At 32.4% G+C, this 54790-nt stretch overlaps 2 protein-coding genes and 1 pseudogene across 5 annotated transcripts in view; all 3 read left to right on the top strand.

Annotated features, from left to right (window-relative positions):
- LOC150103335 (techylectin-5A-like) overlaps window positions 1-6179 on the top strand; it is a 7001-nt pseudogene extending 822 nt beyond the window's left edge. The window contains exons 2-6 of the transcript XR_016548831.1: window positions 465-600; window positions 1604-1758; window positions 4463-4568; window positions 4949-5109; window positions 5676-6179. The product of XR_016548831.1 is annotated as a techylectin-5A-like (transcript). The remainder of the gene's footprint in view (window positions 1-464; window positions 601-1603; window positions 1759-4462; window positions 4569-4948; window positions 5110-5675) is intronic.
- Window positions 6180-17639: 11460 nt separating this feature from the next.
- On the top strand, window positions 17640-41794 carry LOC150103336 (techylectin-5A-like). Of its 3 annotated transcripts, none has more exons than XM_090398017.1 (6): window positions 17640-17729; window positions 23072-23210; window positions 29776-29936; window positions 31360-31465; window positions 33003-33167; window positions 33502-38113. In XM_090398017.1, exons 2-6 carry the CDS (start codon window positions 23072-23074, stop codon window positions 33789-33791), a joined length of 861 nt encoding a protein of 286 aa, XP_090254143.1. In that variant the 5' UTR covers window positions 17640-17729; the 3' UTR covers window positions 33792-38113. The 3 variants fall into 3 exon arrangements, with proteins under 3 accessions (XP_090254143.1, XP_090254144.1, XP_090254142.1); XM_090398018.1 differs by lacking the exons at window positions 17640-17729; window positions 33502-38113 and adding exons at window positions 19141-19251; window positions 41637-41794; XM_090398016.1 differs by lacking the exon at window positions 17640-17729 and adding an exon at window positions 19141-19251.
- Window positions 41795-41809: 15 nt separating this feature from the next.
- On the top strand, window positions 41810-46937 carry LOC150103337 (techylectin-5A-like). Its single transcript, XM_090398019.1, has 4 exons — window positions 41810-41862; window positions 45212-45317; window positions 45679-45843; window positions 46433-46937. The coding sequence occupies exons 1-4, from the start codon at window positions 41836-41838 to the stop codon at window positions 46714-46716; spliced, it is 582 nt and encodes a 193-aa protein (XP_090254145.1). The 5' UTR covers window positions 41810-41835; the 3' UTR covers window positions 46717-46937.
- The last annotated feature ends 7853 nt before the right edge of the window (window positions 46938-54790 follow it).

Raw genomic sequence — 54790 nt, forward strand, 5'->3', positions numbered from 1 at the left:
CGATGTTGATAATTGGACTTACTTTCTTGTTGTTGGACTCTGGTGTAACACACTACGACTGGTAGTTACTTCTGTGTGTAACTTAATTTAATTTAATTTTTCTTGTCCACGATTAATGGAGGAGTAATTCTAGATGGGTTCAAGGATAGTTTTTTTAGTTGCGTTAAGTGTTTGTCTTCACTCCTTTTATTCAGTGCCTTCTATCTTCAGTTCTTTTTTTCGTTGTATCTGTAATTTCACAATCAAATGGTGACTTGAATCTAAAGAACTGTTAGCAATATTTCATATGTAAATTCAGTGAAGGAGAAAACCCTGTCATTGAAATATGATACCTGAAGTGCTTAGCAATACTGTTTATTCAGAACCATTCATACAGTCTGATAACTGTTCTCTAAGAACTATACTTCTTAATTGGATTTCATTTTGTGTTAGTAATGAGCACCGATTTTTTTTTGTTGTTACAGATGATGCAACAGTCATTGGTGTTCATTTCTGTTTTGCTCTTGAGCAAAGCAGAAGTTGATCTTCAGTGTGACGTGATTCGTTCCAAGGAAAACATTGAAGAAGGTTTCACATTACTGAAGGACGTGTTTTCTAAAGGTGATAGTCATTTTTATTTTCCATTCAAGCTTATTCTCTTTTAATACGAATAATATTCGTTAACACCTAACTTTTGCCTTGACATACCCGCGATATGCTCTAGATTTAGAAACGGACATGATATTAGAATTTCATATTCTCCTGGAGAGCCAAGAGAATATCATTTCTGAGTGTGCTATTCCATAGGTTAAGGAAAATGTGATATTCACTAAAATCTTTTAATATAATGCCAATTATGGTAACATAATGTTTGATTTGAACACTGCCTCTTTGACCTGAAGATTGGGCTTTAGGCTTGGTCATTCAATATAATGATTTTTCAGTGTTATGCTGTCCAGTTAGTGTTATGCCAACTCAAAGAACTCACTGAACTGAATAACGATGGACCAAACTTAAAATCATCTTTATTATTCCAATAACACTCTCCGTGAATCAAGGCGGTCGAAATGACTTCCTTTCACCATCATATGTTAATAATATTAGTTACAAGATGATTGTTATGCACTATAAATGTGGCACTGTCCCACTTGCGTAATTCTTAATATGGTGTCTGATGAAATCAATGGCAGTGCATTCGTTAACAGGCATTTCCTTCCGCGAAGAAGAGAGTTTTGTGCTAATTTCTCGCAGAAGTTAAGAAAAAATTAAAATGTTTTCCAGCTTTACATAATCTTTTGGATTCAGTGCCTCGTCGTAAACCCATATATTTTCCCTTTGCCTTTCAGAACACGTGTAAATTCAGTGAATCTTCTTTCTCTGCGTTTTTTCTTCTTCTTACCTGCTTCTATCTTCTTCTATTCCCTGGAATAGAATTTCTCTCAGAATGCTCTCCAAGTATTTCCAAAAGAATGTAATTAGGTTTCTCCTTCTGTAACTTCCTTCCGACATGTAGAACATAAATTTAAAACACTGACTTTTATTTTTCAATTTCTATAGCGAATATATAAATATCTCACTTTTTAAATGATAAAAATCATCTAATGTTGTTTTATTTCCCAAATAGTGGGCCATCTGAACTACAAACCAGTGGACTGTGCAGAGGTGCTAGAAGGAGGATTCAACACTAGTGGTATATACAAGATCTGGCCAAGAAATCGGGTTGTCAAGGACAGCATCGATGTCTACTGTGATATGAGAACTGATGGGGGTGGATGGACCGTAAGTACTTGCGATCATATAGTCATTGTACAGTATATAAATTTGAAAATTATCTTTGTCATGGGAAAGGGTCGTGATATTGAGAGGTTGATACCGTAGTGGACATCATAATGTATAATAAACGCCAGAATTGGAGGAATACAGTGGATATATTAACTCCGTTAATATGTCCGTTAAAATATATTCAATGCTTGAGAGAATGTCTTGGGGAGCTTTTATCTTGAGTATATATTATTTTTCTTGTTTTAGTATTTCGAACCATTCTTCATGTAAGTTTTTCGACTTTATTATATATGATTGTAATCCATATATAGAATTGAATTTCAATTCAGCCTATTTTACACATTTTCTGAGACTCTCAGTTCATGGGAACATACTCATAATTTGAAAACAGGGATATTCGGGTGTTATGGAACAGTTGACATTTCATGTTACCTGACAAGCTCTCAATATTCGATATTACTCTGAAAGTTTTGTATTAGGCTGTTCCTTCCTTCTTAGCATGTCGAAGCAGCAAGAAATGTATCTGGCTAATAGACGGGAGAAATAACACCTGTGTCGTATGATAGTGATCATTCCGGTAGTTTCATACAAGAAATTGGAGTACTTGGAAGCAGCCAAGCTATTCAGTGCATCAAGAACAACGCTATTCCGCATGTTCAAAACGAGCGAAGATTCTAGCAAAACAAATCCCAAAGAATAGGTTTAATGAAGATAGGATTGAATGATCAATCCAACTTATCTTCATGCTCTCTAGGAGTTATGGAGTTGCCATACAATTTAGAACAAGCAGTGGAAGAGACTCAATGTCTAGAAGCAACGTTAAAGCAACTTCAGCGATTAAACTAGTGACTGTGACGTTGAGAGTTGCAAACTTAATATGGCTTCTGGCATGCAGTTCATCTACAAAGACAAACTAGGCAGTTAGGACAAACGTGTATTTTTTTGTTGAGGGAAATACTCAGAAGACCAGGGGAAGAGGACTGGGGTCAGAGATTACAGTATGAGAATCGTAAGCCTGTATGGTGTATATGTGCTAGTGTTGAGAAATTTGTAAGTGTGACTTACAAGTAGGCATTTTCTTTTTATAGGACTGTTTTCTGTCAATTTTATTTATAAAATTTTTATAAAACCACATATATCTAAGTGTTATGAATGGAAACAAATATTCCATATTACGCATACGATTCCATATTAACCCACAAAAATGTATTTTTCAAAATTTTAATTAAAAAATGTACTAGAGTTAAAGGAAATTGGGAAACTCCTAAACATTGAAGTAAAAAATTTTTAATTTTTAACAGTTATAATTTTATCTTTCTAAAAAGAAAATATTAATATTTCTTTATTTTATGATCTAGAAATGTAATACATACACATTTGATGCAAATAAAAATTCCACTTATGAAAGACACAACAAAATTTGAATTGTGATCATTTAAAGGTGGACACATCAGGAAGCTAAAATGCCAACGGGGAATTAAAATGATGATTTCGGATGTCAGCATAACTTCATCAATACAATGATGAAGTTATGCTGAATGATGTCAAATTTTTCTAGGAAGATGCTCATGATACATATTATTGGATGAACCTGAATAAAACGTTGAGTGAAGGCAAACTTAGAGTTTCTTGCACTAGTCGCAAATGAAATTCAAGGGAACTAAGTATACTGAAGTATACTTAGTATACTAAGTATACTGAACAGAAAAATGAGTTTCAAGAAAATATGCTGTTAAACCACTGAGTCTACGTGATTATGCCGAAGTATCCAGTGACACGTAATTGCAGTTAGTGAAAAGACAACTAAAACTCAAATTCTTTTGAAGCTTCAAATTATGTTAGTAATTAATTTTTTATCCATCTGCAATGAGTTGGTCATAATAGATTTTCATTCATTGTGAGAATGTTTCATTAAAGACAGGGTACCCTTGATCCTAAAACTAATGTGCATTTTTTCGTTCATATTTACATTTAATTATCTCAAGAGACTCAAAGTGTTAATTACTGATATTAATATCTCAAGTTTCGACTTACGAAGTTATTGATCTTATATCGGAATAAACCTTCTAAAAAAACTATGTATTTCATTAATATCGAAGGGTGAGTAAATCGTCTCTCACTTGGTTCTCTGAAAGTGTTCAAAATTTTGTTGATATTTCTATCAAAAAAGAACAATCACCAGTTTAAGAGAAAATTGCTTAGGATTTAAAATTGCACTAATGACATTATTATTAGGTCAAACATCTCATCATCAAGTCCCAACATTTTAATTGGACATCATGTTAGAATTCTAGATATGCCGTTATGCTCACTTTACAGGGATTTATATTTTATATGGAAATCACCGAATGATGTTCAAAATTACCACAAAAAATCTTTTAAATAGTCTTTATTTGGTCACAGAATCCCCTAAAAACAATAAATATGAACAAAAGAAATAAATTTCCAATATTATCTATCTATAAACGAACCTTTAATAATTTTAAGAATAAATTCAGTTTATATTTAAGTACAGGCAATAAAAATATTTCTCTTTTTTCGTTCGTAGATTCTGCGATAAAATTTGAACGGCTTTAGAATTATTGTATAGAATTATTTGTGTATGCAATCTATAGGCGAGATTATAGAAATCTGATGATAATAGTCAAAGTGTAAATATTTATTTTTATTTAAATTTGCTGAAAAAGAACTATATCCCTAGGTTATTCAGAGAAGAGGTGATTTTGGACGAGCTAATGATTTTTTTTACAAAGGATGGGAAGAATATAAAAATGGCTTCGGAGATATTGATCGAGACTTCTGGTTAGGTAAGGAGACCATAAATTGTTAACGCAAGTGATACTAAACTTTTTATCTGAATATTACAATTAATATTAGTTAAAGATAACTATAAAAATAAAATAATAATCGATACATATTATTTTATATAATGTTGATACTTTAAAAAATAAAATAATGTTGAATTTGTGAAATTATTTTAAAATAAACATATAAGGTAAAAATAATATGACACATAAAATAATACGACATATAAAAACTAAAATTGCTGCATAATGCGCTTTGATGATAGTCTATTTCTCACTCATTGAAGGTTTGCCTTTTTACTTATTAAAAATCAGGATATTTTTAATGAAATCAAAACAAATTCTAAAATAAACGTGTCTTATTAAATAAATCCATTTTTCAGGTAACGATAAGATACATGCATTATCTGAACAGAGAAAGAATTCCATTAGATTTGATCTTACATGGAAGGTAATTCCAGGTTTGCCGTGTACGATCAGTTTTGGATTGAAGAGGAAGAGAATAATTATACACTGCATGTTAGCGATTACACGGGAGATGCCGGTAAGTCTCAAGATGTCAATTTAATTCATGATTTTTATCCAATTTTGTGGCATTTTCCTACAGCAAATGTGAAAAAATAAAATAAAATAGTCAAACATAAGACATATCACGTTTCGAATAAAAACTGGAAATTGGAATGGAAGAAACTCCCTGAATTTGTTATATGGATGTTTATCACATTTTGTTTTAAATCGTTAAGTTTCTTTTAGAAATTTTAGATTACTTTTATTAATGTCTTCGTATTTTATTACGATATCTAACTGTGCAATTAAAATCTTCCTTAGAATTAATTAATTTAAATAATTTGAAAGGCTAAGTTTTTTATCAAGCTGTAAAATACCAAAGAGGCAACAAAAATTTTACGCTAAATTTAAATAAATAGAAATTTCAGTTTAATTAAACAAGCTCATGAGAATTATTTAAATGTTAAATTCAATGCACTTGTTTCTTAAGAAATATTGGTGAAGGCAGAAGGTTTTTCAACTTCGGTGCTTTTCCATCTTTTATATGATTAGAGATGCTAGTCTCATTTAGCTTGTATCATTATTTCTTTTTTCATTTCTCAGCCGCTCCTTTTGTTTCCAGAGGCAATTCTTTTCTTCCTCAGAACGGACAGAAATTCTCCACGAAGGACAGGGATAACGACATTTGGGAAAAACATTGCGCCCAAGAATATCGCGGTGCTTGGTGGTATTCCTCATGTCATTCGTCCAATATCAACGGACTGTATCTGAAAGGAAATCATACGAGTTACGCTGATGGAGTTAACTGGAGCGGATGGAGAGGAGTTTATTATTCGCTTGCCGCCACTGAGATGAAGATTCGACCTGCCAATTTCAGAATAGCTCAAGAAGAAATTATTCCACAGTGACTGGTTTATCCATTCGATCTAAGTTTAAATAGAGATGGTCACAGTGAAATCAATCTTATTTTTGACAACAATGAAATAAAGTCCTTCTTGATTCAACAAAAATTAAGCAGTGTGTAATTAATCCTATCAGTAATTAGAATGAATAGTTACGTTTCATCTGTTCATAGTTTAATAAAAAATTTAGTATTTTTCTTTGTTGAAGTAACGTCTATTTATAATGAAACTGCTTATTTTCAGTGTGGAAACAAAATACGGTAATTACAGATTATCATTATACTGAACCCTCAAATCTTATCAAAATTTTCAATAATTTAAAATTTCATTTAGAATAAAAAGGTAACCTGAGAGTTTATCTAATGAGGTATCTGATTTTAGCTGTTTTTTAAGGAATACCATATTTGCGAACCCGTAATCGTACCTAAACTGCTACTAATCTAAAAGTGGATTACATTTTATTTTTAATTAAACATTTTTATAAATTCTTTTATTAAACGTTGATTAAATGATTATATAATATTCACGAATCTTTACGAAAGGCTTTATATGAGTGACCCAAACGAATGCTTGTCATGCATATAAAATTAAGTGAAATCAGTATTTTGTTTTGGCATTCCATTGGGTAATAAACTTGGAGAACAGTAGTATGGAAGAGAGGTAAAAAATGATGCAGTTCTCAAGGATTGATTCGGAAAATAATTGTATTTTTATCCTAGATGGCGTAAAATCTTTGAGAAAGCGTCGGTCATATGCACTAATAGACTGATAAGAATTTTTGTTTAATGTTAAAGCACCATTGCAACAATAGTTTGCTCAATGTGAGATTGCGCATGTAGAATCCACAGTATGAGACTTTCTTAACGAATTAATCGTTTATTATGATAGGTTTACTAAGAATGTAAATTATGTATTTTAAAATATGTAGCTTAAAAAAAATACGTACAAGTATACGGTATATAGCAAGAATAAAACAAAGAAGAAATCTTATTGCTATTTCATGTATATTTCGATATTCATTTTTCGATCTTATCTAGAATATCGAATTACTCGTCAACTTAAAAATACTTTTCAGTCTTTTGTCCGATGATCATTCAATAAGTTGATGGGTTTCTTCATGGGAACGTGCTGTCTCTTTGTGCTAAACAAAGGGATTCGCAGTCCCCATATTTTGCAGGGATCCTCAAGTTCGGGATACTTGTTAAACGACGACAACAACATCTTCAAGTGGGCTGCAATAATATCTGAAACTGAATTCCTGAATTACTGAATGAATCTGCTTCCATAACATAATCTGAGTTTTATATAATTAATAATTTTAGCTGATTGAGACAGCACTTCGTTTGAGATTGAGATAGCACTTCATTAAGCTCAGGGGTCATTTTTTTGGAGGCCAGGTTGCCTATCAATGTAGTATTGCATTGACGATATTATCCTCCATATCCTTAATTTTTGTAAGACTAAACCTGGCTTTCTATCTGTAAGACGGGCAACACCGCCAGTGAGAACTCCAACGCAATTTTTCCATTCAAGACCTCTCTTTTCAAGGAAACCTTCAAAATTTTGAAATTTTCTCTGCTGGTAGTGCGTAGGTAATTCAGAAACACTTAAAATTGTGTTCCTTCATGGCACTTTCATCATGATCAATATATCGTACATACGTTAGCAAAATGCTGTGGTTCTGAATATCTGTGGATTCGTCCAGTTGCAATGAAAACAATTTCGTTTTTAATTTTTTCAATGAGTTGTGTTTCTGTATCTTCTGCAATATCAAATATCCGAATTGTATCATTCGACAATGGGATGTATTTCATTCTACTTGCCGCAGACTTGCCTAAAACTTGATTTACAAGCAGCAACCAAAGAAGGCTAAATGAGTTCTTCCAATGGAATACGGTTTTTCACATTTAGCTATCTGTAATGATATTATATAGGAAATGAAGTGTCAGTGGTTGAAGCCTTGTAAATAATAATCGTGTCTGTTTTAAGTTCATCTCTTTCACGCATAAAGAACTCAATGGTTTGTTGAACAGATTGGAATATTTTATGTTGAGATGTCGGGTAATTCATGATGGATTCATGGCATCCTTTACCAGAACAGTAGCACAAATGATTCATTGAGGTCGTGGCAATTGTTCAGGGCATTTTATGAAACCAAATTTTAAATAGCTATCTGTATTCACTTACGAGTGAATGCAGACCTTTTCTTCTGTGTGCTGATAGATTTCTCCTTCTTTTGTACATCCTGGAGATCGCTCTGTAGGCTTGAGATGGACGATTCACTATTTGTTGCGTCACAAACACCTTCAATACTGGATTTCGTAAAACGAAAATTAAACAAAATGAATTATTTCTTATTCATATTAAAATTTAAATCTGTCGGGTTTCTAAAGAAACAAGCACTTACACACTGCAATGCGAACTTGCGAAGAAACAGTCTTCAGTGTTATTCAATTTTAGAACCAGATACACACTGCCTTGATCTTCGGTTTCAGTAAAAAAAAATTCTTTATACTTCTTTGCTAATTTTTGCTGACATTTGCAAAACAGATGTTATTTCGTTCAGGTTTGAGAACAGAGGACACGCCTCCAATTGTTGTGATCGGCTTACAGGCAATTTTTATGACCGTCATAACAAGCCATATTCCCTTTCCTGAATTTGTAAGATTTGATTGTCTGAAAATTATCGATCATTCATGAATACTTGTATGTTGAAAAATACGCTGCTTGGTCACTGACATTTGTTACACAGATGTTATTTAGGTTTTCTGGACATGAGCCTTTGGAAACCTTCACGAATATTATTCTCTTCAGAATATTTCTACTATAAAATGTTTATTCATGAAAAATGCTCAGAAAACTAAAATGACAACTTCTAGGAGAATTTGAAACTTTCAATTCTCGCGGACTGGTTTAATTAATGCCAGTGTTGGGACTGAGCTGCTGTCCGACATTTGAGAAACACTCTTGTACCCAACTATAACAGAATGCTTCTGGTCAACAGTGTTGATCACAATTAGAAAAACAAATGATCTTCTGGAGTTCGATAAACGGCTTTTTTGTAGGTGCCCGTCTGGCTCTAGCTGTCGCCATTATTTTGAAAACGGCATAGCCGATTGGTGATTTATACATTTCTTTCCCCCATTTTTTTCCATGTATAAGGCTATCTTCGGGAGAATTGCATTGAGTAAATAAGTGACGCAGTATATATTTATAGGATATCTTTATTAGTTGACTCCTCCAGAGTTCCTTTGATGGTTACTAGCCTCACCACGAGAAGGTGGTATTGTCAGTTGATCAAGTGATGCTGTGTATTGCGATTCATTGTCCAGTTCACTAGCACACATGTCACAGTAGGCTACAGATTTTGTATACTATAGATTCTGAAAGTGCCGCGCTGTGGGTAGGAGGCGCCCTTGTGCAAAACGTTTTTCAGCGCACCCATAAAATAAGTTTCCATGAAACAATTTTGGGAAAAACAGTTTATTCGCATACATAAAAATAAATTTTATTTAACAGTAGTAGAACATTGTAATCATTGAAATTCATTAATAATGAATTTTTAATAATAGAAATTTTCAATATATATATATATATATTTTATATATATATATATATATATTTATATATATATATATATATATATATATATATATATATATATATATATATATATATATATATATATATATATATATATATATATAAACAAACATTACTTTTATTTTAATATAGAAAGAAATATTACATAATAAAGATAATTTGGAGATATGCTTTTCACTATATAACAATTAGAATAAATGTATTTTATCCTATAAATTTTACATATTTATCCGTCTTACTTTAGCCGCCACAAAATCTTTAATAATATCTTTAATGTCTAATGAATCCATAATATTATTTTCAATTGATATAATTGATAAATCAGTTAGACGCTCTCCAGACATTGCTGACCGCCAATAATTTTTTATTAGTTTCAGTTCTGAAAAACTTCTTTCCCCTGATGCTACGGATATCGGTAATGCTAAATAAATACGCATCCCAATCGCATTATTCGGAAACTTGTCGGTTAATTTATTTTCGTATATATAATTTAAAACAACCTGAGGAGCCGACTCTTTTTTTAATAAAACATTGCAAAGTTTTTAATTCCTCAAATAAAGTCATACCATCAATATCGCGATTTCCGGAATCTTGATTGTCGCTCAGTTTTAAGTGCAAATCTTTACAATGTTTCATTAAATCTTCCTCACTCCAATCTTTTAATTTGCTAATGTCTCTTATAACTTTAAAGTCCTCGGTGTGCTGTTTTAAGAGTATGAATCTTTCCGTGACTGAAATTATTGTCGTGTCTAAAATCTCGAAGAAAAAATTTATTTTAAAATTCTGTTTAGGATCATGCGTTGTCTCATTTGATGCTTCGTGACCAATCATTTTTGTTTTTGTTCTTTTGCGAATATCTAGAAAAATTAGGATCAATATTAAGATCGTTTGCTATTTCTTTTGCAGTTATAATAATAACTGCAAATTAATAATAATAATATTATTAAATAAAAATATATTTCATTGTAAACGTCTGTTTCATTTGAATTTAGATGTACATTTAAACCAAACAAACAAAAAAAAGATTTATCTTTAATAGAACAAACTTTATGAAGATTCTATACAGTTTTACTTAATATAAATAATTTATCATCAATGAGAGAAGTGAATTTGCTTATTTTATATGCTATCTTGGTTTTATAATTCCAGTCTTTAACCAATGATCTATACTCAAGAATTTGAGAACTAAAAAATTACCTTATTTACTCGAATATAACTTGCACTTTTTTCCAAAAATAAAACATAAAAAATCGTGGTGCGAGATATATGCGGGAATTTTCGGAAACTAAAGTTTTCAGAAAAAAAAACTGAAAATGGGTATCACTTACCAAGATGCTTCTATTCTCCATCACTTCTGTCCTCGAGAGCAGTTTCCTTGGCAACGTCAAAGTTATCTATCCAAATAGAGTCATCTTCTTTCCCATTATATCAAGCAAAAATTACCAGTAATTTAAGACTTGAGATACATGATGAAAAATCCTTGACAAATTACTAATGAAAAGTGAAAGATGTGCACAAATGTAGGCCAGCAGAGAAAGAGCAACTATTAATAAGCGCATATGATTGGTGCGGTATCAACAAAAGATCGCGCGACCCAAACAAAAAGCAAGCTGACAATTGAATGGAAATGCTAATTCTCTTAAACCTATTTCCATAATATCTGAAATACATTTACTATATATTTCATAATTTTAACACGTTCATGACGGGGTAGTGTCAAGCAAAACCATATGTTGCACCGGAAACATGTGGATAGTGACTCGCAATTTGAATAGGAGAATTCATGCATAATATAATTTAATATATATATATATATATATATATATATGGAGGTTGTTCAATAAGTTATGATTATATTTATACAGAAAACAGATTACCTTTAATCATCATCATTTACATGGTCTTTTTCGAAGTAATTACCGTGAGACGCGATGCATTTGTCCCAACGTTGCGTCCACTTCTTAAACAGATGTGAAAGTCCATTTTTTGGGAGTACTTCAAAACCGCCTCCGCAGCTTTTACACATGCTTTGTTGCTTTCGAAATGGCGGCCTCTTAGTGGTTTCTTGAGCTGAGGAAACAGCCAGAAATCGCACGGTGCGAGATCAGGACTGTAAGGAGGGTGTAGTAGGATATCTCTGTTGTTATTCTGTAAAACGTCCACTACACAACCAGGAATATGTAGCCTTGCATTATCGTGATGCAATAAGAAGCCATTCTTCAGCAATGGACGCTTCCTTTTGACATACTGTACCATTGTCCGTAAAACATCCGCATAATATGAGCCGTTTACAATATTCCCGGGTTCTACAGCGTGTTGGTAAACAATGCCTTCGTAGTCAAAAAATATTATGGTCATGGCTTTACCAGCCTATTTTACAGTTTTTGCTTTCTTGGGGGTAGGCGAAGACGGATGCTTCCATTCACTGCTTTGTTGTTTCATTATAGGGTCATAGTGATACAACCAAGCTTCATCTGCTGTAATCATGTGTTTTAAGAAGTTGTCGCCTTCTTGTTCCAGTTTTTCTTTCCATTCTGTGCACACATCCACTCGATGCTGCATTTTCTCCGGTGTCAAGAGTTTTGGAATCCATCGGGCGCAAACACGTTTCAGTTCCAAATGTTCAGCCATGATTGAGTGAACTCTTCCCACAGAAATATTCAGGACAACATACAGCTGGCGTACTGTAATTCTGCGATCCTCCTTGATGATAATCGCTGCTGTGTTGATCATTGTCTCTGTGATCGACGTTGAAGGTCTTTTCTCGCGCTCAAGATCTTCCACATTTTGCCTTCTTTCCTTAAAAGTTTTATGTCAGCGAAAAACACTTGCCCTCGACATTGTTTCATCGCGGAAAGCTTCGCGTATCATGCTAAAAGTATCCGATGCCGATTTTTGCAAGCGCACACAAAATTTAATCGCATAACGCTGTTCCAAGGACGCTTCCATTTCGACGACTGGTCGCGGTTCGAATGCGCGCCGAAACAAGCTTGCGTTTAGTCACGTGACACTCTGGAACATCAGCCCGTATACGCCATCTATCAACCTCTTTTGTTAATACAGAAAACAACATTTCTTTATTCCACAGAAAGTAATATTGTGATGAGTGATTTCGTGACAGTAAAATTAGTCTTATTACTAATTGAACAGCCCTCGTATATAGACTATAAAAGTTTATGAAATTCACATTGTATGATACTTTTATGGGTTGTTTCCTTAAGTATCTAATAACTGGGTTCAAAAATGTGTAGTTTTAGTATGCATGACTATAATTTTTTTCTATAATCTTGTTGCCGTAATACGGCTGAACGAACGCCCTTATTAAGCAACGCCGTGAGGCAGGCTGCCTATAAGCTATACCCTCTCGACGGTACTGGGCAAAGCAGCATAACAATGAATTCACGGTCTGTCTTAAACTAACAATTTCCACTAAAAATATAATAAACAAGCGAGAATATTTATACAATTTTCGTTGACTCTGTGAAATAAAATCTGTGGTAATATTGATAACGATTCACTTCAAACAAATTACAATAAAACTGGTGATGTATGAAGTTAAAAATGTCAGATTATTAAGAATTCATAATAATTTGACTGATTTAAAATTTCATTTTTATTGCATTAACTATAATTTGTAATTATGTAATTTATATAGTATGATATAATTCAAGAATAAGAAAATTTATATATATATATTTTTTTTACTATTATTATTTCTCTTGGTGAAATGGCGCCCCTTACTTCAAGTGCCCTTGTGGGGGTCACAATCTGCACAATTGCATGGCGCGGCCCTGGATTCTGATAGTTTTACTAACATTGGATGGGAATCACTAAACGATATTCGTTTAATGATTCTCATCCCATCATCGTTTAGTGATGTACAGGAAGAATGATTTTTCTTTTTCTAACAACAATGAATATTTTAATCTTGCAAAGGGCAAACTAGAAAACAATAGCTCATCATTTTTAGCTGATGTGGACTGCAAAAATATACTAATACATTAATTTATTATTACAAAAATATGAAAATCATATTAAGGGTGTGGTAGCCGCATGATAAACATGTCTGTACATTATTAGCAGTAAGCTGAACATGGAATAATGCCAATATAATAAACCACCAAAAATAGAAAACTATGTACTTCTATATGATCTCGAGAATGTTTAGAATAGTGACTGGTTAACATTCTCTGGATATCTTTGTAAAGATAATTCAAAGACCGTAAATCTCACCTTCAGCCTTTATAAAGGTTCCTCGCAACCTAGATGCGATTCGGATCTGGATCAATCCAACTAAACGGCAATGTTAAACGACTAAGTTACGAAGCTACGTGAAATTCAGAGAATTTATTATGATAATAATATGATAACATTCCGTCTATAACAGATATACATTTTATACTGTGTTTCTTTCTTTCCTATTGTAGTATTCACAATTTTTCACTTGCTGTAAATATATAGTTCACAGTGGGGGGTTCGTTGTGTCTGAATTTTAAATTTTGAATTCGAATTGTAAATAATTTGAAATAAAAATTGTATATAATTACGATTATGATAACACAGGTAAAATAAAATCAAATTAATAAAAGGTTTAAAATATATGCTGGGAGAGCCCATGTAGCTCAGTGGAAGTTAACAGTAATACAAAGGTATTAACAGTTAAAATCTAAATGCAATTAATAATGAAATGTCAAATAACTGTTCAATGTTAATGACTATGAGGAGTAAATTCACAAAATGAATTACTTGTAACAAGTATTAATTCCCTTAAGGAGGGTAAAGCATAGCGTATGTAAATATATGACGTATATAATATCTGTATGTATATATCTATTTATGATGGAAATATTTTACTACGATGTATTTATTTGTTATCGTTTAATAAAATATACTGAGTGATAATAGTGTTTGCACTTCTCAGCGATAAACCACCCGAAGGTAGACTTCGTGTTCAAGGCTGATCGCTGACTAGAGAAACTTTTACTAAGCCTTTTTTCCACCGGTTCCCGAGTTAGTCTATCTTTGTTACGAGCAAGCAGGTTTTTCGTCTTTAACTCAAGAAAATCAACCATAGAATCCACACTATTTCAGACATTATAATATTGTGTTATGGTTAGGGACCACGAAATGGCGACACTTGCTACCCGCCTTCTTCACTGCTTACCGATTAATTAGTGACAGCTTTGGTTAAGCTATCTCTGATTGGGTTCCAGTGGAGATTGAAGTACTCACTCAGTCTCCAAAAGTTAGATAGGGCTAAAATGGCGTCCCCTACTTCCTGTAAGGAAATAAAAAGGCGTTAGCTGATTTTTTTTTAATATATGTTGGCGTGGTTGGCGGAATGATAATATCCACTACGAAAGGCTGTGCATTTGAATTTCCCACAAGTCGTATAGATTCTTGAGTACCGGTGGTTATCGAATCAAATAATAATTATGTTCAAGTTCCATTGTTTGCCCATAACATTTTCTAATGGATAAAAGAAAAGCAAAACGCACAAATATTTGTGTCATTTACGTATTCTGATCTCTCAAAGCAATCTGACTCAGTTAAATTGGGAGCAAACACTTACCTTAAATGTATGCAAGCAATAATGGCCGCCAAACAGATTACGTGATGCACTACAGAACAACCTAACCGTATCAACTTATATCAATAGTGATACGTGTCATTTGTCCGGCGCAGGGACTTTTGGATAGGTATCTGGTAAACGAATTTCAGGCATGGGTCGTCACTCATCAGTTTTTGTATTTATTGCACTGACTTGTAATAAATTTATGTTTTGTAAACATGATCTCAACTTCTTATAGAGAGATCTTCTCCTTCTTCCTTTCTAGTAATAGGCCTAGTGGCCTATTATGATCTCTTCCCTTCTTTTCAAAGGCCGCCCCTATTCCTTCTCCCTTAAGGTTGATATCTGTATCTCTCTGGGGAATCTTCCTTCACTCATTCTTTCTATTCTCGCTATTTCTTTTGAACTCTGATAACTTGATATTTCTGTAAATAAGAGATACATTGTTTTCAGAAATATCAATCTGATTAAGGATGACTGAAGAACTTGCGTTTAAATAATTACAAATATGATGATTTTCTTTTGATTTCTTTATGAGCGAAAGATATTACTCAGAAAACAGTGAGGATACTGAAAGGAAAGCTTTTAAAGAGAAGTAGAATAGTGGGTCATTGCGTGCGTAATGGAATACATGCTAAGTCATATGATCATATCTGCGCTAGTGTAATAATACTTATGAGAAGAAAAAATAAGAAAAAAAACGAAAAAGAGAAAAGGAAGAAACAGAAAAATAAGAAAAGCAAAAAATGAAAAAAAGAAATAGAAGTAAAATGTAATATGAAATGAACATATTGTAAATGTAGGTGTTCTTGACTAAAGGGATTGATAGGAGTACGCTGAATTTGACTCAAAGGTTGATTGACAGGTAGGCGGAAGATGAAGTAAATCAGCATCCTTTTTTTCTTTTTTGCTCTAAGTCTGAAATATTACGTGAGGTATATTGGTAGAGGACGATTGATGCACAAAATTAGAACAGATTCCAGTCCACTGAATGAATTTCAAATAGTTTATCTTCTTTCTTGCTTAAAAATATAAAGGACAATTTGCAAATAGTCGCTTATTGTTAAGAAAGAAAGAAGGTCAACTATTTGAAAATCATTCAGTGGACTGGAATCTGTTCTAACTTCGTGCAACGAAAAAGAATGAAACAATCAGTAATTAAATTAGTAATTCTCTAATTTAATACAAATTTATTTATGCATTAAATAAATCCTACTGAACTTCAACATACAGAATACATAAATTTAAGCTTTAAGCAGAGGTCCGAGTATATGTTAGAGGTATTAGGGAACGTCACACTTCACTTCATCCTGTTTATCGGAGATTTCATCAGTCTTCATATTTATGAATTAAAAAAAAAGAAAAAAAGAAAAATACAAAGAAATTTAAATAAAATAAAAATGAATAAATAAATAGCTGGAACATTTATACTTAGAATAAAATGGTAATAGTACTAGTTGGTTTTATTGCGAACTTTCAGTTCTAGTGACCGACTGTCGGTCACTAGAACTGAAATTAGAGCGCTCTTTCTTCGGACGACTTGGCGCTATGAATGCAAACGGTTTTTACTGTAAGATTCATAATCAGCACTCGTTGCAGCTCAGTGTTATTGCTACACCTCTTGCAGTATGACATTGATTTTTGTGTTGCGTTGTTGTTGTTGCTGTTATTTGGGATTATGTCGAAGGAACTAAAGACGTACTGTGTAGGTTAACTGTTGTGTATGACCTTATGGCCGATGTTTACTAACGAAAAAACCTAGTTTTTGGAAATAGAAGCTCTGTCACTTCAATAGGAGATCGCTAATTCACGTTGCTTTGAAAAGCCCTGATATATGTTCTTTGCATTGTACAGGAGATAGAACCATCAATATTATACCAGCTTTTACGTCAAGGTCGTAAAAGTTGACTAATTCAGCTTTGTCTCAGCATTTATCAAGATTTAGAAAAACATTTTTTTTTTGCTGCACCTGAACAGATTATTACAGACAGTTTGTTAAACTTTACATTTTAAATGTCGGATTATTAGTTTTCTTCCAGAAATGCTGCATATTCATAGTGCAGGAAATGGCTATATTTTTCATATATGAGTTTGGTTTTCGTTTTTAATTACGTATACGGATTTCCTGTTCATTGACATACAATCCTTAAGCGGATGTTATCTTCTCCAATCACTAAATGTTTTTGTTTTTATACACTCCAATATATTTCTCTTCCGTCTGATCCTTGGAGGAAGTGACAGAGCGAGGCTTTAAAAACAAAACATTTCCTTTCTCAGAATTCGAGCAATGTTATTAAGAACAGAAAGCAATCATCTAAATTAGGTTTCAAATTTTCCTAAATAGATATGTTTTCATAATAAAGCGAGGATTGGTTATTTACAATATATCACTTCTAACTAAGGCTAAATTTGGTGTTTGTAAATTGTATTAGAAATAAGACTTTGCAGTATAAAAGAGCGTTGAGTTTATCAAAAAGATTGAAATTGCATATTCCTTTCATAGATGCTGCCGAAAGCGCCTACAGAATAATTCCATGAAATATTTTCTTTTATCTAAAGTTCAACAAGAAGGAATGTAATGTAAGTATTCATAAATAATTCGTTGTTTTTTATTATAAATTAGAGGAAGATGCGAGAATATTTCATCTTTGAAAGATTAGATATAACATGGATGTTTAAAAAAAAAGTGCTTCTAGCTAACGGCCAAACATAATATGTGTGTGTGTGCGTGTGCGTGCGCGTGCATGCGTGCGTACGTGCGGGCGTGCTATTAATATACAGAATGGTAACTAATTTCTGTCGTAATGGAAATTTGAAAAATGCGTTATAAACGTTTTAGATAAAATAAGGGGGGAGGGTGCTTGCGTTCAAGAGAAAGAATATTTTGATCTCCCTTCGGTAATAAATTACTAGAAAAGTCTTTTATTGAGGCATCAGATTGTTTAAAAACTACTAAACCTATCAGATGCTTATAGAAATGTATAAGCAGATATTTCATCTTTATTTTGTCAAAGTTTAAGTAGTCAAACAGTTGGTATCCAGAAAACTGACCGAAAACAGTTCATAGAAAGATAATGTATCGAAATACAATTTACCGAAAAGCAACTGAAATCGAAAAACTGTTCATCGAACAGCAGTTAATCGAAACACAATATATCGAAATGCAGTTCGTCGAAAATCAGCAAATCATCGAAAAATCACAATGCATCGAATGAAGAGTTTGCCGAAAAATGAAATATAAGGCACGTGAAATCATGTGTATTTATCAAAAATAATTGAAGTTTTTAATGGATTAACATGTGATGTGTAGTTGCAGCTTAGCATAAAATCCGCTTTATATTTGTTACGTAGACCAGGAGTTCTCAAACTTTTTAAATTTTGTACCACATAAATAAGAATCACAAAATATATGTACCACCATAAAGGCATTTCCCAATTAAATATCAATACATACCAAATGTTTATAATCAAAGAATAAAACATTTTAAATTTATATTATTTATTTATATTCGTAAATGAAACTTTTATATTATAATGAAATATAGTGAATGGTGGGTAATAATACATGAACAAATATTAAGGAGATTTATTATTGGTCAGAATTAATGCAACGGATGAGCCTGTTTCATTGTAACCAATTTCGATATGTCGGGCTTTATCTTCATTAATTTCAAACGTAAGTCAGGTTCAAGTTGCAACGGTGTCATATATTTAATTTTAATTAATAACATGGCTGAAAACCCACTTTCACAAAGATATGATGTGTTAAAAGGCATTAAAAATTTTATCGCTTTGTCGGAAATATACTAATATTCATTTCTTCTTTTTAACCAAAAATTGCATAAGTTATCTTTTTTGAACTCATTCATGAGATTTCTGTCACATGAAATATCTATGAGTTGATCTCTTTCTTGAATTGAAAAATTATCTAGCACGGTATCTGAAAAAGAAAACGGATCTCTTATCCAACTTTCATTTTCTAAATTTTCAGGAACGTAGGAGTAAAAATTATTAACAAGTCCTATGCAGAGTTTTTCTGTATCTTCAATTAGTTCTTCATTCAGTGATAGATCATTTTCCTGGAAATACTCTTCTAATGTTGGTAATGTAGCAATTTTCTTACTTTTCACGTCCTTAATTATGTATTCTAGTTTTTTCACAGCTTCATTTATTTTGTCATGTACAGTAAAGACAGTTGTATTGTAACCTTGCAAACTAGAATTCAGTTCGTTCAGTTTTCCAAAATTATCGGCCAAATACGCTAAACATGATAGCCAGAGTTTGTCAGTAAAACAATGGCGGAGTTCAAATTTGAATTCTGACAGGAATATTTGGACCTCTGAACGTAATTCGAAGGGTCGAGTTAAAACTTGACAACCACCTCATTTCTGTGTGTAAAAGGCGCTTATTGTGGTTACTGCCCATTTACTGCACAAAATTGTAAACAGTTTTGAATTTAGGACCGACATTTAATAAAATTCACTACCTTCACAGATTGATCTAAAACAGTCTTTAGTTCTGTGGGCATTGCTTTGGTATCTGATGCTTCACAATATATGCTGCAATGTGTAAACTTGGCATCTGGTGCAACTTCTTTAATTTTGGCGAAAACACCACCAGAACAACCTGTTATTGAATGTGCACCATCAGCACACACTCCTACACATTTTTTTCAATTCATTTCATGGCCCGTAATAAACTCATTAATTTTCTTACAAATCTCATCCGCTGTGGTATGATTTGGAAGAGGCTCGCAAAATAAGAATTATTCATCTATGACTTGTTCTCTTTCATATCGAATATAAGCCATCAACTGTGCAAAGTTGTTTACGTCTGTACTTTCATCGAACTGAATTGCAAAATATTTGCTTTGCTTTTTATTTTCGATTAGTGTATGTTTTACTTGAGCTGCGATTTCGTTAATTCGTCGCGAAACAGTGTCATCTGACAAAGAAACAGCATTCAACTTGGCTGCTACTGTAGGCCCAAGAATAGGCATCACAATGTCTTTGGTTGCACGTAATATTAAAGTTTCTCCAATAGTATGTGGTTTTGCAGTTTGAGCAATTCTCAAGCTAACCAAATATGATGCTTCCTCTGCTTGTTCGTTAATTGTAGTAAAACAATAAAGTGAGCGTTTGTTAGTTTTCATTTCAGTTCGTTTTCTTTTAAAAAAGTCGAGAGGGTTACCTTTTAAACAGGCGTGTTTGTCTTGAAAATGCCGTAGCCGAAGCAATGGTTTCATCGAGTGATTCGAAAATTGTTAGTAACAAATAACGCACTGGGAGCTGGGGTCGTTTTCATCCTCGTTCCAAAAATATCCATATTCTAAATCATTTTCATTATACTTTCTTGCAGTAGTATTTCGTTTTCTAAATGCTTCGTGAGATTCAGGATTAAAACTAGAAATGCTAGCTGTGTTAGTGTCGTCTGCCAGCCGTTTCCGCTTCGATTTTTCAATTCCTAACCATTTGTCCATTATAATGAGGATATTGTCATAATAATGACATTACATTATATTTTATTTGACATTATATTTGACATTATAATGTCAAATAGAGTGACTCTACTGTTATTATATTCTGTATACTTTGCTAGAGATCTCATTCATAAACAAAATTCAGCACATTCCCGGGCGTTCGCAAGAGCATCACATCTCGGTAGTGGTAGTGTCTGAACAGGGTGTCAGCATAAATCAAAAACGCCACTCCACATTCATACGAATATAAACATAATATTTATTTTTAATATCATTTATGTTAAATAATATCTTTATGTTAATTAATAACTTTCCTTTATTTTTTAACGGAATATCACATAATAATCCTAATAAAATATATTTTGACGTAAAATGATATATTACTCTTAAACTTGCAACAATCTATTGCTTTTGTTTTTCATTATGTTATATGTACTTTGTTTATTATAATTTTTTTTCACACAAAAATGCTGTTTCAAAATAAATATTAAATATTAAAACCCTTATGACAACACACTAATGAGACTTTGCATCTGAAAATTCACATAAAACTGCAATAAAATTTATTTGTTCGTTTTATGCAATTCGCCAAGCTAAATTCTTCGAAGAGTCTACTCTTTACAATATTAAAATACATTTTTCTGAACATTTATTTAAATATTTTGTGTTAAAATTGTACCACCAAAAATAGCGTAATGTACCATTAGTGGTCCATGTACCACATGGACCACTAATGTTTGAGACCACATCCTTTGAGAAACGATGACGTAGACGTATGTTGGCTTTTTTTTTGTCTTTGAGAGAGTTATTCCCTTCAGTCTGCGTTTCATGTATTTTATGTGTGTTTTACACAATCAGGAAAGTATTATATATATAATATATATAACCGAATGGTTGACAGGGCAGCAACGCTATTGTACTAAGGAATAATTAGAGAACAAACTGGTTTACCAATGTCTTCTTTATCAGGTGAGTATTTTATGTCCTTTGACACGTGTTTATTGAGACCGATTTGCAAGATGAAATGCCAAAGTTACCGGAAGTATAAACGCTGCCATCTCCATATGTGACGGATAACTCACTTTCAGTTGAAGAGAACTGATAAAATTTTTAGCTTCATTCACGAGATTCAAAATCAGGTCGTTCTGAATAAAGGGTTTCGGTTTTACCGACTCAACTACGGAGGCTCCATTGTTATTAGTAGTAATAGCAGTATTTGCATGTGATGTCCGCATAAACCAGTTATTTGGAATGAAGTTTATTCTATTTGGTTTTTGAACCTTTTACAAAACATTTTGTCTAACCGTTCCAGTTTTAGTTAAACTATATTCGGAGCTACAAAGTCACACTATGTCGAAATTATATATTGCAATAAATCTCTGACTAGTGGAATAAGAATGTCGATATCTGTAAAATGCGCAAGGAATCTGTACGATTCCTTGTTTTTGGTTTATTTCCAACAAGATCACATTTATTTCGTATTTTGCTAAAGAAGTTTGGAAAGGATATTCATAATTCCGCTCTGTCTGGATAGAATTTCATGAAATTTTTCAGTTATGATATATATTAAAATTTGACAGTTTTGATTTCAATCTAATCATCGTTGTTGTAAAAAAATTAGGATTATTCTTTCTACCTGTTAGGAATATAGATAAAAAAAACTTTCTTTTCGAGAGATAAATCACCATATACAGAGTAAAATAAAAAGTACGCTTACAGAATAGAATAATGGTTATTTGTAAAAATCAACAAATAATTACAACATCTCAATGACCACCAACATATCTTTTCTACAACTTGAGTGACGATAGGTAACACCTTTAAACAACAAATTACACTCTAAAACAATAGTTTTCAAGACAATTAATCTTTCATGAATTATGAAAGAAGTCATCAAAAAATTATCGGTGAATTGTGTTTTGGATCAATTTCATTTTCCAGGAATTGTCGAAATTGGATTCATCGAAAGAGCAATGTTCGAAACATTGCTTTTTCGATGAATTGCCACCGGAATCCAAATAGTTACACCGTAATCGAGAATACTGATTCATGACCTTTTAGCAAAACTCTATATGAAGTAAAAAAGGGACATGATTCGAATAAATCATAAAAATGTATATTTCACACCAAACCTAATCCTATTTTCTACACCTTGCATTGTTTTTAATGAAATTGCCATATAAGCCTACATGTATCCTTGAAGTAATTTCTTTAACTGCTGAATAAGAGGGAAATGGGTGCATAAGAGCAGTTCTACTTTCTCACTAGAAGGAACGTTTCTAAGTCTTGTTCGAGTGGTTCATAAATAAATTTATCAATATTTGTGTTCTTAGTGCGTCGTGTGAAATTTTTAGTATTCAATTTATTTTTATTTTTATTTTAAATTAATAATAATATTTACCTTTTGAAATGTTAAATTATTTTGTTTGAATACATTTTACAGATGGCGCTACGAGTTTTATATCTTCTGTTCGTTTTTCTTCGGCTTACCATAGAATGCCCACTAGGAAAAGGAAAGTTGTTTGCTCTTCTATCAACCGAAAATAATAGTGATGAAAAGACAAATGTCATTTTATCTCAAGGTAACTGACTTTCTTATACTGAATGAGTTTTAAAACTAATTTTTCTCTCTGTCTGATTACAGCAGATCTTTATATTATTAACTAATTACTTAACTCTATGAGTTAAAATAGCCTAATATTTTAATTTAAAAAGCAGACAAGCCCAACATAAAACATTCACTAGATTTGCTGAATTTAGATATTCTGAATCTATGAAACTTGTGAGTTAGCCAGTATAGATCTCTGAATTATAACAGAGAAAATAATGAAAAGAGACGTCAGGAATAACGCAAAAGAAGAAATGTATAATTAAGGGTTTGATTTTCATCAGTAAAGAAAAGTTGTTAACATTGGTACTGCTCAATGTTTAGTCATACGCCACCTCAATGCAAACCAAACACATAAGACGTTGCGTTTCACAAACATTACCAGGTATGACTACTAATGGGTGGCACAATAACCAAGGAGATTTCTCACATTTCAGAGAACAAAACATCAATCGAATCCGATATTTCACATATGGGGGAGACAAGCGACTACCGTTGATCTCTGAAGTTACTTCTCAAAGTTACTTTTCTGGAAAACATAATGAACATCTCAAAGTCCCTTTTTATGCAAAGGTAATGCTCTTCTTAACTTTCCTTTTCGAAAGATTATTAATTTTCATCGCAAAGGACTTTTTTTTTTCAGAATGTAATACTTCCAAACATGAATATTTTCTTCATTCAGAATTCGTGGCTACCATATACCATGACTTCCAGCGCAGAGGTTGAACTAAAAGCACAACTTTGACGAATTTATCTTCACTGCCGCATTTATCATAAGGGGCAACTTGCGACCTCACTCTCTATAGGGCCACATTTTAAATCGTTACATTTAAACAAATATTTGAATATTTTCAAAAAAAATTCTTCTATATTATCTGTAAACCGGAAGGACATAAAGTTGTCTTGTTCCATTGTACTGAATAAAAGACAGCCATTTACTATTAATAAATGCATTCATTGTAAAGGGTGTTGTACCTCATCTGGTCCTTTCAGGGTTGATTATTTTCAAGCATGTGAAATTCGTTTTTATTTTTGGAAGAGACACAAAGAACAAATTGTACAGCTTAAAAAGGGCAAAATATTGTAGGATAGTAAAGAAATTACAAGTAACCCAGTACATGTAAAGATAAGCGACGCAAAGGTTCTCCCAAGTACAGTTAATCCGTTAACGGCTCTAAAATCGCCGTCGGAGTGGGAGGGGGGGGGGTATTTACATGATAAAAGGTCGAAAGCTGGTGAACTTTTGATCCATGAAAAATGCTGAGGGTGGGCTGGTTATCTCATCCATTTCGGTGGGGAAGGGAGGTAAGTGTCGACCGTACGCATGCGTAACACCTGATCGTTTTGTTGCCGTTATTAGGCTATTATTTGTAAAGCAATATACAATTGTATGTACTAATTAGATGGTTAAGTTAGTTATCGCAGTCAGTAAGAATATATTTTTCAATGAATCTCTTATTCTTATTTTACTGTTGCAAATTCAAGACACTACTGTTTCTATTATTCTATTGTTTAGCTGTAACATAATTATTTATTTTATTTAATTATATGTTTCTTTTGGATTTAATAAATATTTATTTTGCTTTTCATAGTATAATACACATTATAATGCCAAAAAAGTTCGACTCTGGAGCTAGTAAAAGAAAACGACTCACAGAAAAGGAACAAACAGTTAGATAGTCAAATGGGGGAAATTTTGTCTTTCTTACGTTCTTCTGAAAATGAAGAAAGTGAATTTCATAGAACTAGAGTTGTACCACAAACGACTCAGAATGAAAGCGAATGTTTCGAATCATTATCAGGAGGAGACGAAAGTGAAAATGAAGAATATGAAAATAATGTGTAAAACATAGAAAAAGAGGGTTTTTGAAGAAAAGTTTCAATCGGCTGCACTTACCATCAAGTAAATAAGCTATATCGTATCCTACCAATATAGTAGTGTGGCCAATTAGTAATAATGAAAAATTTATCGAGAATATTTTAATAAATATGCCTCAGAATTTTGGTAAATTCGAAAATTTAAAAACACGAATTCACAGAACCAATAGAATATATGTCAGAAATGTAAATGAATCACATTTTTACTGTAAAAAGGCGAATAGAACAAAGGAGAAACGAGAGTGGCTAATTTTTTCAGAAACCAGCAAAGCAATTTACTGCTTTGTTTGTAAATTGTTTTCTAAGCACATAATAGCTTAATGAAGGGTTTTAGTAGCTGGAGAAATATAACACAAACGTTATGTGATCACTAGCGTTCTACTGAGCAATGTGCGCATATCGCAAAATAAAATCAAGTTCTGTAAATATTCGAATTCATTCTAAATTGTTGAAACAAATACAGTCTGAAGAAAGTTATTGGAAAGAGATTTTAAAAAGAATAATAACTACCATTAAGTTACTGAGTAAACTAGTGCTAGAATTCAGAAGTAATACAAATGATATTTTTTTCTAATTCATGCGGAAATTATTTATCGTGTTTACATTATTTAAGTGCACTTGGTGATTTTTTAAATCATCACATGAAAATGTACGCCAGTTGTGATTCTGTCAAATGAAATTATATTTCCTACCATATATATGATGAATTCATAGCTTTAATAGCTAATAAAACAAGAGAAATATTAATCCTATTTCCCAAGTAAGCAAACAGACGAGTAAGTGAAATTTGCGCCTTCACGTAGTGCAAGTCTGATGCAACTAATGGTAACATAGTGCCAATCTGGGGCAACTCGTGATAAAGGTGGAGTAAGCTCCGATCACTTTCCTTAGTATTTTCCCCTAATACAAAGCACATCCCCTTGCGAAGATGTCTGATGCTATGCATTAAAGGAGATGTCTGATACTATGCATTATACTATACTATGATACTATGCATAACCGTACGGTTAGCCTGGTGGCTATGCGCTTCGCAACCATATGCCTGGGGAAGGAGTGTCCTAGGTTCGATTCCCGTCGCCGACTTGAGGAGCTTAAAGATCTTCCTCAGCCATACCAAGTTAGCCGGTCTTGGACGTGGACAGCAGGGTTTTTCCTCAATTTATCCTGGGGTTTTTCATCCCGCAAGCAGGCAAACCGGCCCCGTGAACACACAGGGATCTACAGCCATAAATACTTATCCCCCCCCAATGAGGTGGTTCAACTCGCCCCCAATAGGAACAGGGGAGAAAACTGGAGGAAACTCCATACGAATAAAAATAAATTATACCTCTATCTCTCATTATGAGATATTATTTAATAAGATCAAAGCACTTTGTGGCAACTTGTTTAAGTAAATTTCATAAGCTCTGTATTACTTCTACCTTGGCATTTTTAGGTCTGGCTCCCACTGACGATACCTGAATAAAGGTCAAAACCGGTCTGGGTAGTGACCCTTGCCTTTAATGCATAGCATCAGACATCTCCTCAAGGGGATGTGCTTTGCATTAGAGGAAAATACTAAGGAAAGTGATCGGACTTACTCCACCTTTACCACGAGTTGCCTCAGACTTCCACTACGTGCAGGCGCAAACTTGACTTACTTGTCTCTTTGCTTACTTGGAAAATATAATTAAAACCAAGTTTATATAAAATTACTTGGTTTCTTTAATACAGAATATACCCAAGTTAAAAAAAAAATGTTAGTCTTTAGTTGGATTTATTTTAGATATAAGAAATAGTTTTGTTGCTGTAAATGAAGAAGTCGAATTTATTAATAGATAAGAAAAATTTAAAGATGAGAAGGAAAGAGTGAAAAAATGAAAAAAAAAATGGGCTGAAGAAGTTTCACAGTGTAACGTTGCGATTACATTAAATAGGAAAGAAAATTTCATTGCTAATAATTCTAATGGCATTGGGGATACGCTAAAGAACAAAAAGCTATTTAGACAAATAGATACGTTTGACATATTTGTGAAGAAAGTTGTAGATCAAGACAAGTGCAAGCCAAGTATTTACAAAATTTTACAAACTTATGGGACTGATGTTGACGCAGAAAATGTATTGCTGAAGTTAAACGATTTTAATAAAGATAAAGAAAGAAAATAATTCTTCAACTAAAATATCTACACATTTATAAACGATGGGTTATTGGCTACTTTTCCGAACGTAGAAACAATTTTAAAAATAATTTCGACGATGGCTATTTCAAACGCAAAGGATGAACGCTCATTTTCAGTGTTGAAACGAATAAAAAAAGATTTAAGAAACAGCTTGCACCAATGGAAACACGTGTCCTGTGGTTGTTGTGCATTGAATCAGATGTAATGGACTCGATTAATTATGATGACATTATAGATATATTTGTAAAAACCAAAGCCAGAAAAAAACTTCTAGTTATTAATTATTTTAATTTAAATTTGAACTTTACATTTATTTTTTATCGTTTTTTTAAATGCAAATATATGTATAACAATGTTGTGCTATTTTTAGTTTATGAAAATGAGTTTTTATGGAAATGTCGACTTTCATTTTCAATAACCTAAAAAATGCATATGAATTTGGTTAAGTGAAATAGATTTCTTCTTTTGAGGTCTCATAATGATGTTGCGCCTTCAAAAGCATAAATGAGGTCTCGAAAAGTATAAATGCGGTTCTGCATGCAGTAGCACGAAAACGAATACAAGTAGAAGAATTGATCTGTATTTGTGTCAGCTTTCATGCTCTTGGACGATTTCCATACAACTAAGGTCCTGAAATCCATTTTATTATTATTTCTTTCTGAAAATGAAGGCACATAATGAAAGATTATAATTTCATTCGGACATCGAAATCAAGATTGCAGTGAATAGTGTTCCAGTTAACAAGACGTTCAATGGTATTGTAATACAGCAGAAACATGAAAGAAATAGGTAGAACGCGGAGGAAATAATATTGCGATATAAGTTTGAAAACTTGTTATGCAAAGCTAAAGGAAAGTGTCCATTCTTACTTCAATCTACTCCTGCTACTAAAAAGAAAAATTTGTTTATGATTTATTATCATTTTTGTTGGTTGTTATTGTTGTTGTTGTTGTTTGAGTTATCTAAGGAGTCAAGAACTCATCCGCGGAGGCTATAAATCATCCAATCCGAGCTATCAATCCTTCCCTTAAATTCATTCCCACTAGATGAACTCACTACCTCTAAGGACAAATTATTCCACTCTGTGAGAGAAAAGTTCTTACACCTTTGTTAATTGTGAACAAACTTAACTACCATAGATGCTCCATGTTCTTCCCCACCTACAATATAACGAAAAATTTCATCAGACGATATCCTCTAACACCCATTCAAAAGTTTATAGACATCTCTCATATCATCCCCCTTTCTGCTGTTAACCAGAGTCTATAATCCACATACTCGCAATCTGTTTTCATAATTTAATCCTATAATCCTGATATAATCTATGTAACTCTTCTTTGCACTCTTTCCACAGCTTATTTATACCTTGGGAAACTGGTAGACCAAATCTGCGCACAAATCCAGGTAAAGTCATTCAAAGCCACATAAACAGGCAAAATGACTTTCTTATCTTTATATGTCAAGTTTCGCTTCAGCATCGCAATTATCCACTGAGTTGTATTTGCAACGTTTGCTATGTAAAATTTGAACTTCAAATTCCTATCCACCAATAGACCAAGATCTCTTGCCTCCTCAGTTTCCTGTAGCATATCCAGGCTAATATAATATGCCGCTGGAAATATAATCACGCCAAAGTGCATAACATTACGCTTACTAACATTAAACTGACATTTTCGTTTGCCAAATTTTCCAACCTATTCAGATCATTTTGTTATTGCTGAATATCAGTAGCATTATTGATCGCCATTCCTATCTTTGCATTATCAGCAATCAATTGCATATCTGATGTTAGACGCTGCCCGAAGTCATTAACGTATAGATTGAACAATAATGGCCCAAGGACTGAACCTTGAGGTACACCACTAGTCACTTTAAATCTGGTAGATTCACACCTACTATAAACCACTTTTTGATATTTCTCTGTCAACTATCCCCGATCCAAGTCAAGATTTTATATTGTATTCCAATGTTCTCCAGTTTATGCAACAGCTTTTTGTGTAGTATCCTATCAAATGCCATTGAAAAATCCAACATTATCATAGCGTATCCTTTCCCTTTATTCATCTCGGTCGTAACATTGTTATAAAATACGAGTAAATTGCTAAAACATGACCTTCCTTCAGTAAACCCATGTTGCTCTTTGCAGAATGCAGAGAGTTTATCTACTCATTTCCGTATGCGAGTTCTTACCAACGTCTCTAAAATATTACTAACACACCAGAGATACTGAGAGAGCGGTAGTTAGACACATCAGTTTTTCACCACCCTTGTACTATGGAACTATGATACGTTCCTTCATTTTGATGAGATTATACGGATGTATAATCTCATCAGAATATATTTCTTAGGAATTTTCCAAAAACGTAAAATAAAAGGAATACATCCATGTTATTATTTCCTAAATTCTAATTAGTTTATTTACTTGTCATGCTCACACAGGGCAGATTCAGTGCAATTTAACTGTATTTTAAAGATAAGCTTATTAATAGCTACTTGTTGCAGTGAACTCTGAAAAAAGTTGTTCAACACCAGTCGACTGTGCTGAAATTTTTGATGCGGGGCAGAGAAATAGCGGAATATACAAGGTGTGGCCTCGAAGTAGAAGGGTGAATGATTGTTTCGAAGTCTACTGTGATATGACTACTGATGGTGGAGGATGGACGGTACGTGCGTTTATTATTTTTGTTATTATTATAATTTTATGTTTAGTAACCTAAGAAAAATATTATTTAAACAAGAGTCTTGTAAATTTGTATCTACCATGAAAAATCGACGATCCTTATTCTTTTATTTTTTAATTCTTTATTTTATTTTATTTTTGAGAGTTTACAAAATAGTCCATTCAAAGTGGCTACAGGAATACGCCAGCAATTACTATTTGACGGAAATTATTCAATGAGGTATTAAAATATGCCCTAAATGAACTCAGTGAATTAAAACAAAGATTAATGTGAATGGTAAAAAAACTAATCGTTTTCTATACGGTGATGATGATATTGTAATATTTAACATAATTAACAAATGAAACTGAAATGATGAATCAATTACACACACTATGAAAGAAGGTAGGTGTATAACTACAAAAAATTAAAATAATGAAAAATATCTAAGAAAAACCAGATAGCATAAGACAACTAATTATTATTGTTTGTTTTTTATATACAATATATAACAATAAAGCAGAGGAAATAAAAACACCGTTATGCCTGAAGATCGTAAATATTTGGAAAATTACGTAAGAGTCTGTGTGACATTTGGCAATTTGAAAAAATTCTTGCATAGAAAAACTAACGTGAAAGTGGAACCTTCAAGACGCATGTAAGAGATCAGACTACAAGACGAAATAAAGAAAAAAATTATAAAAGTAAAACGTGCTATTATAGGAGAAGAAAATTTAAATATATAATGAAAATAGGTCGGCATATTTCAGGGATGAACGGAAATGGAAATGTGAGCAAGTGACATTCACATGAAAAACACGAATGCCTGGGAATCAAAGAGAAGAACAGAATATGATGTAATGTACATGTTGGAAAATGAAGGAATCGATAAGCCTTCAATGCAAAAAAGATGGTTACAAATGAAGAAGGCTAATAACACAAATGGTTACAAAAGGAGCCTACAAGAAATTGTAGGCTCCTTTTCGGCCACCTAAAACTATTGTATAGAAATATGCAGTGAAATTGAAACCTGAAAGAAAACAATAAGAGACAACGGGAGTATCATTTGAAATCCAACATCTCTCATAAAAAGTATAAATGTGAATCTAATTTAGTACACATTCTCTATTACTTTATCAGTTTAAGACTAGAAAACCGCAAAGAGATCACTGGGACAAATAGAAAACTGCTCAACTATAAATACTGCAACAAACGTAATATAAGTCTGATTCTCAGTTTGTTCTGTGTAGTCTAGTCTGTAATCTCCTCACAATATGCTAAGTACTGAAACGACGAAATACTTGGATACCAATCTTTTTAAATAATGTATTCCTTCTTGACTCATTTTTATAATAACGAATTCTTAAAATAAAATTATTGACTTTTTTTGTCTCACGGAAATCGTAACATGTTTTTCCTTGTTTAGATCATTCAAAGACGGGGAGATTATGGAAGGCCGCAAGACTATTTTTATAGCGAGTGGGAGGAGTATAAAAATGGATTTGGAAATATTCATCGAGATTTCTGGTTAGGTAAGAAATATAGTTTTAAGATTACTCATTCAAGTATAATTGATTTTGCTTCTCATCTTCAAAGACGTTTATTAATGATCTCTGGAAACATTGGTACATGGTTAGTAGTAACGAAAAAACAATCACAGATAAAAACCACACATTTCAACAATTTCAACATGCTATAAAGATTTTAACGTAATAGTATTATAACAATATTATAATCTAATAATTGGAAACCTAGCTGTATTCATATACAACAGAAAATAAGCCCAAAACAGCCAAAACTCAACAGTCTCTTTAAATAAATGAGGAAAACATTACTTACATGGCTGTTGTCTCTTTTTCAGTGTGTCCTGTGTGCATTCTTTTACATGCCAGTAGAAATCCAATGAATCATTCACCACTTTACTTCCACAAAATATTGATTTTCCTATCAATATTTTTACTGCTTTTAATTTAAATGTTAACATATGTTTACATACGCATTGTCATGGCTGCATCAATTATTATAATCACTAAGGTGATTATAATGACTAATTGATTCTGTTGTGATATGTGTAATTCAATATATAAACTTTCTACTTTTTTAACTAAACAGGTTCCTATTCCTAGGATTCCATAATTAGTATTTCATGCTACACAATCGAAAACAGTTTTTGTGCAGACAGATTCCGTCTAAATCAATGAAATTATATAAAGCACCGATCGTTTTCTCCCTCACACACACACACACACACACACACACACACACACACACACACACACACACACACACACACACACACACACACACACACACACACACACACACACACACACACACACACACACACACACACACAAAATTAACATATGTAATTAATTACTCAGATATACACAATACGTCAACAGTGTGAGAAGAGACTAATCTTGTCCTTGAACTTTTAACATGTTTCCCAACACAATTCATGAGCAATCTAAATTAATGGAGATTTTCCAAGGGAAATAACACATAGCAACATGAAATTTCCTAGCACACAATCACACATCATGATAGTCCATACCTGTCTGTACCTTCCTGTATGCTTTACTGCAAATATGTCATTTTTGTTAAAGAAACACCCAAATACACGAAGTGCTTCAGATGACAATCATTAATACCTTAATGATTGTCATCTGAAGCCACATTAAGTAACTTAATCTTCACGGTATAAATTAAAGTCTAAAGATATTTTTTTGTAAAGCTGATGGGTGCGCAAAATAATTATATCCCTTATATACACACACAGGATGGTTTATATATATATGAACTAAAATTATTTAATTATACAATAGTATACAACGCATGAATAAAATGACTACAAAGAGCTGATATTTTTATTTTATAGTGGGTTTAGCGAAAGGAATTAATAATATATCATCTAATTGCAAAATATGAGAAAACTCTAACGAAATACTTTAATGAATAGTAGAATAGAACAGAAAAAAATTAAAACTCATCACAGCTGAATATTTCACCATGTTTCATATTCTTATTATCAAATGTATAACATTCTTCCTTTCTATCGTTTTGCAGGTAATGATAAAATTTACGCCCTTACAAATCAGAGAATAAATTGCATCAGATTCGATCTCAAAGATTTGGATGAATTTCACAGGTATGCTTTATACGACAAGTTTTGGATTGATGACGAAAGTTACAATTACACGTTACATGTCAGGGATTATACCGGTAATGTCGGTGAGTATGTTCAGTTCACTGCTATATTCTAAATTGAATCAAATGATAAATTTTCAAACTGAATTTAAACTTAAAAAAATACCAAAATTTCAAAATCATAAGCAAAAATTGCTCTTGTAATATTCAAAGTACTTTGCTTTCTAATTCTTCTCTTAGTTCCTCTTCATTATATATCTTTCTTAGTCATGGGTATTTCTTCCTTACAATATGCTGCCGTTTACTTCTTTCAAAGGAGTGTTTTATTCATATATAAAGACTCTTTAATTATAAACCATTTTATGTAAAATAAATTAAACTGCTTATGAAATATTTTGTTTTAATATCTTAATTAAAGGGGACTCCTTGAGCTACCATAATGGAAGACAATTTTCTACTAAAGACAGAGATAATGACAATAGTAGTTCTCACTGCGCTCCAGATCACCGTGGTGCATGGTGGTATGGAAACTGTCATGAATCCAATTTGAATGGATTTTATCTCAGAGGGAACAATACTTCTTTAGGTAAAGGGGTCAACTGGCAGTCATGGAAAGGAATGCAGTATTCTCTTCTATCCACAGAAATGAAGATACGCCCAAGCAGTTTTAATACCATTTTTAAGGCAAATAATAATAATCCAGAATGAAGATTGTAGATATAATCATAATTAAACATCTTTATATATATATAAATTACAGTACTTATCCGAAAAGAAAATGTCATTTCAGCACCCTTGAATAACTTTAATCATTAATTTAATAATCATTGTTTACAAGTAGAAGAAGACCGTAAGCATGATTCATTTTTATGAGCAACTAAAATTTCTTCTGTTTGCCTTAATATCTCAAAAAATATTCAACATTGCTATAGAAAATTGCAAAATATAAATAGTTAATGAAACAAAATAAAATCCGACTTCAATGTTAATTTACCCTTATACAGTATTGGAAATACCGTTCCTTTTAACCTACCGAATCTTTTACAAATGATATATGCAGGGATATTGCATTATGCATTGCTATTTGAAACGATAATCATGTAATGTGTTACTTAAGAAAAAAAAAACTGTTTTCACAGCTATCGGTGTTCCAGACATTAACTAGAATGAAATAAAGTACTAATCCGTTACTTGGTGGACTTTGATATCAATAGGAAAAATCGAATATCGACCTTTATTAGCTAATGTTTCAAATACTTTTTCTATAGGGTTGAATGTTTCATGTTGAATAGATTTACATGGCCCAGGTTCTCACGGGATACCACGTCTCGACAACCAAGAAAGATATTATTATCACACTGTTGTAAAATAAAGAAATTATGACCCTCTCCAGAAAATTAATATACTTACGCCTTACGCCTTCTCTTCTGTTATGGAGAGTAGTCGAGGTCTTTTAACTCCATCTAGCTTTTGGAAACTGAGTGGGCAGTAAAGTCTCCGATGGCAGTTCAGCCAATCAGTGATAGCTGACCGAAGACTAAGCAAGTTTTTCCTTGTTTAGTCTTCGGTCTTTTCGGTCTTTCTTCGGAAAAGAAGAAAGCATTTGAAAAGCTGCTAACAAATAAGTTGGAAGATGCTCTGAAATAATACACTAAAATTTAATAGAGCTAAGCTATTTATAAAAGTAGCTAAAGAAAAGTCATCAGAAGGCTTCCGTAAAAAATATAGAATACTTGATATATATCTTCATAATGATGAAAGTGACAAAATGTTCTGGCAACTATTGAAAATACTTAAAAATGAAGGAAAGAATACTATAAAACGAATCAGAGATGATAAAAGAGACATGAAAACAGAAGATAAGGATATCCGAGACTTCTAGTGTGATTTAGTTAAAAAAATATTCAACGAAACCAGCATCAGTAAAATAATACTGTAAATTAGAAATTGTTAATTCTCGACCACAAAGATTAATGAAAATTAACTATTATTTAGATATTGGTCAAGTGTAGGTGAATAACTATTTTAATTACCAACTTGTTTCGCCGGCTTGTGCTGTCGGCTTCATCAGGGTACAATCAGGAAAACAAAGAAACGAAATTACAAGCTAAACGTTAACTGACAATTCTATTTCAATAACAAAATTGTAGTGCGCGTGAAATAATATACGTGTCGGGGATATTATTTCACGCGTTGAGATGCATTTTGTAGTTTGCACTTAAGTTCATTTCTTGTGTGTTTATTGTTCTAATTAAAGTCTTCCATATATCTGGTAGGATTAAACCTTGGTTCCTGTTGAGGTTATTTCTGGAACGGGCGACTGTAGCAGCTTCTTTGAAGATTCTGGAACGGTAGTTTTCTTCTATATATGGCATAAGTTTACTTTTATTCCATTCAATAATGTGGTTAGTTGTAGAGAAGTGGGAAGAAAGGCCAGAAATATCTTGTCTGTTGTTTCTGACATAGCTGATGTGTTCCTTTGTCTCACTTAGAAGCTTCTAGACGTCTGACCAATGTAACGTAGACCACAGGAAAAAGGGATGTTTATAGAAAGTATTCAAATCTTTTGGTGATCTTAGAATTTCTGGATAGTTTTAACTGGTTTGAAGGCCACTCTAATATTGTGTAATCTTATATAAGTACTATGTTATAGTAGTTATATATTGGATATCATCACGTTGTCTTTGCGGTATATCAGAGAAGAGAATCTTGTTAACAAGTCCTCTAGGTTAGCCATTTAGGAGTACATCGTCTGATATTTTATTTAATTCTTCTTGTAGATCATTGTGGTCTGTGGTGAATTGTATAGCTCTTTTCTTTAGCATATGAATAATGCTGAGTTTTTGGGAGATGTGGTGTGATGAGCTAAAGTTTAGATAAAGTTTTAATAATACTATAAATATTCGAGAGGAATGCATACAGGAGTACACATCAATATTTGAGGTATAAAAAGTCATCAAAACTTGAACTACGAAAATGCAGTTGTAGTAGACGCTGCATAAATCAGAAGGAGGAATCAGAGGGTCTAATTGTAGATGATTGCAGTTAAGCTATCATACTTTCCACCTGTAATAAATAAATAAATAAAGCTAGATGTAAGAATTACAGAGGAATTTCTCAAGTATATTTGAGCGGATGCTGAAAAAAATTGTGGTATCTTAAATGAGAAAAAAAAAACAAGCTCGATTCAAGCAACGTAGGGGGTTGTCATGATCAAATTTTTTCTTTTCGAATAGCTGATAATCATAGGAATTCAATAAGGATCTGTAATTATATTTTATAGATCTTGATAATGTACACGACAAGGTGCAAAGAGAAATGTATTTCAAAATGCTACTATTATATGGGGTAAATGGAACATTACACTTACAGAGAAACACATAGTCTATATTCAAGTGATAAGTCAGGAGTTAGAATTGAAGCAAATACATGAAGATGGTTTGATTTAAAATCAGGTTTAAAACAATGATGCTCACTAACACCAATCTCATTCCTCATATACCTTAGTAGCATTTTGAAAGAAGGTGGCATTCAAGCTAATGTTAAAATCGCAGATATCAAACTTAGTTCTGTGCTTTATTTGTAGATAATTCTGTACTCCTAAACACATTCTCTGCAACTCTCAGGGATTCTCGAAATGAAATAAATAACTATTGTATGGAATATGGAATGAAAATCATCAATAAAAGAAACCAAAACTATGAAAATATGCGGTATTCTCAATGAAGAACCTACAGAATAAGCAAAATATTTCAGGAATTTACACCCGGCTTTCAGTGAATATGGCAAATTTAATTTGCCATATTCACTAAATGGTTGGGAATTGACAACAATGAGCAAAGCTGGTCTATGGAGAAGCTATCTGTATAAATCTAGATGGATTAAGAGAGAAATTAGCCAAATTACTAAATAGCAGTATATCAAGCAGTATTTCACCCTTTACGTTATGGATCTGATTGGTAGGTAGAAATAAAGCATTTTACAAAAATTAGAGGCTACAGATATGATAATTATGAAAAATATTAGAGACCTGAACAGATTACATCAATTGGAGAATCATATTAAAAATGAAGACATTAGGAAGAAATTTGACATTGTTAGCATGCATTAGCAGAGGAAAGGAAAATATTTAGAGCATCATCTATACCCGATTTGATTGCAAATTAAAAGTTATAATTGAGGAATATACAGAAAATGCTTGAACATTAAATCGGTTGTTGCACAAGAGTATATGCAATATCCGTTGTAATTTTTAATCTGTATGAACTGTAAGGAAAACATAGGTAGGCCTATAAAAATATGATATATTTCAGTCATTCTACCTCAAATGCATTGAAATATTTAAACAAAGGGTTACGTTAATCTGTTGGAAGTCTTCAATTGCATTTTTAGCGAAACTAAGTATTTTCCGTAACAAATTCATTATAAAATCACCAATGAAAAAAAAAAATATTGAAACAGGCAGACTGTGCCTACGGGAAAAAAAAAAATTCTTGCTGTTTTAATGATGATAGCACTTTTTTGTGCCAAAAAAGTGCTATCATCATTTATGTTGGAGAATAATTATTTAAAAAATATAAACATATCTAATGAAAGAAACCTTAACAAATTCTAAGTTAGCAGAATACATTTTTGTTCAAACTTTAGTTACGGATATAAAAGATGAATTTGAAATAAAATGTTGATCAAACATTACAGATCAATATAAGAATTCTGAGAAAACAAAAATAATAGGAACATTAACGTAGTATTGTATTATCATGTAAGATATCTTACATGTTAATAAGATAAGAGAAGACGATAAGAAACTTGTAAGGAAACCATGATTTTCTCGATGCATTGAATTGTAGGGTGTATAAGTTTTCTTATAAAGTTTTAGTTCTTTTGTAATGATTTCAATAAAGTTGAACAAAGTAGTGTAGTTCAACAAAATAATCGAACAACTATTGGATTATTCACATTGTTTTGCAGTCTTGTTATGTATTTTATGGTATCTGTAAAGATTTCTAATAAAATATTTTTAACCAGGATTCTGAATGAACTGTAACAGAACTAAAAGAAAATTTTCTTATACGTATAACTTTCGTGTATAGGACATATCTGATTTCATAGAGCAATCATCTTAATCACAAAATAATGCTGCTCTCTCATTTGAGCATTAGGCCTAATTCGACATTAGACACACTTCGTAATGTTGCTTCACTTCAACATAAATCAGTTAAAGTAACTTATTCCAATTAATTTTATTTTCCTTTTCATTTTCATTTCAAAATCCACGAAAATATTTCTAATTATGAAACAAATTATAATTAAATCAATAAATAGGCAACGTACTACTAAGGAATCTTCGTTAGTTGAAATTGAAAAATAAATGTTATACAATATATTAAAATATGAATGATGTTAAAACAGTTATAATTATTTAATCGAAATATTAATTAATGGTTTATGGACACTAGACTCCTAACATGATGAATAACGTTGAATTTTTTACACCAGTGTCTTAAATAGATATTTAATGTAATTAACTAGATACCACAAGAGAAACAAAAAAAATCATCTATGAATAACGTCGTATTCAATCGATAAAAGAAAAGGAAAGAACTGACTGCTATAAACATGCTGAATGAATGACTAGCACCAAAAAGAATGAGAACTACCTCGATTAAATTTATTATATGAGCAAAAATGGAGTGTTTTCGTTTGCTTTAAATGAAAGCAATTTATTAATTAAATTATGATATTAAATACAGCAAGTCTTTTTTCAGAGAGAAAATTAAAGGTAGCCAATAAAGGAACTTTTTATACTGATAATTTATAGGATATTATATTTTAATTGGCATTAATAGATATTACTTTTTTATCAACTTAACACTGACATCTTTCTAAAGGAGTTCATTTGTAAACATCTGTATATAACTACTTGATGTTAAATTTAAATATCAAACTCCTAACTTTTTAGTATTGGCTTAGCATAAAGATTTCGCATTACAAAATTAAAAAGTTACAAAAGGTAATTCAGACTAAAGAAAAATGTATTCCAACTTTTTTTTTGTCTCAGTTACTCCCCCATTCGTTCCAAATGAACCAGAGTATGTTGAATAATTAGTTATCGTGAAGGAAGTGGTTTCATGATATACTGAGGAAATATGTGATTTTAATGAGCTTCCGTCCAATTTTTTTTTACTAGTCCCTCAGTTCCGTTCAAGGTTTTCGGATGCACACACAGTGGTTTAACAAATTCATTAGCAAGTACAATTTGCTTGTCTCTCCAATTAAAGGTAAATATTTATCTTAATTTTTATTAAAGACTTCTATTAGGAGTGTTTTTCTGGCAGGGCAGCTGATGCTTCCTAACGGTAATTCTAGTTCGTGAAGAAAAAATTTAATGGATTTTTATCTGGGGTTCTTCTGTATATTTTGTTTAGTGCGGATTTTTAGTTGTGATTTTCAAAATTAGTGTTTCCTCGCCGTCGCTACGATATATTATTTCCGTCATGCTGTATTTTTCCTGAGTGAACACCATAATGCCACTTCTGCTTTTCTTCCGTGTATCTGGTTAAGATTAATGCTTTATGCAGAAACTTCTGTGTCACTTGGGGAAATTGTTCTGGATTAGTACGTAAGTATTTGTAAAGTGCTATTGATCTGTATTTGCATGGAAGTCAATGTTTCTTTATCTTTCTTTTATTTATGTATATAAGGTTGAGTTCGTAATTGGTCTAATCTTGTATATTGACTTGTTCATACACTCAACAACATTAAATTTTATATTTTCCGATGGAATATGTTCCCTCAAATATAAGACGATCGTGTAAATTAGTCAGATTTAATTTTAAATTTTGCTTTTCTTAAGGACCGAAGGATGGAGATTAAAGCAATATATTGGGAGAATAGTTAGGTCAGATTCACTTGAAGTTATATTCAGGATTCCTAATCCTAGTTCATAATTACCTGTGAATCGCTGGTCCATTGAGACCTGCAATAACTTTTCTTCTGTTTTTTTTTGTGTGTGATTTTTAATTTTTTTTTATTTTTCTGGTCCAGGACTAATGGAAGAATAATCTGCAGTTGAGATGGGTTCGGTGATGGCTGTTTAGTTTTGCTATAGAGTTCGTCTTCAGTGCTTTCATTCCGTGCCTTCTATTCTCAGTTCTTTTTTTCGTTCTATCTGCATTAGATGTTCCATTTGATACTTAAGAATGTTTCTTTTTGTATTTCTTCATTCTAGCGACTGAGAATTTCCTGTGATTATATTACTACCAGTATTTTCGATTTTTTTTTTAATCCAAGCAATTCTGTTCCAAGCAATTCTACTCTATCATAATTGTAGTGATGGTTGCCGTGATTTTGAACGTTTAATTGTCAAGAAAAATAATATCAAGAAAGGACTTAACTTGCTGCATTTCGCTACTTTTCTTTGTTGACTGTTTTAATATGTTTACTCGTCTTGTGGAGAGCATTATTCTGAGCGTTTGTTTACTTCCCTTTTCTTTCCTTGTGGTTTGCGAGGCCTTGAATCAACAATAGTGCAGTGATTGCCCTCCATCTGTGTAGAATGGCTTAATTATTCATTGCACCTATTGCAGAACTTCACCTTAGTTTTGTTTTTGACCATTTGCCTATTGTGCAGTCACGAAGTTAACCTTCACGTTGAAGCAATCTGTGTCTTATTTCGCTTTCATAGTCTCTTTCCATGCGATGCTGAAGAGTAGTATTTCCATTTAGTAGTAGATATTAGTAATTCAAATGTATCATTTATAAGACAGATCTACAATTTTTATTATTATTTCTGTATTATTTATTAATTATTTTATTAATTACTTACTTACTTAATTGTTTACTTAATTATTTACTTATTTTATTAATTATTATTTTATTACATTTCTTTATTATTTATAATTATTATTAACGTTATTATTTAGAACAAATTTATCCATTGTTCCTTAAATGGCATAGGTCAACTAAAGAAAAGAAAAATTGTTTAATAGGAACACGAAGAATTGTCGAATTACTGTTATACGTTTCCCAGCGCTGCCTCTGATGATAATGCTTTGCTTCATGACTGCACACGTGACACAATTATATTAATGTCATACACGTTTATTTTGTAGAATATTTGTCACTTTTGCTTGATATATAGGGTACAGATTTAATGCTCATAGAATTTCTATAATATTTCTTTTTGATTCTGCGGTTTTTTAGCTACTTATCTCTATAAGGATCATCGGAAAAACAGTCTACTTATTCAATGATCATCACCGCCAATTCATCACTTGCTTTCTTGTTCTTATGAATAGTTTCAATGAAATCGTGACGTTAATGTAAGGAAATGTTAATAATGTTTCGTATGTAAATTCAGTGTAGGAGAAAACCTGCACTGAATTTACATATAAACCTTATACTTTCATTGCAATATGATACTCTGAAATGCTTAACAACGCTGTTTATTCGGAAACATTCATTCAGTGTTATACATCTTTTTTAAGAAAACGTTTCTTAATTATATTTAGGTTTGTTTTGAGTAATGAGCACCATTTTGTTTTTTTACAGATGACACAACAGTCTTTGGTGTTCATTTCCGTTTTCTTGTTAAGTAAAGCTCAAGCTGATCTTAAATGTGATGTGATTCGTTCCAAGGAAAAAATTGAAGAAGGTTTCACCTTACTGAAGGACGTTTTTTCTAAAGGCAATAGTCATTTCTATTTTCGATTTCATATTTATTAAAGATAGCATCGACGTCTTCTGTGATATGAGTACTGATGGGGGTGGATGGACAGTAAGTATGTGCGTTGATACATTCATTGTATATAAATTGGAAAATTATCATTTTCAAATTTATTGAGAGATATTGATATTGATATTGAGAGATCGCGATGCAGTTTACGCCGTAGTGTATATTATAATGTTTAGTAAACGTCAGAAGTGGAGGCATACAATGAAATAATAACTCCTTTACCTATTCCATACTTGCTACGATATCATCGTGGAGCTTTTGTCTTGAATAGATATTCTTTTTATTTTGAAACTTTTTCCAGGTAAGATTTTCAACTTTGATATACATGATTGTATTCTTAGAACAGAATTTCATTTCAGGCTAGTTTCGACCTTTCCTGTGGCTCTCAGATTATGGACACACCACTCGTAATATGTAAATGGGGATATTCGGATATCATGGAACAATTAATATTTCATGCTACCTGACAAGTTTTCAATATTCCATATTACTCTGAAAGTTTGGTATTAGGTTGATTCCTACCTCCGTAACATGTCGAAGCAGGGAGAGATGTATCCGGCAAGATACAGAAGAAATGAGATCTTAGTCTTATGATAGTGATCATTCAGGTAGTTCGAGACAAGAAATCGGGGTACCTGGAAGCTTCCAAGTCAATCAATACGCCAAGAACAATGCTATTCCTCATGTTCAAAACGATTGAAGATTCTAGAAAAACAAGTGAAACAAGTCCCAAGAAGGCTCTAAAGGGTTTAATGACGAGAGGATTGAATGATCAGTCCGACATATCATCATGCTCTCTACAAGTTATGGAATTGCCAATTCTGTACAATCTTGAGCAAGATTGTACAAGATTTTACAGAATTGTCTGACAACATTTTATCGAAAAATTAAAAAAACATCCCTATCTCTGAAGATGATATACTAGCAAGCCTTGGCGTCACATCTCTGTTTACAAACATTCCAGTTGTGGAAGTCATCAACATCTTAGACAACTTGTTCCCAAGAAACATCACTACTTTGTTCAATCATTGTTTAATTTCGAACTATTTCATTTGGCAAAAAAACAGTCTACAAACAACTTACCGGATTAGCCATGGGTAGCCCCCTCTCTCCTACTTGTGTTGACTTATTCATGGAAGACATAAAGGATAAAATATTATCTCAAATTACACCAAAACCGAAAACTTGGTACAGATATGTTGATGACATCTTTATCATTTGGAAACTACGAAAGAAGAACTAATGGATTATCTCAAACAAATCAATAGTTTCCACCATACCATCAAATTCACATTAGAAATTGAAAAAGATGAAAAACTTCCATTCCTAGACATCCTAATAAAGAAACAAACCAATAACAGTATCAACCTATTTGTGTATAGAAAACCTACGAATACTGGACGTTACCTCCATTTCAACTCGTCACATCATATATCCCAGAAACTTAGCATTATCCATATGCTTAAGAAAAGAGCTATACATTACATAACAGACCAAGATGACATACAAAAAGAATTAACTACAATATCCAGAGAGCTATCCTTAAATGGTTATCCAAAAAGACTCTGCAACAAGATTCTCTTTTGGGATATACCACAAAGACAACGTGATGACACGTTGTCTTTGTGGTACACTATACATCAGTACTACAACTATTCCATTTATCAGCAGCATTTCCAAAAAATTGGCTATCCTTCTAAAGCCACACAATATTAGAGTAGCATTCAAGCCGGTCAATAGTATTCAGAAATTTTTAAGATCACAGAAAGAACCTCATCCATTCTACAAGTACTCTGGAGCATTTAATATACCTTCTCCTGTGGTGTTAGTTACGTTGGTCAGACCTCTAGAAGCTTCGAAACGAGACAGAAGGAGCACATAGGATATGTCAGAAACAATAGACAAGATATTTCAGGCCTTTCTTGCCACTTTGCCTCTACCAACCATCTCATTGAGTGGAATAAGAGACATATGCCCTATATAGAAGAGAACTACCATTCCAAAACCTTCAAGAAGGCTGCTACGGTCGCCCGTTCAACAGGAAACCTAAAGAAGAATAAAGGTCTAATCCTAGCGGAAATTTGGAAAGCTTTAATTAGATCACTAAACATCAAAGAAATGAACTTTCACGCCAATTACATCATGTCTCGTAACAAATAAATCATGTTCCTGAGACACGCGCATTGTCTCGCACAATACTAATTTTGTATGAATTAGAACTATCAGTTAAACCCTAGTCTGTTACCTTCATATAGCTTACCAATTGTATTCCCTGAAGATGCCGATAGCAAAAATCAGTGAAACATGTAGGATAAATTAAAACTCACTTGACTAAAATTCAAAAAAGTGTTATAGTTATTATACAAGTAGTCAAGAAAGAAAATCAAACAAACTTAAAGTTTGTTGCACACAAATGAAATTCAAGGGAACTAAGTATACATCAACTGAATAGAGAAAGGAATTGCAAGAAAACATGCTGCTAAACCACTTAGTCTGTTTTATTGTGCCAGAGTTTCCAGTACCACACGTAATTTCAATTTATGAAAGACAAAAATCAAATTCTTTTAAAGCTTAAAATTCTGTCAGTCATTACATCTTTTCCCCATGTGCCATGCTTTGGACATCACAGATTTTCATTGTGAGAATGCTTCAATGTCACGGTATCCTTGATCCTAAAACTAATGTGCATTTTGTGTTCATATTTAGATTTAATTATCTAAAGAGGCTAAAATTCTTAATTACTGATTTTAATATTTCACTATTCAACTTACGAAATTACCGGTCTTATATGGGAATAAATTATGTAAGTAAGTTAAATTTTTAATTATTAAAGCACGAACTCCATGTTCAGAGAACCTTGTTTAGGACTTAAGACTGCACTAATGACATTGTGATTAGCCTAAAAATTTGATCATCAAGTCCATGCATTTTAATTAGACATCATGTTAGTATTATAGATAGGCCCTTTTGCATACTTGAAACATTTTAGAGTGATTTATATTTTGTATGTGAACCGCCGAATGATGTTCAAAAATTACTTCAAGGACATTTAAATAGTCTTTATTTGGTCTCAGAATCCGTAACGAAAAGAATAAATAAGAACACAAAAAAAAAAAAACAAATCCAGCATTATCTATCTATTAACGAACGTTGAATAATTTTATGAATAAATTAAGTTTATATTAAGGCATAGACAATGAAAAATATTTATCTGTTTTCGTTCGTAGATTCTTCGATAAAATTTAAATAGTTTTACAATTATGGATTATTGTATAGAATTATTTGTGAATGCAACCTATAGGCGAGATTATAGCAGTCAGTCTGATGATAATAATCAAAGTGTAAATATTTATTTTTATTCATATTTTCTGAAAAACAACTATCTCCCTAGGTTATTCAGAGAAGAGGTGATTTTGGACGAGCTAATGATTTTTTTTACAAAGATTGGGAAGAATATAAAAATGGCTTCGGAGATAGTGATCGAGACTTCTGGTTAGGTAAGGAGACCATAATTTGTTAACGCAAGTGACACTACTCTTTTTTTATCGGAATATTACAATTAATGTTAAAGATAACTATAAAAATAAATAATAATCGATACGTATTATTTTATATAATGTATACTAATACTTTAAAAAATGAAGTGTTGAATTTGTGAAATTATTTTAAAATAAACATATAAGGTAAAAATAATACGACATATAAAAACTAAAATTGCTGCATGATGCACTTTCATGATAGCGTATTTCTCACCCATTGACGGTTTGCCTTTTTACTTACTTAAAAATCAGGATATTTTTAATCAAATCAAAAAAATTCTAAAATAAACGTGTCTTATTAAATAAATCCATTTTTCAGGTAACGATAAGATACACGCATTATCTGAACAGAGAAAGAATTCCATTAGATTTGATCTTAAAGACATGGAGGGTAATTCCAGGTTTGCCGTGTACGATCAGTTTTGGATTGAAGCCGAAGAGAATAATTATACACTGCATGTTAGCGATTACACGGGAGATGCCAGTAAGTCTCAAGATGTCAATTTAATTCATGATTTTTATCCACTTTTGTGGCATTTTTCCACACCAAATGTTAGAAAATAATAGTCAAACATAAGACATATCACGTTTCGAATAAAACTGGAAATTGGAATGGAAGAAACTCCATGAAATTGTTATATGGATGTTTATGACAGTTTTTGTTTTAAATTATTACGTTTCTTTTAGAAATTTTAGTTTACTTTTATTAATATCTTCATATTTCATTAGCGGATCTAACTGTGAAATTAATTACCTTCCTTAGAATTAATTAATTTAAATAAATTGAAAAGTTAATTTTTTATCAAGCTGCAAAGTACCCAAGAGGCAACACAAATATTACACTAAATTAAAATTAATAGAAATTTCAGTTTAATTAAATACGATCATGAGAATTATTTAAAAGTTAAATTCAATGCATTTGTTTCTTAAGAAATATTGGTGAAGGCAGAAGGTTTTTCAACTCCGGTGATTTTCCATCTTTTATGTACTAACGTGATTAGGGATGCTGCTCTCATTTAAGTTGAATCATTATTTCTTTTTTCATCTCTCAAGTGCTCCTTTTGTTTCCACAGGCAATTCTTTTCTTCCTCAGAACGGACAGAAATTCTCCACGAAGGACAAGGATAACGATATTTGGGAAAAACATTGCGCTCAAGAATTTCATGGTGCTTGGTGGTATTCCTCATGTCATTCGTCCAATATCAACGGACTGTATCTGAAAGGAAATCATACGAGTCATGCTGATGGAGTTAACTGGAGCGGATGGAGAGGAAATCGCTATTCGCTTGGCGCCACTGAGATGAAGATTCGACCTGCCAATTTCAGAATAGCTGAAGAAGAAATCATTCCACAGTGACTGGTTGTGCATTTGATCTAAGTTTAAATCGAGATCGTCATAGTGAAATCAATCTTATTTTTGATAACACTGAATGAACTCCTTGATTCAACAAAAATTAAGCAATGTGTAATTATTTTTATCAGTTTTCTTCCTTCTTATTATGTTTCGTCCTTTCAAAGTTTATATTTTACAAACTGTTACAGACTGTAAAGTTTAATAAAAAAATGTAGTATGTTTCATTGTTGAAGTAACGTCTACTTACAGTGAAACTGCTTATTTTGTTTGCATGGAAAAATATATTTATCAGTATGGAAACAAAATACGGTAATTACAAATTATCATTATACGGAACCCTCAAATCTTATCAAAATTTTGAATAATTTAAAATTTCATTTAGAATAAAAAGGTAACCTGAGAGATTATCTAATCAGGTATCTGATTTTAGCTGTTTTTTTATGGAATACGATATTATGCGAAGCCGTAATCGTACCTAAACTATTACTAATCTAAATGTTGATTACATTTTATTTTTAATTAAACATTTTTATTAATTGTTTTTTAGTAAACGTTGATTAAATGATTGTATAATTATCCATGAATCTTTACGAAAGCCTTTATGTGAGTGACCCAAACGACTGCTTGTCATGCATATAAAATTAAGTGAAATGAGTATTTTGTTTTGGCATTCCATTGGGTAATAAACTTGAAGAACAGTAGTATGGAAGAGCGGTAAAAATGATGCAATTCTCAAGGATGAATTCGGAAAATTGTTGTATTTTTATCCTAGATGGCTTAAACTCTTTGAGAAAGCGTCGGTCATATGCACTAATAGACTGATAACATTTTTTGTTTAATGTTAAAGGACCTTTGCAACAATAGTTTGCGCAATGTGAGATTGCGCATATAGAATCCACAGTATGAGACTCTTCTTACCGAATTAATAATTTTTAACCATAGGTTTACTAAGAATGTAAATTATGTATTTTAAACTATGTAGCTTTAAAAAAAAAACACACATACAAGTATATGGCATAGAGCAAGCATAATTTTCACATATTAATCTGTATCACAAGCAGATTTAAAGACGATTGAGTTAAGAAAATTTAATGAGTAAAATATGAAATAATAAGAATTTATAATACGATGAAAGCACGTTTGAAGAAACGCATGGTGAGTGAACAAAATTATCACACATATTAGGTAATTTATTTTAATTAGAATTTTATTAATGCCATTGGGAAAGCAATGCAATTTATATTGTATAAATTTAAATTGTATATGGTAAAAACTCTTTATATTTGAAACTTTCTTAAATTCATATAAATTCATAAGGTAATTAATTAGTGAACTGAAAACAGCTTAAATACAAAAGATGAAAATCTGTAAGTTTAAAGCCTACTAGTTAGACGATGCTTAATTCCTTCTCTACAGATAAAATCAAAACCAAACATGGAACCTATTTAAACCAATTTAGGCATTCAAAAAGAAGTACGGTAATATCACAACTGGCGATGGAATTATCCTAATCACTATCATAACGCTATTGAAAAAAAATCATACATCGAAGGTTATATTCGAACAATCGAGTTCGCAGACCACAGATTTATCTAATTGACCAACTTGGATTTTAAAGAAAATTCCAAGAACTTCATAAATGATCACGAAACATCACATGAGTGAGCGAGAATTAATGTTGGATTCAATATGCACTTAATTTGTATAATTTTGCATCGCCGAAGTGAAGCCTTTTTGGTACTTTATCTCATTAATTGTTGGTGCACCTTTAGGCCACTCGCATGGTAAAAGAATAACATCTGCATCACTACAATCTCAGTATTTACTCTGGGTTTACCTACTCACTTATGAGAGACCTCAACAAAGGTCGAAAACGGTCTGGGTAGTGACCCACCCCCTCCATAATGTATAGAGTCATACATATCCGTAAGGAGATGTGCTTTATATTATAAAAAACACTACGAATAGTGATCAGAACCTACTCCATCTTTAGTACGAGTTGCCCTATCATGAACTATGTTGGGTTACGCTCGGATCCGCCGAAACTTTTATATAGTTTCTGTATATTTGGCATGAAACTCTTTAGAGTTTCTATATTCGGCATGAAACTCTTAGAGTTTCTATATTCGGCTTTGAAATAATGATGGATTGAATATCCACTTAATTTGTATAATATTTCCAATTAACCCATTGGATTGATTAGGAAGCTTTTATTAATAAGTAGCGTGATTCTACACTAGGCGGAGGGGATGATAATGAATTAACGCAACCTCTTGGAGAAATGTCTCACTGGAATAAGAACATAACAGACTTCAACTCGTGAGGAAGGAATCATGGATAAACCATTTTCAAAATGCATTGGATGTAGTCTAGAATACATTTTGTTTTGTAGTGTTTGCCGTTAAACTGCTTCATTGGAGAAAAAAATTGAAATCACTCAACAAAATATAATACGAATTCCAATTATGAAATATCATTATATTTGAATTCAATTTTTTAGTATTTTCTCCATAAGAAATATTATAAACCTGTAATAGATTATTAGTAATAGTATGGGCAGTGGTGTTGCCTATCCAAAGAATAGGCTGTCAATTGCAATTTTTTGGGTGTCGTTAGACGACAAGTGAATTTCATCTCCCGGTGGGGGACATCTATACCAATAATTAGGGTCTGGACCGAATTCAGAATGCGCGAGCTATTCAGTTGATTCATTTTTGATTTTCAAACGCTGAGGGACTATGAAGGACACATCACAATTTTCAGTTCAATATCTGATTAGTTTTGAAAATGCAAATGATTTGACGGAAATAAAAACTAAGTTGACACAATGCATCGTTGTAAGGATTCTAAATAAAAACAAATTAATTCAGTAAAATCTTTGTATAGTTGAAAATGTCATTTTCTTAATAATACTGATGGATATAATCATATGTACTATTAATATTTCATATAACATATTTCATCATCGTATTCCAAAATACTGACCCCGTTCTTATCAACATTTGAACGATCCACTGTATTTGGCGGAAACATAGTTTTCTCAAAACTATATTAATGCCAAAAATTCAAATCAGAATAATCTGTATAGTGTATATGTTATTCTCAAATGTTATTCTGCATAGCAAAATTATTCTGCGTTAACATTTTTTGCTTTAAGATAGTTTTGAGAAAATTTATTATCATTCGTAATCATTACATCGACAAAATCATCAATGAACTACATTCCACTAACCTTGCTGCAATATAACAAGATGTAAAGGATTGAGTAGTCTCTTATAATTGCTTTAATGTACGACAGTAAGGGTTAAAATATCCGAAGTCGTATTTCCGACTGCCAGTATGCTGTACTGTTCGCTAGAATTATCATAATAGTGACAAGTTTTTGTTATTCAAAGAACAAAAACTGTTAGGAGTGAAGTTTATAAACACAGTTGTCTAATTTTTTAGATATATCACAAAATTAATCCATTCAATGTAATCGCCTGTTAAATTCATTTTGGCCACGCATCCACAAGGGAAATATCCAGCTATTTCCTCATTTACTTCTTCAATAGTTTAATGGATCATTAAGACTAAGCAGCAAGCATTTCTATCTGATCCAGTTATACGTTAGTTCTCGGGCATGATATCTTATCTAGGGTCTTTCATTACCACAGCTACCTATCTTTCTGCAAATATTTCCTTGCCAATTTTCTTCTAAGCAATCGTTTGATCAACTGGTCGTCTGCCGATCATACATCACTAAACCATTCAATTCTTTTACTTATATCGGACAGTATGTTCGGTCCTTGAATCAAGTTTATTTCATACCTGTTTATTCATTCTTCTTTCAAAGTCCCGTACTATAAACCTTTGTATATTGATCTTTCGAATACACTAACTTTTCTGTTATCTTGGTTTTAGTTGATGGTGTCTTGCAATCGTAGACTAATATCTCGTGTAAATAAATTGATTTTTTTTGTATATTTTTGATAACCTTGGATTATCAAAAATATACACTATGAACCAAATAGGGGTATGGTGAAAGGGATGCAACGTCAGTCTCCTGGATGTGTGTTGTTATGAGTTATAGATAAGTAAATGTTTGCGTATGGCATTATGGGTAATGGATAGTGATAAGATAAATTTGGAATGTTTGGAATTTCGCTGCCCCCCCCCTTCTTTCAGGGACATCACTTGGTGTGTTGGGTTCGCGTATCGAATTATGGGTGAAATTTAGAGGTAAGCAATCGTGTCGTTATGTGTTTGGAAATTTCTGGGGAACATATGTCTCTCTCTGTGATATGGTATTTTGGTTTGCCTATGGAATTGTGGGCAATGTTTCTGAGATAAGGTACCTTGGAATTTTCACAAGGTGACACACGTCCATCATTGTCATCATGTTTTGTCTTTTGTTATCTATAGATGGCTGCACTAATTTTCCAATAAATTTCGGGTATTTCTTTCCTGTTAAAGGGTGGGAATACCTAGAGTAAGTCGTGATGGCGGCTGTGTTTAGGATTTTTGAATAATTTCATTATATAATGGTGTACCTCACACACACACACACACACACACACACACACACACACACACACACACACACACACACACACACACACACACACACACACACACACACACACACACACACACACACACACACACACACACACACACACATTAGACTTGAAAAGTCGCTAATGCATCCATGTTGATACTCAAATATGTACCGTATGATATTTGCTACAAGCAGTGATTATTGAAATTACAATTATCAATTGTTATGTTTAAGTTTAAAAAACAAAATTTCGAATACATTTTGGGGTATTTATTTCCTCTTAAAGGGTGGGAATTCTTAGAGTAGATTCGTGATGGCGGCTGTGTTTAGGCTTTTCTGAAGTGTGTCCCTCAAACATACACTTTTGTTTTTTGCTCCAAAGCTATCAGTTGGAGGTGAAATCACTAAATGATTACTGGCAAATGACAACCTCTTTTTTCGCATTTACGTTATCTTCTTTACAAAACTTTAGGTAATGGTGTTTTTTTTTAGTTTACATGAAGAGAAAAAACTAAACGGTATTTTAAAAAATTAATTAAAAATAAACGGAGACTTACAATAAGCTTACAATAACTTTTTTGTATGTAGTTTAGAAATTCTAATGATAATTTAAATTTACAATACTTCCAGAATGATTCTTCTCATTTCAAATAGATATTCCAAAATAGTTGAATTTTTATCTACACCAAACCACACAAAAACGCAATCTTGAAAGAACGAAATTTCTGTAATAACCTGAAAAGCTATTTGACTTTTTTCCCTTAGATTTTCTGTCCGTTTGGTACACTGTTAATTCCTTTGCATTGGGTCATACTATGTTTTTACTCCCAAGGTGGTGAGTGTAACCTCAAACTGTCTTTTGCTGACTTATATATCCGCCAGCGATCGGTAATTGTTTTGTCTACTTGCGAACTTTTCTGACTGTGGGGGGTAGGAATTTTCCTGGTCTTACTCGAGGGTTTGATAATACTTTCCACACGATAAATCGAGAGATTGTCGTGTGGAAAGTATCAAATTTGCCAAAGGATCCTCCCATCTTTGCCACATTTCATGATATTTTTGATAGAAAACAACTCATATAGAGACTCACCCACACAGTTTTCACCCCAGAACTCTCCTTTGTGACTACCAAAATCAGCTACAAAACACAGGAACATGACGATTATGCTGAGCAATTATTTCGGTGTCAAAATAGATCATCGAAAGTTTATTATTTGTGACCTCTGGTTTGAGCACATAACATTGCTGTTTAGGATGTGTAATCCTACAGTGTAGACAAACATTGCCTGCAATGATGAAATTTTGGACAAAGATTATTTTGTAGGTGCAAATTCAAATATTTGTTGCTGTCATAAAACCTATTATATGACTTACACAAAAGAAGGACCTGCACACTATGACTGGTGTTTTTGTGACAGCAAAAGTATACCTTTATACAGTTGCAGTTGCAATGCCATTGCTTTTTTTGGAATATACTAAAGCAACTGGGGCAATAATAGACACCTTCACACAAAACTGAGACATAGGCATAAACTCATAGTGTTTATTGTGATATAAAAGATAGACCTGTTTATTTGCATATGGTCCCCGAAACACCACAGAAAAATCAGCATCTGCTCAAAAAATTACGGTTTGGTATTCTATAATAAAATGCCTCTGAAATAGAGCTGCCCCTTGAACAGCGCATGCACTGATATGAACCCCTGCAATTTTGTGCAGAATTAAAGCCCTTGTTGGTTGCTTCCTTCTACAAACCAACCACGCTTGTCTGTACGTTTTTCCATTGTCACTGTGTGAAAAAACACCCAGAACAAGTGCTCAGGCCATGCAAAGAGTGTCTTTGTTGTTCAATTCCACAACAGCTTTTTTTTTGCTTTTCAGAAATTCATCCAGGCTAAGTAGTGTTCTTTGTTTCACTTTGGTTCTCCCAATACCTTGATTTCTAATATTTATGAGAACGACATCAATTTTAAGATCATCAGCCATCAGAAAATCATGTTTCAATTGGGCAACAGCATAGAATGCATCATATATCCTCAGTTACTTCAGAGAGCAAAACAAATGGCAGATTTTGATCTATAATGTGGAGGCGCTGAAAAAACGTTGACAAACGATGAATTATCTCATTAAAAATATCATGAAACATCTGGAAAAAAGAAACCGGTGGGAGGAGTTCGAGGTCATGAAATCTAATTTGGTACTCCGATTCACAGATTTGGTATTTTAAAGAGAATTGTGGCTGATCCATGGAAACTGTATAAAAATGCCCGTAGAGGGATGCATCAGTAAAAGAAGTAGAAGAAGAAGAGACATTATTTTCGCATTCAGAATGTGGATGCAAAGTTTGTGAGGGGTCCCTGCTCCTTCCAGCCACACCAGTGACTCTTACATGCCAACACACTCACACACAAACACACACCACTGTCTGAGGGCTGTACATTTACTACTTGCTGTGTTTCTGCCAAATCAACTTCAAGAATTAGCGGAGGATGGTTGTATATAATTCCGGCTGCATAAACATACCGAATTATGGATGATAACACTAATTAATAATAAATAAATAAATTGCATTCTAGATTTCGGAGACTTCTTTTAGAAAATAAAGGTCACTCATCGCAAGTTTTTTTTTTGCAATATTCTGCACTATGCGATCTGTTCTCTGACACAATTTTACTGTTCCCTCTCCCCAACCCCTACCCCCAATCACCCTAACAAGCAAAAATATAATGACTGATGGACATTACAGTTAACAATAAAAAACAGTTTGAAATATTTTTATGTTTTTTTTTGTTGTTGTTGTTGTAAAAAGCACTTTATTACGATATATATTAGTAACTTACAGGCATTAAAACTCACTAATATACCCCAAGTTAAAGTAACTAATGCACTCTAATGATTAAGCTTGTGAAAACTATTCATTATAAGAATGTGCTCACAATACCAATCGAGCAGTGGTCAGTTGAAATTGCAAGTATCATGTAAATAAACTCAATTCAACAAATATTGCCTGTTTTGGTATATGATAAAAAAATCTCAACTGATGTTAATATTTTCAAATGACCATTGCTATGCTTAAGTTACACAAATGGAACATTAAGTTACATTCTCTCCAGAATGGCTCATCTTGGAACTAACAAAATTCTGAAATCAAATAGAGATTCCAAACAAGTTCAAAATAAGAGCAATAAGAATACTCCAAAAATCATTAACTGAATTTAAAGATTGAATTATCACCAAAGGGATAACAGAAAATTATGTGACATCCAATAAACATGTTGCTCAATGGTCGCATGAGATCAAGTTCCAAAGGCTGGTTCACTTACCCTACTGTTACTAATTCATCAATATAATCGAACATAAGAAATGATAATAATCTTAATTAGAATGTTGGTCATTATCACTACAGAAGGGCCATGATGTTTATGTGCCATGCATAAACATCAAAAGGGAGGATATGAGTCATGATTATACACCATTTACTTTTACACTCACATAAAGATAACACTATACACTAGTTTGAATTTCTAAATGTTTGAA

Source organism: Typopeltis vanoorti, chromosome 9 (genome assembly GCF_054136105.1).
Source record: "Typopeltis vanoorti isolate ZY-2024b chromosome 9, IOZ_Tvanoo_1.0, whole genome shotgun sequence".
Lineage (NCBI taxonomy): Eukaryota > Metazoa > Arthropoda > Arachnida > Uropygi > Thelyphonidae > Typopeltis > Typopeltis vanoorti.

Coding starts and splice junctions, on each gene's coding strand:
- LOC150103336 (XM_090398016.1), top strand. Junction 29,937..31,359: donor CTGATGGTGGAGGATGGACG/GTACGTGCGTTT, acceptor TTCCTTGTTTAG/ATCATTCAAAGACGGGGAGA. Junction 31,466..33,002: donor TCATCGAGATTTCTGGTTAG/GTAAGAAATATA, acceptor ATCGTTTTGCAG/GTAATGATAAAATTTACGCC.
- LOC150103337 (XM_090398019.1), top strand. CDS start 41,836: ATGAGTACTGATGGGGGTGGATGGACA. Junction 41,863..45,211: donor CTGATGGGGGTGGATGGACA/GTAAGTATGTGC, acceptor CTATCTCCCTAG/GTTATTCAGAGAAGAGGTGA. Junction 45,844..46,432: donor CGATTACACGGGAGATGCCA/GTAAGTCTCAAG, acceptor TTGTTTCCACAG/GCAATTCTTTTCTTCCTCAG.